Source organism: Oncorhynchus mykiss, chromosome 18, assembly GCF_057628025.1.
Source record: "Oncorhynchus mykiss isolate SJ-2025 chromosome 18, ASM5762802v1, whole genome shotgun sequence".
Classification (NCBI taxonomy): Eukaryota; Metazoa; Chordata; class Actinopteri; order Salmoniformes; family Salmonidae; genus Oncorhynchus; species Oncorhynchus mykiss.
Window position 1 is genome coordinate 21,286,876 of NC_143039.1, and position 72,089 is coordinate 21,358,964.

Sequence of the window (72,089 nt, forward strand, 5' to 3'; positions counted from 1 at the left end):
TTGGTAGCTAGCAAGGAGGAGAACGTTTCCTGTCCACAAGGTTGCCCTAGTCAAGGACTCACATCCAGTACCTAGATATAGTAATAAGTTATTGATTGTCGTTATTCATTTTTCTATTGAGTTATCAAAGAGTAACTAAGTTAGCTCGCTACAGTTCTGACCAGACCGCTCGCATGTTGATTTTGTCCACCCACACCAGACGTGATCAGGACACGCAGGTTGAAATATCAAAACAAACTCTGAACCAACTATATTAGTTTGGGGACAGGTCGAAAAGCATTAAACATGTATGCCAATTTAGCTAGCTAATTTGCCCTGGGATATAAACATTGGGTTGTTATTTTACCTAAAATGCACAAAATCCTCTTCGACAATTCATTCACAGATAAAAGTTTGTTTCTAGTAATCTCTCCTCTCAACCAAGCATTACCAGTACCGACTGGAATGTGGACCTGAGTTCATCTTTCAATCTCCCATGTGGGCATATGCTCCTAAAAACCAATGAGGAGATAGCGCATGGGTATATGCTCCTAAAAACCAATGAGGCGATGGGAGAGGCGGGACTTGCAGCAAATCATGCGTCACAAATAGAACCAAGTTCTATTTTAGCGCCTGGTTATACAGACGCTTGTTGACGCGTGCGAGCAGTTTGGATGCAATGATTGAATAACATGTATGTGTAAATGTATTTTGCAATGCTCGCGCAGCATGTCAGTTGCTTTGCAGCTTCCAGTTTAATTTCCAAAATAAAAGTATAGAGGTTGTTTTAGAACGGAATTAGATAACGACTTTATACCAGTAGATGGCGTAGTATAGGCTTGGGCCTTCAGCAAATGACTTGTGTGAGAATAATACCATAAAGACACAGAAGAGCCTTGTCTAGAATAACCACCTGAGCTGCAAAATAGAAAATAAATATGATTTAGGCTTATTCTGCTCACTAAATATGCAATGCTGTTGTGTTATTTAATGGCCATATAACTGCATAATTTATTTGTATAGCCGCTTGGGACTACTGTGGTGATCATGTGATCAACCGAAGGTTGCAAGATCAAAACCCTGAGCTGAGAAGGTAACAATCTGTCGTTCTGCCCCTGAACAAGGTATTTAACCCACTGTTCCTAGGCCATCATTGAAAATAAGAATTTGTTCTTAACTTACTTGTCTAGTTAAATAAAAAGAAAATATTTTTTCCCAGTATTTGGGAGCACAGACTGTAGGCCTTGTATTAGGCATTTTGACTGTTGTATTTGCACATTCCACTCTGTATGGAGGCTTGTTATAGACATTTGCGTTACACAACCCCATTATGCAGAGGCTATATCCATATCAATGAATGAGACAAAAAAAATGTTGATTAAGTCTTGGCTATAACCTGTCTTGAGCGAAATAGCCAAGGGGTCCCAAATGGTCAAGACTATCTATAGCCTATTATTGCCAGATCTGTTTTCCTTATCAGCCACTGCATGTGCTTCTTCAACTATTTTGTAAATGTTTTATTTAGAAACTATTTCTAGAGGGCAGTGAGGGGAGGCCTATTATAAAAACAGTTATAAAACACAGAGTTCTAAAATTATTCCGCAAGACACCAGTACTCAAAATGATAGCCTAAATTGCAATGCCTACAAGTTGAAGGCCTATTTTTTTCAGAAAGATAGGCCTAAATGAAACATTGAATTATTAAAGTGATAGGCTAAAGAACTTTGAAGAATACATTATTTCAATAAACAAATGGATGACTGTTCTATTCTCTTCAATTTAGTTCCTATTGCAACTCAGACAAATTACAGAATTGATGACATACTGATTGACTGAACTGAATGAAGGATTAATTAAATGTTCAAAATGTTGGAATGATGAGTTGTACGCATCATGCATGCTCTGCACTTTTTTGGCTAGTAGGCAAATCAAATCAAATTGTATTAGTCACATGTGACGAATACAACAGGTGTAAACCAACAATGCAGTAAAAAAAAATATGGATAAGAATAAGAAATGTAAAAAAAAAAAATAGTAGATCCCTTTACACTTGTGTGTATGAGGTAATAGTGGTGGAATTGTTAGGTTAGATTACTTGTTGGTTATTACTGCATTGTCGGAACTAGAAGCACAAGCATTTCGCTACACTCGCATTAACATCTGCTAACCATGTGTATGTGACAAATAAAATTGTATTTTATTTGATTTGATGTTGGATGAGGCGGGTTGCAGGAAGTTATATTTAATTTGAAAATGGAAAAAGAGATTTAAATACAGAAAATATTTAGACGGGACAAAGACAAACACGTCTTGCTTGGATTGGAAATCATCTAATTGATTGGCTGCAAGTTCAACCTGTCAATATCTCATAGACAGTGATGCACTGGTTGCATCACTGTCTGGTACAGCAACTGCTCAGCCTCCCACCGCAAGGCACCAGTATATCACGGGGCCAAGCTTCCTGCCATCCAGGGCCTCTATAGCAGGCAGTGTCAGAGGAAGGACCTAAAAATTATAAAAGACTCCAGCCACCCTAGTCATGGACTGTTCTCTCTGCTACCGCACGACACGCGGTACCGGAGCGCCAAGTCTAGGTCCCCTCATGTGCCTGACATCCTCTACACTGTCTAAAGCTATTTTCTGAGAGATTGTGTAAAATAAAAAAAACATTTCTTTCACTAAGAACACTGAAACAAGAGAATAATCAGATTTATTCAAAACAGTCAGCATTCATAAAAAAACATAGGTACATAAAGTATTTACAAACATGTGCATGGTCAAAACATTTTGACATTTTTGGTGCGGACTCCCGGCCGCAAACCTGAACCTATAGGGGAGGTGGGAATCTACTTCGGTGGAGGTTCCGGTGCGGGACGCAGACCCCGCTCCACCTCTGACTCACCCCACTTTGGTGGCACCTCTAGTGCGGGGACCTTCGTTGCCGACCCCGGACTGGGGACCCTCGCCGCAAGCACCGGACTGGGGACCCTCGCCGCAAGCCCCGGACTGGGGACCCTCGCAGCAGGCCCCGGACTGGGGCCCCTCCCAGCAGGCCCCGGACTGGGGACCCTCGCTGCAGGCCCCGGACTGGGGACCCTCGCTGCAGGCCCCGGACTTGGGACCCTCGCTGCAGGCCCCAGACTTGGGACCCTCGCTGCAGGCCCCGGACTGGGGACCCTCGCTGCAGGCCCCGGACTGGGGACCCTTGCTGCAGGCCCCGGACTGGGGACCCTCGCTGCAGGCCTTCGCTGGGGACCTTCGCTGCAGGCCCCGGACTGGGAACCTTCGCTGCAGGCCCCGGGCCATGTATCATCACTGGAGGCTTCGTGCCATGGGATCATCACCAGTGGCTTCATGCCATGGATCATCACCGGAGGCTTCGTGCCATGGATCATCACTGGAGACTTCGTGCCATGGATCATCACTGGAGGCTTCGTGCCATGGATCATCACTGGAGGCGTCGGCCATGGATCATCACTGGAGGCGTCATGCCATGGATCATCACTGGAGGCTTCAGGCCATGGATCATTACTGGAGTGACGCCTGCTGCGTGGAGCTGCCACAGGGCTTACTAGGCTGGGGAGACATACAGAAGGCCTGGTTCTGGGAGCAGGCACAGGACTCACCAGGCTGGGGAGACATACAGGAGGCCTGGTTCTGGGAGCAGGCACAGGACTCACCAGGCTGGGGTGACATACTGGAAGCTTGGTTCTTGGAGCAGGCACCGGATCAGTGCGCCTTCATGGCCCAGTGTGAGTTCTCGAGCGTAGAGCCTGCACAACCCGTCCTGGCTGGATGGTTACCTTCGCCTGGCAAATGCAGGGCGCAGGCACAGGACGCACTGGGCTGTGCAGACACACCGGAGACACAGTGCGCAGAGCCGACACAGGATCTGGGCCGAAGAGACGCACTGGAGGCCAGGCGTGCTGAGCCGGCACCATCCGTCCTGGCTGGATGCCCACTCTAGCCCATCCAATGCGGGGAGCTGGAATGTAGCGCACCGGGCTCTGAACGCGCACTGGAGACAACGTGTGCTCCACCGCATAACACGGTGCCTGACCAGTACCACACTCCCTACGGTAAGCACGAGGAGTTGGCTCAGGTCTCCAACCTGACTCAGCCAATCTCCTCGTGTGCCCCCCAAAAATAAATGTTTGCGGCTCCCTCTCGTACCTGCTCCGCTGTGCCAACTCCTCGTATTGTCGCCGCCTCTATCTCCTCCCTTGGACGCCGATACTCTCCAGCCTTTGCCCAGGGTCCCTTGCCTTCCAAGATCTCCTCCCATGTCCATTCCTCCAGAAAACACTGCTCCTCCCGGCCATGCCGCTTGGTCCGTTTGTGGTGGGTAGTTCTGTCACGAACGTCATCAGGGAAATGACCAGACCAAGTGCAGCGTGGTGAGCGTACATTTTCTTCATTATGGGTCCGCGGTCAAACGACCACCACTCATCCCTGTCAAAAGCTCCCTAAAAACCTTTCGGCCTTTCGACCTGGCCCGGGTATCCTGGAAGGATATTGACCTCATCCCATCAGTTGAGGATGCCTGGTTGCTCTTCAAAAGTGCCTTCCTCACCATCTTAAATAAGCACGCCCCATTCAAAAAATGTAAAAGTAAGAATAGATATAGCCTTGGTTCACTCCAGACTTGACTGCCCTTGACCAGCACAAAACATCCTGTGGCACACTGCACTAGCTTCGAATAGTCCCCGGGATATGGAACTTTTCAGGGAAGTCAGGAACCAATATACACAGTCAGTTAGGAAAGCAAAGGCTAGCTTTTTCAAACATACATTTTCATCCTGCAGCACAAATTCCAAAAAGTTTTGGGACACTAAAGTCCATGGAGAAGTAGAGCACCTCCTCGCAGCTGCCCACTGCCCTAAGGCTAGGTAACACTGTCACTGGCCTTGCTTTCCACCTGGCTACCCCAACCCCGGCCAACAGCTCTGCCGACAAATCAGCTGGGCTAGGCAATCTGGACCCTCTCTTCCTAAAATTATCCGCCGCCATTGTCACAATTACTAGTCTGTTACAACCTCTCTTTCGTATCGTCTGAGATTCCTAAAGATTGGAAAGCAGCCACGGCTCTTCAAAGAGGGTGACACTCTAGACCCAAACTGTTACAGACCTATATCCATCCTGCCCTGCCTTTCTAAAGTCTTTGAAAGCCAAGTAAACAAACAGATCACCGACCATCTCGAATCGCACAGTACCTTCTCCGCTATGAAGTCCGGTTTCCGAACTGGTCACCTCAGCCAGGCTCAAGGTCCTAAACGATATCATAACCACCATCAATAAAAAACAATACTGTGCAGCCGTCTTCATCGACATGGCCAAGGCTTTCGACTCTGTCAATCACTGTATTCTTATCGGCAGACTACACATCCTTGGTTTCTCTAATGACTACCTCGCCTGATTCACTAACTACTTCTCAGAGTTCAGTGTGTCAAATCGGAGGGCCTGTTGTCCGGACCTCTGGCAGTCTCTATGGGTGTGCCACAGGGATCAATTCTCGGGCCGACTCTTTTCTCTGTACATATCAATGATGTCGCTCTTGCTGCGGTTGATTCTTTGATCCACCTCTACGCAGACGACACCATTCTGTATACATCTGGCCCATCTTTGGACACTGTGTTAACAAACCTCCAAACAAGCTTCAACGCCATATAACACTCCTTCCGTGGCCTCCAACTGCTCTTAAATTCTAGTAAAACTAAATGTATGCTCAACTAGCATCACCACTCTGGACGGTTCTGACTTAGAATATGTGGACAACTATAAATACCTAGGCGTCCGGCTAGACTGTAAACTCTCCTTCCAGACTCACATTAAGCATCTCCAATCCAAAGTTAAATATAGAATTGGCTTCCTATTTCACAACAAAGCCTCCTTCACTCATGCTGCCAAACCTACCCTCATAAAACTGACTATCCTACCGAACCTTGACTTGGGCGATGTCATTTACAAAATAGCCTCCAACACTTTACTCAGCAAATTGGATGCAATCTATCACAGTGCCATCCGTTTTGACACCAAATCCCCATATACTACCCACCACTGCGACCTGTATGCTCTCATTGGCTGGTCCTCGCTACATATTTTTTGCCAAACCCACTGGCTCCAGGTCATCTATAAGTCTTTGCTAGGTAAAGCTCCGCCTTATCTCAGCTCACTGGCCAGCATAGCAACACCCACCCGTAGCAGGCACTCCAGCAAGTATATTTCACTGGTCACCCCCAAAGCCAACACCTCCGTTGGTCAGCTTTCCTTCCAGTTCTCTGCTGCCAATGGCTGGAACGAATTGCAAAAATCACTGAAGTTGGAGACTTATATCTCCCTCACTAACTTTAAGCGTCAGCTGTCTGAGCAGATTACCGATCGCTGCAGCTGTACACAGCCCATCTGTAAATAGCCCATCCAACCAACTACCTACCTCATCCCCATATTTGTTTTTTGTTTTTCTGTTCTTTTGCACACCAGTATTTCTACTTGCACATCCATTGTGATCTGCACATATATCACTCCAGTGTTTAATTGCTAAATTGTAATTACTTCACGACTATTGGCCAATGTAGTGCCGTAGCTCCTTACTTCATTTGCACACACTGTATACTTGTTTTTCTATTGTGTTATTGACTGTATGTTTGTTTATCCCATGTGTAACTCTGTGTTGTTGTTTTTGTCGCACTGCTTTGCTTTAACTGGCCAGGTCGCAGTTGTAAATGAGAACTTGTTCTCAACTGGCCTACCTGGTTAAATAAAGGTGAAATAAAAAAATATATATTTTCTTTCTTTTTTTTGTGAATTAGGTGAAAATGAACCCTTTAAGAGGCAGCTCAACTGAGCAGTTGACAACCAAATTAAATGAAATCCAACATATGCATTTTATTTACCATATTTTATCATGCCATTTATTACAATTATCATGTGGTTTTCATTATTGGACTCTATATTTTTTTACACAAACATTCATAGATGTGCAGGTGACCTGAAGTTTCTAAAACTGTTTGAATCATGTCTGTGAGTATAACAGAACTTATGTAGCAGGCAAAACCCCGAGGACTAACTGTTCAGAATTGTGCTTTTTTTTGCCTCTCTCTGTTCCCTGACTTGTTATTGCCAAGGGATATTTCTTAGGAAATATAACCGCTTCCACTGGATGTCACCAGTCTTTGAAATTTGGTTGAGGTTATTCCTTTGTGCAATGAAGAAGTAGGCCAACTAGGAACTGGGTACACTTTCGTGAGTTGCGCAAGACGTGAAAAGTGGCGCTGGTTTGTTTTCATTCCTGTATTGAACACAGATTGCCCCGTCTACAATTTGATCAATTATTAACGTTTAAAAATACCTAAAGTATTATTACAAAAGTAGTTTGAAATATTTTGGCAAAGTTTATAGGCAACTTTTGAAATATTTTGGAGTGACGTTGTGTTTTTTGTAAGCTGTTTTTTTCTGGATCAAACGCGCTTTATAAATTGACATTTTGGATATATATGGACGGAATTAATCTAACAAAAGGACCAATTGTGATGTTTATGGGACATATTGGAGTGCCAACAAAAGAAGCTCGTCAAAGGTAATGCATGTTTTATATTTTATTTCAGGGTTTTGTGTACCGCCTGCAGGGTTGAAATATGCTAACTCCTTTGTTTACTGCTGGTGCAGATGGTGCAAGCTATCAGATAATAGCTTCTTATGCTTTCGCCGAAAATTTTTAAAATCTGACACGTTGGCTGGATTCACAACGAGTGTAGCTTTAATTGAGTATCTTACACGTGTGATTTAATTAAAGTTTGTATTTTATAGTATTTTATTTGAATCTGGCGCTCTGCATTTTCCCTGGCAATTGGCCAGTTGAGACATTTGCGTCCCGCCTATCCCTAACTAGTTTAAGGTTAAATACACATTTTTCAGGAAAATACTTTTTCTGTGGCAGTTAAGGTGTTAATGTGTTGACAGAATAGTGTCCAGCTGTGTGTATGATTCAACCTTTTCTCTGCGCTTGCCACGCCATAGACTGAACCTCTTGGTGTGACGTGGGATCTCAACACTAGAGACAGATTTCAAAGCATCTGCCATCATTTTCTTGACAATTGCTGTTCTTGCTGTGAACAGAATGAAAATCTGCAAGCCCTGTGGAGCAAAAGCAAAAACACAAAGACATTATCAAGTATTTTCAGGAACACACAAGGACAAACAAAGGTAGTGTTTCCATAAAGACCAGCTCAATTTATTTATGTTTACTAGGTGTCTAATTTTCATTAATGTCTCGATTCTGTGGTACAATAGTACACTAGTATTTCTAGTTGACGTTTGATTCATTCAGCAGACACTCTTATCCAGAGTGACTTACAGTAGTGAGTGCATACGTTTACTACCTGAGTGGTGGTGAGAACACAGAAGGAGATGTTGAGTATGGTGTACATGGTCTGGTTCTGTGTAATGAGCAACAGATAGCCCAGGATCCAGGAGAGACCGAGCACCACAGCCAGAGAAAAGCTACTGAGGAACTTCTTCTTCATCGATGTGTGTCTTGTACTGGGAAACATAACCAACATACTTAGAGTGCTGTAATAGACTGTTGTAATGCTGTGGTATAAGAACAGTATGCTACCATTGACTGAGTGGGTTAGTGCACGGTGCTCATTAAATTGTATGATTTGATTACTAATGACTGAATTAATAATGACAAAATAATAATACATTTGATTTATAACAGCTTTTCACTGAAATACAATTTTAAAAAATTAACAAGCTCGTTAGTAGGCATTTAAATCAATTATGACTACAACGTTCTACTTTGTGTCCCCAAAATTCCCTCGTTAACGTTACCTGGTTAAATGTGGGTTGGTCTTGCATGTTGTAACTGTAAAACATACCAACACCACTGTGTTGAAGATAAGCATGAACGCCACAGGGATCAGGAACCCCCAAAACATTGGCAGCTTGAAGTCAAAGTTCCCCTTTGGATCGAGGGCAGCAAGCCAGCAACTGAGAGGTCAAATGAATGAGTTAGAGAGTGGGACAGTGACAAAACAGGACACCAGTGATTTGAATAACGTGGTATGAAGTAGACATGGTGGGTGGCATAAGTAAACAAGAAACCTTTGAACAAAACGGATCATCATTATTTTTTTAAGAATAAATATATTTACATTGCCTTTGGCCAATTATTAGCATGCATACGAACATTGATAGGGATAACCTTTAACATCAGGAGTTATGTAATAACTTAACTATAAAGCAATTGCCCCACTTTAATTTAAATTGAACCTATTATAAAATAACCACAGAAGAGGAAGTGAATTGCAGTTCAGCACAGCACTCAGGTGTAGTAGTATAGTACAGTAAAGTATAGTATAGCATAGTATAGTACAGTACAGTATAGTTCAGTACGGCAGTAGTATAGTAAAGAATTTTCTTACAATTCCTCCTGCCTGTATCCCAGTGGATCATCCACTCTGTAACTAATTCCTAAGGTGAGGGCCACCACAACTGCAGGCAGTCCTAAAGGAGAGAATGATGTTGTTATTTCCTGGTAGATTTGCATGCAGCCATATACAGAGTATATATACCACACATACATCCTCTAAAGACATTACATCACTATACAAGTAGCTTTTAAGTTCTATTTCAGGCTTATTAGAGCCTGAAAATATCACCTAGCATTAGTTTTAGTTCAAGGAGCCACGGGCTAATGCCAGCCAAAGCTCCTGAAACTACTAAAATCAAATTTTAAAAAAAAACTACTAAACTACTAAATACTTTATTTTCCTCCATGCTGTCCTACCCCATCCGATGGCCACGGTATAGGCTGTGAAGTGTGATGGGCTGGTGGCCAGGCTGTTTCTGATCATCAGGAAGACATGTGTGGCGAACAGCGTGTTCCAGGTGAACGTCCCCAACAGGAAGTACTGCAGCAGGACTGCCACTGCAGTACAGGGCCCTCTGTCCCGCTCTGTGTGTGTGTCGGACAGGGGGAGAATGTTGTCCTTCTGTATTTCAGGTTTGCCCAGCTGTTTATGAGGGTTGTCCACTCCCATCATGAAGAGGAGGGTGAAGATCAGGAGACACATGCAGACGCTCATTAAGAGGACCGTTGGGTTGGTTTTGCGTGATTTCCTAGGGACAGGTGATAGACAACACTATGTTAGGGAAGTTATATGTGTAGCTATGGATGTGTTGGTTCATTAATAGTGGGTTTTATAATAGTTTCACCTATCAAGTCCTGTTGGATCAGACAAAGGGCTTCTTTACACTATTGAGAAACACCCAATATTTTGAAATGGTTCTGGAACCCTGTAGGATCTTACTGGGTAACGATCTGGAATGTTATTGTATATTTTGAATTGGTTCTGGAACCCTGTAGGATCTTACCGGGTAACGATCTGGAATGTTATTGTATATTTTGAATTGGTTCTGGAACCCTGTAGGATCTTACCGGGTAACGATCTGGAATGTTATTGTATATTTTGAATTGGTTCTGGACACTGTAGGATCTTACCGGGTAACGATCTGGAATGTTATTGTATATTTTGAATTGGTTCTGGACACTGTAGGATCTTACCTGGTCACCATCTGGAATGTTAATGTTAAACTCAACCCTATGATGGACATGGAGCATCCCAATGTGGTGATCCAGTTTAGCTCATCAGCGTATTTATAATCCCTCCTGAATGACTATAGAAAGAAAGAAAAAATACATTTCAACACAAAGTTTCTGTCACAGTCATACTGTATAAAGTCATCACCCTCATGTGTCTGGATATGCTGCGGTAAACCATAGGTCAGCGGTTCTCACACGAGGGGTCACCTGATATGAAAATGAGAATTTCCAAAATCCTGCAAAAAACGTAATCTCAAAATCCCTGTGGTTAACCTTAATTTAATGTGGTTAACCTTAATTTAAATAAAAATGATTCAAATATTAAACATAAAATTAAACCAGAGTGCGCCTTAGATTGTGGCAGAAGGCTGCACTTGACCGTTGCACTTGAATCATTCCCAGTTAAGGTGACCACATTTCAAATGCACAAATGCGAGACAACAGGAGGATTTATGGGACAGTGTAACCTACCCTGTACCTAACTTCAAAATAGACCAATGCATCATCTGTCAATCACAAATGATAATTCTTCCTGTTTTGCCAATGAAATGTCCAAAATGCATCTGATTGCCAATCGTTTAATCTCAATCAGATTCATGAGAATATGCATTTAGATATTCTTGAGTTACTGTTTCATGCGCAAATTAGAGCAGATGGTGTTAGTATATAGCCTTCCTGAATTTTTTTCAATCAAACCACATTCTGCTTAGTGGCATGTGCACTGTTGAGGTTTGGCTGCATTATCATCTTTTGGGACTGTTCAGCTAACCATCCTAAATCTCATGGGGGGTTGTTTTTAGTGTAACAGTGACATTATACTATGCTATTATATTTGATTCTGTAATGCAGAATACTAATTAATCATTAAGTGATCTTCCAAGAAATTGTTTCAGCTTTTTTATACAATGTGTGGGTCTAATCCTGAATGCTGTTTGGCTCAAACTACATTCCAGCTGGTGTCTATTCCACAAGTGTGCGTCTATTCCACTGGCTAAATCTATGATGTTAAAATGCCTATTTTCTCTGTTCCATCTGACTGCGCTGTCCACTGTCATCAGCCCAGCCAGTCAATGTATAAACTTGATCTCCACTATAAAAAGCATCTAGACATTATCTCACATTTCTTTTAGACTAACATTTCATTTTCAACAACACTTGGAGATTTGACAGGGAGGCAGTGTTTCTTAGCCAGTCGAAATCGTGATTCAACTGGCATAATTTTTATGGATATATATACAAAGAAATGTCAATTGAAAAAAGGTATATAATAAACAGCTTTTATAAAAAGTCTCTCTCTCAACGTGACTGCAAGAGACAGGTTGGAATGTCTGACTGATGGTGGTGTTTGAATTTATGGATACAATCTGGGATGTGATTGTTTGCAGGACAATGTTCCAAAATTCCGCACAATCCGGGATATGTGGTCACCCTATTCTCAGGCGAATTGGGAGGCACAGAAACTCACATCAATACCTTTGTCAGCTAACACTGAATCTAAGAATTGATTCTATAGCTAGCAATCAATAGGAAACTGACTGAACCACTCAAAAAGTCCCCAGCTTTCCAAATGGACATTTGTTGTCAGGGCCAAGATGCCCATTCATTTACTTTTGTTCGCTACATGTCGGGGATGTTATTCACGGTGACATATTGTTCTGTCTCACGATTCTCGAGCATGAAACAGCACAGAGGATGCATGACTATATTGACAAAAAAACAGATTCCATGGGATTGACTGGTGGGCAAAAGAAAAAAACGCCTTTGTTGACTTTCTTTGTAATGAAAAGAAACAACGTGTTGTTGCCTATGTAAATTACATATTTGGGAAATGGAACGAACTGAACGCAAGCATGCAGGGGAAATACAAAACAATCTACAGATGAGTGACTGGATCAGTGGATTCAGAGAAAATATTTATTACTGGAGAGAAATTTGTTCGACTGTTAACCTGCCTCAGTTGACATGCCAGTAAGTGAAATCAAAAGCTTCAAGAGCCATTATTGTCATACCCTGATCTGTTCCACCTGTCCTTGTGCTTGTCTCCACCCACTCCAGGTGTCACCCATCTTCCCCATTATCCACTGGGTATTTATATCTGTGTTTTCTGTCTGTCTGTCTGTCTGTGCCAGTTCGTCTTGTTTTGTCAAGTCAACAAAGTTACGCCGTGCTCCTACTTTTTCCTTCTCTGTTTTTTGCTAGTCCTCCCGGTTTTGACCCTGGCCTGCCGCCTGCCTGACCATACTGCCTGCCCTGACCTCAAGCCTGCCGGACCATACTGCCTGCCCTGACCTCGAGCCTGCCTGACCATACTGCCTGCCCTGACCTCGAGCCTGCCTGACCATACTGCCTGCCCTGACCTCAAGCCTGCCTGACCATACTGCCAGCCCTGACCTCGAGCCTGCCTGACCATACTGCCTGCCCTGACCTCAAGCCTGCCGGACCATACTGCCTGCCCTGACCTCGAGCCTACCTGCCACTCTGTACCTCCTGGACTCTGACCTTATGATCTCTTGCCTGCCCCTTGGATACTAATAAATATCAAAGACTCAAACCATTTGCCTCCCATATCTGCATCTGGGTCTCGCTCTGTGCCCTTATGACCGAATGCATAAAGCATTTTGGTTCCTGACGCAAAGGAAATAAATATCCTGCCGTCTCCCTCCGAGCATTACAACTCATGGTACCCTTTGATAGCTCATATCGGTGTGAAGCTGTATTTAGTGCACTAGTCTGCATTAAAACCAAATAACGATCCAGGTTGGAAGTGACAGCAGAGATGAGGGGAGCATTGTAAATCACACCCCCTGATTTTGAGAAGATCCAAAGCAACATGCATCAAGTACAGTGGGGCAAAAAAGTATTTAGTCAGCCACCAATTGTGCAAGTTCTCCTACTTAAAAAGATGAGAGAGGCCTGTAATTTTCATCATAGGTACACTTCAACTATGACAGACAAAATTAGAAAAAAAAATCCAGAAAATCACATTTTTTATGAATTTATTTGCATATTATGGTGGAAAATAAGTATTTGGTCAGCTACAAACAAGCAAGATTTCTGGCTCTCACAGACCTGTAACTTCTTCTTTAAGAGGCTCCTCTGTCCCACACTCGTTACCTGTATCAATGGCACCTGTCTGAACTTGTTATCAGTATAAAATACACCTGTCCACATCCTCAAACAGTCACACTCCAAACTCCACTATGGCCAAGACCAAAGAGCTGTCAAAGGACACCAGAAACAAAATTGTAGACCTGCACCAGGCTGGGAAGACTGAATCTGCAATAGGTAAGCAGCTTGGTTTGAAGAAATCAACTGTGGGAGCAATTATTAGGAAATGGAAGACATACAAGACCACTGATAATCTCCCTCGATCTGGGGCTCCACGCAAGATCTCACCCCGTGGGGTCAAAATGATCACAAGAACAGTGAGCAAAAATCCCAGAACCACACGGGGGGACATAGTGAATGACCTGCAGAGAGCTTGGACCAAAGTAACAAAGCCTACCATCAGTAACACACTACGCCGCCAGGGACTCAAATCCTGCATTGCCAGACGTGTCCCCCTTCTTAAGCCAGTACATGTCCAGGCCCGTCTGAAGTTTGCTAGAGAGCATTTGGATGATCCAGAAGAAGATTGGGAGAATGTCATATGAAACCAAAATATAATTTTTTGTAAAAACTCAACTCGTCGTGTTTGGAGGACAAAGAATGCTGAGTTGCATCCAAATAACACCATACCTACTGTGATGCATGGGGATCAGTATGATGTGAAACATCATGCTTTGGGGCTGTTTTTCTGCAAAGGGACCAGGGCGACGATCCGTGTAAAGGAAAGAATGAATGGGGCCATGTATTGTGAGATTTTGAGTGAAAACCTCCTTCCATCAGCAAGGGCATTGAAGATGAAACGAGGCTGGGTCTTTCAGCATGACAATGATCCAAACACACTGCCCGGGCAATGAAGGAGTGGCTTTGTAAGAAGCATTTCAAGGTCCTGGAGTGGCCTAGCCAGACTCCAGATCTCAACCCCATAGAAAATCTTTGGAGGGAGTTGAAAGTCCATGTTGCCCAGCAACAGCCCCAAAACATCACTGCTCTAGAGGAGATCTGCATGGAGGAATGGGCCAAAATACCAGCAACAGTGTGTGAAAACCTTGTGAAGACTTACAGAAAACGTTTGACCTCTGTCATTGCCAACAAAGGGTATATAACAAAGTATTGAGATAAACTTTTGTTATTGACCAAATACTTTTTTTCCACCAGAATTTGCAAATAAATTAATAAAAAATCCTACAATGTGATTTTCTGGATTTTTTTCCTGATTTTGTCTGTCATAGTTGAAGTGTACCTATGTTGAAAACAGGCCTCTCTAATCTTTTTAAGTGGGAGAACTTGCACAATTGGTGGCTGACTAAATACTTTTTTGCCCCACTGTATGTTTCCTATATCACCATCTCATTAGTGGTGGTGAGATAAGAGACATTATGTCAGACAAATTTACAATTGACTATCATAGTCCCACATTAAAAGTGTGTGATGGGAATTGAGAAGACAATCAGAAACACTGTTAGAATGTTTTGTAACTGACTGTCATACCCCATCTTAATTACTACAAAAAAAGGAGAATTATTAGGAGAATTATCACATATCAAAATTGGGTCATGGGCCAAAAAAGTTTGTGAATCCCTCCATAGGTCAGAGTGTGGTCAGTAAAAGGAAGATGAATGCAGCTAGCTACTCACCATCAGCACAGCAAAGTTAGTGGTGTGATTACAGAAACATCGCAGGCCGTCTGCTGAGTGGTTGACTTTGGAGCAGCCAAAGGTGCTCCAGTCTTTCAACGTGTAGTTCCATGACACGCAGGCAAAGTCATAGAGGGAGGTGTTGGGAACAGCCTGAGAAGTGAGAACAGACACAAACTCACTGTAAATCCTTCAGCAAAAGACATGCACTCACAGTATTCCTTATTTAAAAAATAATCATCATAAAGTAAATTGTGAAATACAACAGGTCATTAAGCACATGTGGGAAATAATTATTATAGATCATATTATATACATGACAACATATGCTTCCTGGTTCACTATCAAAAACTTGCTTCCCTGTTCACTGGCCAAAATATAAGCGTCAATGGAAACTTTGATCAGGGTTGTCAAACTCGTTCCATGCAGGGCCTAGTGTCTGCTGGTTTTAGTCTTTTCCTTTCAATTAAGACAGACAATCAGACGAGGGGAGTTCCTTACTAAATAGTGACCTTAATTCATCAATCAAGTACAAGGGAGAAGCAAAAAGCCACAGCAACTCAACCTTCCGTGGAATGAGTTTGACACATGACTAAGATAATGATTAACTTCCCATTATGTTTCCCAGAGAATTTGGACCGCTATGCATTTATTGATTCTAAGATAAATCTTACTGTGGGCTTGAAGAGCATCTCAACATGTAACCCAGACACTTTTCCCAGGTTAGCAGAGATGACCCTTCTGCTGGTCCCTGAAGAAGCACTGAAAGCCCTGGACTTGAAGAACCGGTCGTTTTGGTAGAGCACAAAACCAATGGAGTTGTTTGTGTTTTTACTACGTAAAACTGAGTGTAGTGAAGGAGAGAGAGGGAGAAAGAGAGAGGGGGGAGAGAGAGATTGTTTATCATATCAGGACTTCATATACATAGTAGCTTGACCTTGCCTTATAGGCTTATCTCATGTGACTCAACTTTATTGGACAATCAATATTTGTGGCACTGCTTACCTGTTTTCGACGACCACAAAGAGCAGTTAAGTTCTCTCGGTGAAAGTGGTATAAGGAAGGATACATTATGTTTGCATACCAGCATTGACTCACCTGGTGGGAATTTGATAACAATCTGGACATCGGTAGAACCTCCTTTGTCAGCTATCAGTTCAGAGGTATTGGTGTTGAGATGAATTCTGTTGGCCACAAAATTACCAGATCTTCCTGGAGAAGGAGATAACATTTATTTGGCAATTTAAAGCAGAACAATATAGTGTTACTTCTGTACTTGTCTGTAGAACAACAGATACAACCCATACCAAACCTTATTGACCAACAGCAGAGGAGAAACATTTGAAAAATTAGAAGTTTTACACAGATATAAACTTTCACTTTAAATGCCAGTGTGTAGGTTCACTAGCAGTCCCACCCACCAGTCAGAGCAGTAAACTGGATCCCTACTGTGTCACTTGGTACTTGGACAGACTGGACTGCCAGGTTGGGCTGAACCACCAAGGACACATTATTGTACTGGTCCAGGGAAAACTTCTCCAGGGTCTCTGTGAGGCTGGGAGAGAAACACAGAAAAACATTAGTGTACACGCACCCATACAGACACGCACTGAGGCACAAGTACACACATAAACTCAAGCATATGTAGAAATACACACCACCACACACGCACGCTCACACAGACAAACACACACACACACACACACACACTCCTGTACTTTTGGACAGCGTCTCTCTCCTGTGTACTCTCCTCACTGGCATTGAGCAGCTGACTGATGGTGGTTACAGCTGCCACTGCGATGTCCTGCAACATAATCAAAACCAGGGGATGACCCTCAAGTGTTCAAGTCACTGCAGTGACAACCTCACATTTCTCTCCAGAACATGTCATAGTTCACGACTTGATTTCAAAACATCTTATACCTCTGTGATATTTGCAGACTGAAGCAGTGTGTTAGCTATCCGAGCTGCTGTGGTGATGTTGTCAGCTGACAGCTGCTCTGGTTGGGAGGTCAGGATCTGAGTACTGAAGGCCAACTGTAGTAAATCACCTGAACTGCTGGAGATCTGAACAGGGAGAGACAAAGATTTTTAGTATTGTTTGTCAACAGAACATTGTGGAAGTGAAGTTGCACTACCAACTGTGAGTACATTTCAATATTAAAATTGTCACTATTAAATATGTGGATCAGTTGGTAGAGCAAGGCACTTGCAACACCAGGGTTGTGGGTTTCATTCCAATGAGGGACCAGTATGAAAATGTCGCTCTGGATAAGAGAGTCTGCGAAATTACAAAATGCCCCAAATACCATAATGTGAAACAAATAAAAAAGAATGTTCTGCATCAACTGTTAAGCAGAATAAAGGAACAGAATACGTGATCTGAAGGTAGAAGCCAGTTGTTACTGATCTTCAAACTGTAAGATCCACTCCTCACAATGATGACCTAAGTAACGCAACATCGAGACTTGTCAAATTTCAGGATCATAAAAAATATGCTTATTGACTTACATTTCCTTGAATGTCACCGAGGGTAAATTCACACTGCAGTTCATGAGGAGGACCAAACATTGGAGAGCCAGTGTCATTCAAACATCTTGCTGAGGCTCTTGATAAACCAGCTGGAGGAACCAAGATGAAAAGATACTCAAGGTTTTGTGTTACCTAGTCCAACATTAATTAGGACTGTAACAGACAAAAAAAAATTTCTCATTTTAGGGACATAAAAGTGGTGAATAACGTACCACTGGTTGTCTTCTCATCACACAACTCTTTTGAATAAGCAGACCAGCCAACCGTTGTTCTTGGGTAGGAGAAATGACCAATGATGGTGGAATTGCAGAAATTCCCTATAGGAAGGAAAATATATTTCAACATGAACCAAATGTATGACTGAACATAAAATATACATTCTGAATGAGAGATCCAGAGTTAGGTATAGTATTGTAGTGGTGTGTACTGTGAATGGTAGATCCAGGGTTGGGTATAGTAATGTAGTGGTGTGTACTGTGAATGGTAGATCCAGGGTTAGGTATAGTAGTGTAGTATTGTGGAGGAGTCTGAATGGTAGATCCAGGGTTAGGTATAGTAGTGTAGTATTGTGGAGGAGTCTGAATGGTAGATCCAGGGTTAGGTATAGTAGTGTAGTATTGTGGAGGAGTCTGAATGGTAGATCCAGGGTTAGGTATAGTAGTGTAGTATTGTGGAGGAATCTGAATGGTAGATCCAGGGTTAGGTATAGTAGTGTAGTATTGTGGAGGAGTCTGAATGGTAGATCCAGGGTTAGGTATAGTAGTGTAGTATTGTGGAGGAGTCTGAATGGTAGATCCAGGGTTAGGTATAGTAGTGTAGTATTGTGGAGGAGTCTGAATGGTAGATCCAGGGTTAGGTATAGTAGTGTAGTATTGTGGAGGAGTCTGAATGGTAGATCCAGGGTTAGGTATAGTGTAAGTGTGTGGATGTACCCTCTGAACAGGTCTCTCCGGTCCACTCATCAGGACAGATACAGACGCCACTCTGCAGCTCACCACTGTTGATACAGACCAGAGGAGGGGTTGTGGTGGTAGAGGTGGTGGTGGTGGTGGTGGTGGTGGTGGTGGTGGTGGTGGTGGTGGTGGTGGTGGTGGTAGTAGAGGTGGTAGGAGAGGTGGTGGTGGTGGTAGAGGTGTTTGGGAGACTGGTACTGGTGATAGGGATAGAGGTAGGGTAACCAGTAGTTGGAAGACCAGTAGTAGTTAGGTATTCGGCAGTTGGAGTGTCAATAGGTGTAAGGTCAGGGGTTATAGCAGAATCAGTAGGTGTAGGGTCAGGGGTTATAGGATAATCAGTAGGTGTAGGGTCAGGGGTTATAGGAGAATCAGTAGATGTAGGGTCAGGGGTTATAAGGGAATCAGTAGTTCTAGGGTCAGGGGTTATAAGGGAATCAGTAGTTCTAGGGTCAGGGGTTATAGTGTAATCGGTAGATGTAGGGTCAGAGGTTATAGGGGAATCGGTAGATGTAGGGTTAGGGGTTATAGGGGAATCAGTAGATGTAGGGTCAGGGGTTATAAGGGAATCAGTAGTTCTAGGGTCAGGGGTTATAAGGGAATCAGTAGTTCTAGGGTCAGGGGTTATAGGGGAATCAGTAGTTGTAGGGTCAGGGGTTATAGGGGAATCAGTAGGTGTAGGGTCAGGGGTTATAGGAGAATCAGTAGATGTAGGGTCAGGGGTTATAAGGGAATCAATAGTTCTAGGGTCAGGGGTTATAAGGGAATCAGTAGTTCTAGGGTCAGGGGTTATAGTGTAATCGGTAGATGTAGGGTCAGAGGTTATAGGGGAATCGGTAGATGTAGGGTTAGGGGTTATAGGGGAATCAGTAGATGTAGGGTCAGGGGTTATAAGGGAATCAGTAGTTCTAGGGTCAGGGGTTATAAGGGAATCAGTAGTTCTAGGGTCAGGGGTTATAGGGGAATCAGTAGTTGTAGGGTCAGGGGTTATAGGGGAATCAGTAGGTGTAGGGTCAGGGGTTATGAGGGAATCAGTAGTTGTAGGGTCAGGGGTTATAGGATAATCAGTAAGTGTAGGTTCAGGGGTTATAGGGGAATCAGTAGATGTAGGGTCAGGGGTCATAGTGGAATCAGTAGTTGCAGATTCAGGGGTTATAGAGGAATCAGTAGTTCCATATTCAGGGGTTAGAGTGTAATCGGTAGATATAGTGTCAGAGGTTATAGGGGAATCGGTAGTTGTAGGGTCAGGGGTTAAAGGGGAATCGGTAGATGTAGGGTCAGGGGTTAAAGGGGAATCAGTACTTGTAGACTCAGTAGTTGGAGTGTCAGTAGCTGAAGGGTCAGGGGTTATAGGGTCATCAGTAGTTTGGATAGTTATTTCAATGGTGGTTGGAATGGCAGAGGATGTGGTGAGATCCCCCTGTTGAAAAGAGACTTTAAAAAAGAGTATTAACTCAGTAAACAACATAAACAAGGATACATAGTGTCAGTTCCTATAATCATAGCAGATGATCCATGCTGTTCCAGTTTCATCTGCATCAGTGTAGAAATGTTTTCTACTGTACTTTATAACAGAAATAAGTCATTATCACTGCCAATAAACGGTTGATAGCAAAGGCTACTCTGTTATCAACTGTATCTGAGACCTGACAGTAGTCTATTCACCGTCAATAGTGTCTGCATAAAAGAACGTCTGAAACAATGTCTTGAATGACACTAATGTATTCTTCACAGCAAACAGACAAAACATTGATCAATCATAAACCAAACTTTTAAATACTTAAACCAAACTGTAAATACAGTAAATTCACACATTGGTAATAATCAATTGATAAGTTAAATGAATCATAGATTTTTGCACATTTGAAGTGAAAGCAAATTTCCTACACAATTCTCAATCATACAAGAAACTTAACAACATCATCATACACTGAGTATACCAAACATTAGGAACACACTCCCCAACAGACACACACATATTCTGCCCTCAGAACAGCCTCAATTTTTCAGGGTATGGACTCTACAAGGTGTTGAAAGCATTTGACAGGGATGCTGGCCCATGTTGACTCCAACGCTTCCCACAGTCGTGTCAAGTTGACTGGATGTTCTTTCGGTGATGGACCATTCTTGATACAAGGGATCATAGCTTTCACCTGGAATCACCTGGCCAGTTTATGTCATAGAAAAAGCAGGTGTTCTTCATGTTTTGTACAGTCAGTGTATGTCTGAACATCTAAAACCACCCTGAATGAATCAAATATATAGCAAGTCTTACCTGTAGCAAAGACAACCATAATCCATAGCTCCTTCATCTCTGCTGTTTCCAGTCGTCCAGTGTCAGCAGACTGCACATTATTAGACCGTCTGTGGGTCTTATGCTGCTCTCCTCCTGTCACAGAGACTGCAGTAACGCGCAGATACCAGTTAATTATTTACTTTTGATATTAAGGGGGAAGTACTGTACATTGACTCCAACACAACTCACATTGTCAACAGGATCAGTAAAGACACACACAAGTAGATCAGCTACATGACTGGATGAATAAAATGGATACACATGGATGGATACTGTGAGGACCAGTCAACCAATAGCATTAACCAATAGCATCTCTTTGCAAAACATTATTGGTTGCAGCTGGCAAATTACAGTACATGTTTTGGTAAACATAACAACTGTTTTCCACTAGATCAGGTGTAATCAGATCTCCGGATTAGAGTGGAAGAATAAAACAAAGTAATGGAAGTGTCTTGGAGGTTTGGATTAGAATGTGAGGCCACTAGAGGGTGTAATTCTCTAGAACAGGGTTCCCCAAACTCAATCCTGGGGCCCTCCTGGGTGCATGTTTTGCTTTTTTGCCCAAGCACTACACAGTGAATTAACATAACCAACTCATCAAGATTTGATTATTTGAATCAAACCACATCGAAACTATGTTGAAATTATAATGGACCTACATGTATAGTCTCTTCCCTCTGTCCAGCTTAATAAAAGTAAAATAAACCCGAGACAGTCAGGGAGTCTGGAATATTCAAAAAGCGTTTGATAGAGGACTAATTTTATCAAAAGTTGACTGTGAGGAAGTATAGTATCTAAAATACAATGGGGGTCATCACTGTTGGCTCACCTGAAAGGTACTCGCCACCCTGTGTCTTCTGAGAGCCGGATGTCACTGTAATCGTTACTCCTTCTTCCTCCTTCAAGGAACTCAGAATCACCTTACAGGAATTTGACTGGGTGAAATGGAGCTGCTACAATAAACAGAATGGACACACAGGCGCAGCGTGAGTAGAGTTCCACATTTGGCGGCTCCGGTGCGGGACATAGCACCCACTCAGATCGCGGAACCGACCATGGAACCGGGCTGAACGCCATGCCCGAACTGGGCACCGGGCGCAGAGGAAGGCTCTGTGACCTTGGGCACAAAGCACATGGCCTGGGGCACAAAGCAAGATTTACAACCGTGGAAGAAACAACCGTTGTACTCAAACACTGTCTCAACACCGTCAATCTCTCTGTATCCATCTCCGTGAAACGGCCCAATAGCCATCTCCCCTCTATTCAAAGCATGTTGAATAAAAATGTTTTCATCCTGGGCCAAGTACTCCAACCATTGAATGTACCCGCTAGAGTATGACATGAATTGTCGGCGGTAGTTGTCATGCGATGAAATGGCTATAAATGCCGGGGGTAAAGGTAGGTTTTCATGCATGCCGATGCAATAGTTGTACCACTCCAGGGGTCAATGCCGGCATCTTTGATGACCTATTCTCAGAATCTGAGGCATCCTTCACGCAGTATAACCACATCATTGTCACAGTATGACTCCATCTCTTTATAGAAATCCAAGGTAATATGACGTACTGTCTCATACCATGTCATGAATCTCTCTCGCTCTTTGGGAGACATTTGATCACACCAATACATTTCATGGGGCTTGGATAAGATCCAATATAATGTAGATTCTCCTCAGATGTGAAGAAATTAGGAAACCAACCTTTTCACAGAGTTTTCAAAACCCAAGGCCTCAGGCATTAGAGGCAATCGCATAGGTAAGACATTTAGACTGTCAATGTATCTCTGGTTGAAAGCGGGGTCTCCGAAACACAAGCTATTACTACCTTGCGCTATGACCCTGGGTGCAACACCTTGTTGTATCAAGGGGTTCAAAAGAAGATAGGAATCATAGGCTCTAGAATTGTGAGCTACAAACGTGAAGTTTCTGTACTGGGGTTTTCTGAAGTGTTTTAGAACGAGTAGTGCACAGTTGGTTCCCTCTGCCGACCTCTTTTCACCCTTGAAAATCATGGTAGATTACAAAAATAGGCAAATGAACCCCGGATTGCTGATTAGTCTCAAAGTCATAAAACACATATTTCTCTGAATGTTCATCTTCAGCCAAGGGCTTAATATAGCACTCGTGTGGCACTTCTTGAACCACTTCAGTGTCTTTGCTTTTCAAAGGCCCTTTACAGATTGGGCAATTTATGATCCCACACACGTGAGTTTTGGGGTTGACTATTTTAAGGTTGTAATTGCAATGGCATTTTGGTCATTTCTTGTTAATGTCACAACTGCTTACAGATTTACATGCTTTGGGGTACCAGGTTTCAATTTTGTGTTTTTCATAGCAGTAGGCCGAATGACATGTGCGTTGACAATCCACACAGGGTGTTAGGTTTAAGGGTTGCATCTGATATTTTTCATCCTGACATACTGAACAGTTATAACGACAAGAGTGCCCCCCCTTTCGGGTGTAGCCTGTATGACATGATGGACACACATATGGTGCTCCTAAAAAAATCTCTGATGTTGGTAATAGCATAATAATGGGCGTTTTGCACATAAAAGTACAGAATCTGAGGATGAGGTGGTGGGTTGTTCTGGAATTTCAAGAGAGCTGAATTACCTCTACTATGGTACAAAACCACAATCTTGATGTTCAGAACATTTTCAAATTTGACTACGTCAGAGAAAGCGACAGCCTCCTGTATACCTAGATCGACGGCATTTTGGAGCTCCCTAGCCTTTTGTAAAGCTTCTAGATCAGTACATCCAGGGTTGAGTAAATGTGATAGGCCTATTGCAAAGCATAACTGATTAACAGGATTGTTAACGTTTATGAGATATGCCTTCTTATTGTTTATGATTTCTGATTGCATGAGACTACCAAGTTTCCTTCTCTGACCCCCTCTGCCTAGGGGTTGGTGAACTATTTGTACAACAAGCTATAGGGTCCTATCAGCAATGATGGCTAAATTAGATTGAACAAGGCGCTCCAGCAGTGCTATAAATTGTTCAAGATCTGCTTCGCCATTGGGTAAAACAAGAGATACTGTGTTTTGCAGACTATCTCCACATATTTCAAGTTGTAAGACATCCCGAGGTCCTGCAAAATCTGTAGACCTTTCTAAAAGTTCGCCAAGAGTATCCAAGATCATCACATAAAAACTGCATAATCAAGGCTCTGATTCATACATGTGAAATTAAAAAACAGACAAATATTTGTATTGCTGAATTTATTGCAGTACACAACACGGACACATCTATCAATACGATCACCACTCTGATTTATTACACAATTTTCCAATTCCTCAAAAACATTTTGGGGTTGCTCAGAGTCTTCGGACATAGGAGTTAAAGGAGGTGTGTGTGTGGGGGGGTGTTGAAGATGTTGTGCTCTCATTCATTTGGTTACAGTGCCTTGCGAAAGTATTCGGCCCCCTTGAACTTTGTGAGCTTTTGCCACATTTCAGGCTTCAAACATAAAGATATAAAACTGTATTTTTTTGTGAAGAATCAACAACAAGTGGGACACAATCATGAAGTGGAACGACATTTATTGGATATTTCAAACTTTTTTAACAAATCAAAAACTGAAAAATTGGGCGTGCAAAATTATTCAGCCCCTTTACTTTCAGTGCAGCAAACTCTCTCCAGAAGTTCAGTGAGGATCTCTGAATGATGTGAGTTCCGGGGGGACCTGTGATAATGGGTGTTCAGGTGTCTGAGTTATTGATGGGGAGGTTGGCCCTGTCTCATTCATTTGGGTTGTGCCGTGGCGGAGATCTTTGTGGGCTATACTCGGCCTAGTCTCAGGATGGTATGTTGGTGGTTGAAGATATCCCTCTAGTGGTGTGGGGGCTGTGCTTTGGCAAAGTATGTGGGGTTATATCCTTCCTGTTTGGCCCTGTCCGGGGGTATCATTGGATGGGGCCACAGTGTCTCCTGACCCCTCCTGTCTCAGCCTCCAGTATTTATGCTGCAGTAGTTTATGTGTCAGGGGGCTAGGGTCAGTCTGTTATATCTGGAGTACTTCTCATGCCTTATCCGGTGTCCTGTGTGAATTTAAGTATGCTCTCTCTTATTCTTTCTTTCTCTCGGAGGACCTGAGCCCCAGGACCATTCCTCAGGACTACCTGGCACGATGACTCCTTGCTGTCCCCAGTCCACCTGGCTGTGCTGCTCCTCCAGTTTCAACTGTTCTGCCTGCGGCTATGGAATCCTGACCTGTTCACCGGACGTGCTACCTGTCCCAGACCTGCTGTTTTCAACTCTCTAGAAACAGCAGGAGTGGTAGAGATACTCTTAATGATCGGCTATAAAAAGCCAGCTGACATTTACTCCTGAGGTGCTGACTTGCTGAACTACTATGATTATTATTATTTGACCCTGCTGGTCATTTATGAACATTTGAACATCTTGGCCATGTTCTGTTATAATCTCCACCTGGCACAGCCAGAAGAGGACTGGCCACCCCTCATAGCCTGGTTCCTCTCTAGGTTTCTTCCTAGGTTCTGGCCTTTCTAGGGAGTTTTTCCTAGCCACCGTGCTTCTACACCTGCATTCCTTGCTGTTTGGGGTTTTAGGCTGGGTTTCTGTACAGCACTTTGAGATATCAGCTGATGTACGAAGGGCTATATAAATACATTTGATTTGATTTGATTGATGGGGAGGTTGGCCCTGTCTCATTCGGTTAATTAGGGAAATGAGTTCCAGGGGGACCTGTGATAATGGGTGTTCAGGTATCTGAGTTATTGATGGGGAGGTTGGCCCTGTCTCATTCATTTTGTCAATTAATGATGTGAGTTCTGTTGGTATTTCTAGAAGTATCCATGTTACGTACAGTTTTTATCGCTTGTTTGGGCATTTTTTAATCAGATTGTTGCTTAACAATCTATGTTCTATGCCAGAAGGGTAGATCTTGACTGTATTGACGCCTCAGTAAAGCAACCATACGTGTGTGTAGCTGAACCTCTCTGGCTTTTAGAGCCCTGTAAAAGGCTGTGAGAAACCTATCTTGACGATCTATTTCAGGATCTGTGTCCACATTGAGACTATCTTCAATGAATGTTGTTTCACCTCAGAATTGACTGTATCAAGCTGTTTGGCCGCTTCATACACATCGTCTTCCTCATCATTGTCATTTACGGCATTGGAATTATCATCGGCTTCCTCCTCGGCCTCTTCCTCTCGACAAGAAAAATACATACAAAATAGTGTATTAAAAATAAATGATATATTATATAAACATTTCAATTTCAAATACATTTAAAATATATTAATATATTAACACAGTTCTCGCTGTTAGGCCTTGGGGTTTTAGTTAAATTACCTCTGGTTGTTTGATGCATCTTATTAGAGAGAGAGAGAGAGAGAGAGAGAGAGTTCCAACAGTGCAGTAATATCTAACATTTAATTGACTGTTGACTGTTAATCCCCCACCCATCCTCAGGAAATAACACCGGTTGTTTTGGGGGAATCCTATGTGCAAAGGACCTCCTAGTGTTTAAAACAATGTTTAAAACAAATGCAGAGACACACACACACACACACGCACACACTCACACACACACACACGCACACACACACACTCACACACACACACACACACACACACTCACACACACACACACACACACACACCTTTTAAGGTACATAGACAGAGAGAGCCTGATATTTCAACCTCCTTGAAGGTAAATGGGATGCTCGGGAAAATGTTTGTTTTGAGAACCCTATGCGCAAATGACCCCCTAATGTTGAATTGTTTCAAACACAATTGCAGAGACACACACACATACACACCTCTTTCCCAGAAGGCTTTCTCTGAGACACACAGAAAAAGCTGAGATTCCTTTCGTTAAAGGTAAGATACAATTTTAAAACCCTTTATTTAATTCTAAATCTTTAGTACATACCTTTTATACATGTTATAATTAGTTCAACAATTTTACTATGCAATATTTAACCAAGCCAGAATGTTTTTATACACAAAAAATGTTTATACAACAGATATTTATTATTATTATTATTATTATTATATATTATTACCACACAGTACTAACCTTTAATACCCTTTAACTGCTTATATTTATAACTGTCTGTTGTAAGAAAATATTCATATAAAAATAAGGCCTTTTGATTATATTGAAGATTCTCTAGGTGTGTGTAAACCCTGGGGCGTAACCCCCATCCTCGGGAAATAACACCTGTTGTTTTGGAGAAACCCTATGTGCAATTGACCCCCTAGTGTTTAAAACACTATTACTATACTATACTATTTAAAAATAAAAAAAATGTAAAAACAATTTCAGAGACACACCCCCTGAAAAAAACATTGTTTTGAAACACATTTGCGGAGACACACACGCACCTCTTTCCCAGAAGCCTTTCTCTGAGACAGAATGAGAGAGAGAAAAAAACGGAGATTTATTTTGTTAAAGGTAAGATACAATTTTAAAACCCTTGATTTAATTCTAAATCTTAGTACAGACCTTTTAACCTCACTAGGGTAGGGGGCACTATTTTCACCACCGGATAAAAAGCTTGCCCAAAGTAAACTGCCTGCTACTCAGGCCCAGAAGCTAGGTTATGCATATAATATTTTTGTAAAGAAAACACTCCAAAGTTTCTAAAACTGTTAAAATAATGTCTGTGAGTATAACAGAACTGAAATGGCAGGCGAAAACCTGAGGAAAATCCATCCAGGAAGTGCCATTATTTTGAAACGGCTGTTTTTCCACTGAAAGCTTATCCACCATTTAAAGGGATAGGACCCAGATTCCGTTCCCTATGGCTTCCACTATGAACAGTCTTTAGACATTGTTTCAGGCTTTTATTCTGAGAATGAGGGAGAATGACAACTTTGAGTGTGGATAGTGGGATGTCCCCAGAGCTGTTTGCTGCTTTACTTTTTCTTTTATATTGACTATATATTATATTGTCCGGTTGAAATATTATTGATTATTTAGGTTAAAAACGACCTGAGGATTGATTATAAACATTGTTTGACATGTTTCTACGAACTTTACCGGTACTATTTGTAATTTTCGTCTGCATTTGAACCATTGGATTACTGAACAAAACGCGCCAACAAAATTGAGGTTTTTGGATATAAAGAAGGACTTTATCGGACAAAACAAACATTTATTGTGTAACTGTGAGTGCAACCATACGAAGATCATCAAAGGTAAGTGATTCATTTTATTGCTATTTCTGACTTTCGTGACTAATCTACTTGGCTGGTAACTGTATGTAATGTTTTGTGTGCTGAGCGCTGTCCTCAGATAATCGCATGGTTTGTTTTCGCCGTAAAGCCTTTTTGAAATCTGACACGGCAGCTGGATTAACAACAAGTTAAGCTTTATTTTGATGTATTACACTTGTAATTTCATGAAAGTTAAATATTTATAGTAATTCAATTTGAATTTGGCGCTCTGCAATTTCACCGGATGTTGGCCAGGTTGGACTCTACCGTCCCAGGTACCCATAAGGAATTAAACATGTTATAATTGGTTAAACAATTTTACTATTCCTTTGTTACAGAAAAGGGGGAGGCTCTATGGTCAACAAACACATCCATCCGTCTTTAAATCCCCATCTTCAGGGTCTGACTGGTTCAGACAATGTATCTTCCCCGCACGATATCCCGCTCCATCCAGGTTCCGTATGTTTTCTTTCCCTGGATAGATCAACCGTCTTGTCTTTAGGCCCGGAGTCTGTCTTAAGGATAGAAGCGCCCATCGGCGTAATTGTTCACGATGTTGGAAAATATTTTCCAGTTGTTTCATCATGTTAAGGAACGTATGTTAATTCCCCCACCTAAAGCTAAAGACAGGCACAAAATAATTGACCTCCGTGCAGGCTTTTGAAAATACATACGAACTAACTGATTTGGTTGCATTGGAACTGTTGAATTCAGGACCAAAAATTGTCACTTTGGAGTCGGGACTATACGCTACTGAAGAGATTCTTATGGCTTTCAAATCATCTCGCCTGCAGATTTCCTCTTCCAGTGCGTCCCCATCAGGGTTGTCCCACTCAGGGTCTGTTCGATCTGGCATAGCGCAAGCCGTATCTTAAGCCATTCTCTCATCCGCAACGCTGGAGAAAAAAACCCGGCTTTTGTTTGAAATAGGGTGCTGTGGTTTTCTTGTTGGAAAACGTAACCCATATGGCCGTCACTCATATCCAGCACTCCATTAAAACAATCAGGGGCATCCCAAAGAATGTCTTAGATGGTTTTGTTGTTGTGTTCTTGACACGAGGAACACAGTACACCTACAATTTGTCTAGGAGACATGTTTAATTTCTTCTTTAGTGTTCAGGGTTTATTTTAATTTCTTATTTAGTGTTCTGGGGTTAATATTGCAGGCGGGTTGATATTGCAGGTGAAACCCTGAGGAAAATCAAACCAGGAAGTGACTTCTATTTTGAAAACTCCATGTTCCATAGCCTGCCTTTGCTCCATTTAAAGGGATATCAACCAGATTCCTTTTCCTATCGCTTCCTCAAGGTGTCAACAGTCTTTAGACATAGTTTCAGGCTTTTATTTTGAAAAATGAGTGAGAAAGATAACATCGCGTCATTGTATGGCCGGGTGCCAGCATCGTTTTATAAGCGTAACAGAGTTTGGGCAGCCATTGCCTTTCCCTCTCTGACTGAAAAAGACAGTTGCGGTTAATACAGTATATTATCGATTATATATTTTAAAAACAACCTGAGGATTGATTATAAAAAACGTTTGACATGTTTCTGTGGACATTACGGATACTATTTGGAATTTGTCTGCGTTGTCGTGACCACTCTTTCCTGTGGATTTCTGAACATAACGCGCCAAACAAACTGAGGTATTTTGGATATAAAAATAATCTTTATGGAACAAAATGAACATTTATTGTGTAACTGGGAGTCTCGTGAGTGAAAACAACCGAAGATCATCAAAGGTAAACGATTAATTTGATTGCTTTTCTGATTTTCGTGACCAATCTACTTGATGCTAGGTGTACATAATGTTTGGTCGAGCGATCGATAAACTTACACAAACGCTTGGATTGCTTTCACTGTAAAGCATATTTTCAAAATCTGAGACGACAGGTGGATTAACAAAAGGCTAAGCTGTTTTGCTATATTGCACTTGTGATTTCATGAATATAAATATTTTTTGTAATATTATTTGAATGTGGCGCTATGCAATTCAACGGTTGTTGATGAGAATTATCCTATTAACGGGATGGCAGCCATAAGAAGTGAAATAAACACTCACTCAATAGCGTGAGAATGGAAGGACAGGATGTACATATATGGGTGTTACCAAGTGACCCATAAAATCATCATAAATCACTGCTTTGACGGTTGCTGTCTACTGTATTCTCTCTGTTAGGTAACCAGTAGTTGGATGACCAGTAGTAGCTGCAGGGTATTCAGTAGTTGGAGTGTAAGTAATTGACGTGTCAGCAGTTGGAGTGTCAATAGTTTGAGTGTCAATAGTTCAAGTGCCGGTAGTTGGTGTGTCGTAGTTGGTGTGTCAGTAATTGGAGTGCCGGTAGTTGGAGTGCCGGTAGTTGGAGTGCCGGTAGTTGGAGTAGTTGGAAGGTCAGTAGTTGGCATATCAGTAGTTGGAGTGTCATTAGTTGGAGGAGCACTAGTTGGAGTGTCAGGGGTTATAGGGGCAGTAGTGGTTGGAGGGTCAGGGGTTATAGGAGCAGTAGTAGTTGGGGTAGTTATGTCAATGGTGGTTGGAATGGCAGAGGATGTGCTGAGATCCCCCTGTGATAAAGAGACTTTATAAAAGATAATTAACTCAGTAAACCACATAAACAAGGACACATGGTGTCAGTTGCTATAAGCATGCTATAAAGATGATCCATGCTGTTCCAGTTTCATTGTGTCTGCATCAGGGTAGAAATGTTTTCTACTGTACTTTATGAGAGAAAGAAGTCATTATCACTGCCAATAAACGGCTGATAGCAAAGGCTACTCTCTTATCAACTGTATCTGAGACCTGACAGTAGTCTATTCACAGTATGTAAACAATGGCTTAACAGTAAATCGAACGTGTTTGGATAAAAGTCTGAAACAATGTCTTCATTGATGCTATTGTATCCCTCGCAGCAAACAGACAAAACATAAATCAATCATTGACTATAAACCAAACTTAAAAATTCATAAACCAAACTAAAAACAGTAAGGTTATATATGGGTAATAATCATTTAATAAGTTAAATGCATCATACATTTTTGCACATCTGAAGTGAAAGCAATTTTCCTACACAATTCTCAATCACAGAAGACTCTTAACCTCTTAATGAACATCTTAAATCACCCTGAATAAATCAAATATAGAGTCTTATCTGTAGCAAAGACAGCCATAATCAGCCATAATCCATGGAATAGCCTTCATTTCTCAGAACAAGAATAGACTGATGACTTTCAGAAGAAAGTTCTTCTTCGAACCAACAAATGCTGATGCTCCATATACTCAACAGTCTAAAGATGGACAGTTGTATTGCTTCTTCAGTTTTCAGCTGTGCTAACATAATTGCAAAAGGGTTTTCTAATGATCAATTAGCCTTTTAAAATTATAAACTTAGATTAGCTAACCCAATTAGCCATTGGAACTCAGGAGTGATGGTTGCTGATAATGGGCCTCTGTACGCATATGTAGATATTCCTTTAAATATCTGCAGTTTCCAGCTACAATAGTCATTTACAACATTAATAATGTCTACAATGTATTTTAAATGGACAATTTTTTTTATTTTCTTTCAAAAACAAGAACATTTCAAAGTGACCCCAAACTTTTGAACATTAGTGTATATATATATAATATATATACATACAGTACCAGTCAAATATACATATATACTGTATATAGACAACATCCATATACACTATGTACACAGTGAACACCAGGTAAAAAAAACTGCAGACTACACGATTAACACCAGGCTAAAAACTACATACTACACTCTAAACACCAGGCTAAAAACGACATACTACACTCTAAACACCAGGCTAAAAACTGCAGACTACACTATAAACACCAGGCTAAAAACTGCAGACTACACTCTAAACACCAGGCTAAAAACTGCAGACTACACTATAAACACCAGGATAAAAACGACCTACTACACTCTAAACACCAGGCTAAAAACTGCAGACTACACGATAAACACCAGGATAAAAACGACATAATGTCGTGGAAGATTCAGAATTTGTTGGTAACATATGTAAGATGTTTTATATTTATCAAATGTGTGTAAGTTAATTCTCATCAGAATGGTATTTTTGTATAATACTGTGGCCAGGTTGCAGTATCTGTTCTATGTCAAGACTAAGTTGCATGGGCCGGAGAGAGGGGAGAGGTCAAAGTATCATCATGTGTAAACATATCTTTTGCTCCACTGTGTGTGTGCCGGTTCACTCCCTAGTTTTCCCATCGGAGATGGCAGTGTCTGGAATCATTCTCCTCTCCGTGAGCTTGTCCAGGATTGGTTGTATTTAGAATTGGTTGTATCTAAATGACAATTTGATATATGCCTGTTGATATGGAGGGTTGGTTTATGGTTCTGGGGTTTGAGTAAGGAGACAAAGCTGAACGATTTATTATGTCTATGCTGTCTTATCCTGTGTGTGTGTCTTTACTATAAAGGACCTCATTTGAAATGTGGAAGGGGCTCTCAGAGAATTCATGGTTAGACACTGAATCGATCTGAGAGTCACAGGGTTGTGATAGAGCTCATATAATTAAAGATGGACTTTGATAACTAACTCTGACTTGTGTGTGTGGTTTGCTCCCATGATTTGGTAAATAGAGGAAATTTCCACGACAATACTACACTCTAAACACCAGGCTAAAAACTACAGACTACACTATAAACACCAGGCTAAAAACTACAGACTACACTATAAACACCAGTATAAAAACTACAGACTACACTATAAACACCAGTATAAAAACTACAGACTACACTATAAACACCAGGCTAAAAACTAGACTACACTATAAACACCAGGCTAAAAACTACACTATAAATACCAGGCAAAAAAAAACTACTGACTACACTATAAACACCAGGCTAAAAAAAACTACTGACTCCACTATAAACACCAGGCTAGAATGCTGGTTGGCAGCATCCTGGAACTAACCCCTCAATCCACCACTCAACTCAGCCCTGAGTCCCTACTGTCTGCTTCGCTCTGCCACAACTCATTCCTTGCCACTCCTTCAATGCCGAACAGCCCCAGGGCTCTCCAGAGTGATTGGCCTGTCAAGCGCTTGCAGCCGACCTCACCAGGTAGATTTCAGGCTCTCCATCCATTCTGCTGACTCTGAGGGTTTCAGCAGGATGAGGGACTGGTATTTCTTGATCTTCTTCTCATGTTTCTTTCTAAAATTATCTGCCGAAATTGTTGCAACCCCTATTACTAGCCTGTTCATCCTCTCTTTCGTATCGTCTGAGATTCCCAAAGATTGGAAAGCTGCCGCGGTCATCCCCCTCTTCAAAGAGGGTGACTAGACCCAAACTGGTACAGATCTATATCTATCCTACCCTGTCTTTCTAAGGTCTTCGAAAGCCAAGTTAACAAACAAATTACTGACCATTTCGAATCCCACCATACCTTCTCCGCTATGCAATCTGGTTTCAGAGCTGGTCATGGGTGCACCTCAGCCACGCTCAAGGTTCTAAACGACATCATAACCGCCATCGATGAGAGACATTACTGTGCAGCCGTATTCATCGACCTGGCCAAGGCTTTCGACTCAATCACAACATTCTTATTGGCAGACTCGACAGCCTTGGTTTCTTAAATGATTGCCTCGCCTGGTTTACCAACTACTTCTCTGATAGAGTTCAGTGTGTCAAATCGGAGGGCCTGTTGTCTGGACCTCTAACAGTCTCTATGGGTGTGCCACAGGGTTCAATTCTCGGGCCGACTCTCTTTTCTGTATACATCAATGATGTTGCTCTTGCTGCTGGTGATTCTCTGATCCACCTCTACACAGACGACACCATTCTGTATACTTCTGGCCCCTCCTTGGACACTGTGTTAGCTAACCTCCAGATGAGCTTCAATGCCATACAACTCTCCTTCCGTGGCCTCCAACTGCTCTTAAACACAAGTAAAAGTGCAGCTGTCTGGGCTGTCTGCCAAACCCCCACGTGTGAAGGTTTGTTGGTGTGGGGGGTTGGCAGAGAGGTCAAAGAAAAACATTGTACATAGAGCAAAGCAGAAACTTAATCCGCTGCCCTTCCATGTTCCAGGTGAGTGACCTCTTTCTCACGCTCCCCCAGCATGTCAAGCTGCCCTGTTTTTTTATGGCTACGACTCTGACTTGCCTGATTTCTTCCTCAGCTTTTCATACCTCCCTCTGACATGCCTGCTTTCTTCCTCAACCTTTCAAACCTCCCTCTGACATGCCTGCATTCTTTCTCAGTGTTTCATACCTCCCTCTGACATGCCTGCTTTCTTCCTCAGCCTTTCATACCTCCCTCTGACATGCCTGCATTCTTTCTCAGTGTTTCATACCTCCCTGCTTTATTCCTCAGCCTTTCATACCTCCCTCTGACATGCCTGCTTTCTTCCTCAGCCTTTCATACCTCCCTCTGACATAACTGCTTTCTTCCTCAGCCTTTCATACCTCCCTCTGACATGCCTGCTTTCTTCCTCAGCCTTTCATACCTCCCTCTGACACACCTGCTTTCTTCCTCAGCCTTTCATACCTCCCTCTGACATGCCTGCTTTCTTCCTCAGCCTTTCATACCTCCCTCTGACATAACTGCTTTCTTCCTCAGCCTTTCATACCTCCCTCTGACATGCCTGCTTTCTTCCTCAGCCTTTCATACCTCCCTCTGACATGCCTGCTTTCTTCCTCAGCCTTTCATACCTCCCTCTGACATAACTGCTTTCTTCCTCAGCCTTTCATACCTCCCTCTGACATGCCTGCTTTCTTCCTCAGCCTTTCATACCTCCCTCTGACATGCCTGCTTTCTTCCTCAGCCTTTCATACCTCCCTCTGACATGCCTGCGTTCTTTCTCAGTGTTTCATACCTCCCTGCTTTCTTCCTCAGCCTTTCATTCCTCCCTGCTTTCTTAGTCTTTCATATCTCCCTCTGCACCACAGCACTCTTTTGGATCTGCTTTCTTCCAGCTTGACCTGGTTCTGCATCCCCGAACCAGTCTGCCTTGGTTTACTGACCCAACAATGTACATTTGCAAACATGTGCATTGCCAAAACATTATTGGGCAATAACACTTTTGATATATATAAATGGTGTGTGTATTACTATAGGCAATAATGGAGGTCTATGAGATATTGACAGAGGTTGAACTTGCAGCCAATCAATTAGATGCTTTATACAATCTGCGAGTAACAAGTTGGAAATTAACACTTTAAGAGGCAGCTCAACTGAGTGGCTGACAACCAAATGTAAATTCAAATAAACATAACTTTTGTTCACCATATTTTATCATGCCATTTAGTAAAATGACCATGTGGTTTTCATTATTGGACTCCTATATATTTTTACACAAACATTCAAAGATGGTTAAAAACCCGGACATGAACTTGAGCAAAACTGAACCTGATTAATCACACATTGTCAGTACTAATTGTGTATAAAATGGGATATTACATGACTGTACAATGTTGTTGACCTCTAAAACATCATTTTTGGTATCACAAAATTACTAATATGTTATTTATTAATTTGAGGAACTCTTGAAAAGTATGCTCTACCAGGCAGTTGAGTTGCCCATTAAAGGAATGCTATTTAGACAAAGCTAGCTATTATTGACAATGAAAAAATATTGTTGTGGGATTTTTTTGTCTGTGCAAAAACAAATATATTTTCATATTCATTTCAGTATTTAAAGTCTGCCTGTTATCTTCAATTTGTTTCACAAATGTTTTCAGGACATGTCATTTTACAGGTATTATGAACATATAAACAGTGTAGATATATTTGAATAGTCATATATTGACACATAAATATATCATATTGTATTCATATTTGATATCAGTCATCCTTTATCTTGGCCTGTCTTCCATTATAAGTAACTGAAGCAGACATGACGTTAATTAATGTACCATTTTCAGATGATTTAAAAAGCATATGTAAAATCCAATACAAAATTAGTTTAACATAATTGGGCAACTGAACAGGCTGGTTGAGATGTTAGCAATCAAATACAAATTATTTATGGCCTATATTAAGGCTAAATACACATATTTTTCAGAAGAAAAAAATGATGTGGCAGTTAAAGGGTTAATGTGTTGACAGAATAGGGTCCAGCTGTGTGTATGATTCTACGTTATCACTGTGCTTGCCACGCCATAGACTGAACCTCTTGGTGTGACGTGGGATCTCAACACTAGAGACAGATTTCAAAGCATCTGCCATCATTTTCTTGACAATTGATGTTCTTGCGGTGAACAGAATGAAAATCTGCAAGCCCTGTGGAGCAAAAACACAAAGACATTATCAAGTATTTTCACGAACACACAAGAACAAACAAAAGGTATAATTTCCATAAAGAGCAGATCAATTTATTTATGTTTACTAGGTGTCTAATTTTCATTAATGTCTGGATTCTGTGGTACAATAGTACACTAGTATTTCTAGTTGACATTTGATTCATTCAGCAGACGTTCTTATCCAGAGTGACTTACAGTAGTGAGTGCATACATTTACTACCTGAGTGGTGGTGAGAACACAGAAGGAGATGTTGAGTATGGTGTACATGGTCTGGTTCTGTGTAATGAGCAACAGATAGCCCAGGATCCAGGAGAGACCGAGCACCACAGCCAGAGAAAAGCTACTGAGGAACTTCTTCTTCATCGATGTGTGTCTTGTACTGGGAAACATAACCAACATACTTAGATTGCTGTAATAGATTGTTGTAATGCTGTGGTATAAGAACAGTATGCTTCCATTGACTGAGTGGGTTAGAGCGTGGTGATCATTACATTTGATGATTTTCTTACTAATGACAATTAATAATAATAGAATAATAATACATATTATTTATTACAAGCTAAGTAAGTAAGACAATAAAACATTAACAAGCATTTAAATCAAGACATCTTAATGACTACAAGTTTCTACTTTGTGCCTCCAAAATGCCCCAATTAATGTTACCTGGTTAAATGTGGGTTGGTCTTGGCTGTTGTAACTGTAAAACATACCAACACCACTGTGTTGAAGATTAGCATGAACGCCACAGGGATCAGGAACCCCCAAAACATTGGCAGCTTGAAGTCAAAGTTCCCCTTTGGATCGAGGGCAGCAAGCCAGCAACTGAGAGGTCAAATGAATGAGTTAGAGAGTGGGACAATGTGACAGACAAAACAGAACGCCTGTTATTTGAGTAACGTGTATAAAGTAAACAAGAAACCTTTGAATGAAATAGAACATTATTTTAATAACTTATGTTTGAACTTTTTATATTGCTATTGGCCAATTATTAGCATGCATTACAAACATGCATACGAACATTGAGAGGGATAACCTTTTACAGCATGAGTTATAAAATGTTATAAAGCAATTGCCCCACTTTAATTTAAATTGAACCTATTATACAATAACCACTGAAGAGGAAGTAAATTGCAGTACAGCACAGCACAGTACTCAGGTGTAATACTGGTAGTATAGCACAGTAGAGTAAGGTATAGTATAGAACAGAACAGCACAGTACACAACAGCGCAGTATAATATAGTATAGCATAGTATAGTACAATACAGTACAGAGAAGTAGGCCAGTAGTAGTATACTACAGTATCGACTCACAATTGCTCCTGCCTGTATCCCAGTGGATCATCCACTCTGTAACTAATTCCTAAGGTGAGGGCCACCACAACTGCAGGCAGTCCTAAAGGAGAAAATGTTGTTGTTATTTCCTGGTAGATTTACATGCAGCCATATACAGAGTATATATATATACCACACAAACATCCTCTAAAGACATTACATCACTATACAAGTTGCTTTTAAGTTCTATTTCATGCTTATTAGAGCCTGAAAATATCACCTAGCATTAGTTTTGGTTCAAGGAGCCCAGGTCTAATGCCAGCCATAGCTTCTGAAACTACTAAATACTTTGTTTCTCCATGCTGTCCTACCCCATCCGATGGCCACGGTATAGGCTGTGAAGTGTGACGGGCTGGTGGCCAGGCTGTTTCTGATCATTAGGAAGACATGTGTGGCGTACAGCGTGTTCCAGGTGAACGTCCCCAACAGGAAGTACTGCAGCAGGACTGCCACTGCAGTACAGGGACCTCTGTCCCGCTCTGTGTGTGTGTCGGACGGGGGGAGAATGTTGTCCTTCTGTATTTCAGGTTTGCCCAGCTGTTTATGAGGGTTGTTCACTCCCAACATGAAGAGGAGGGTGAAGATCAGGAGACACATGCAGACGCTCACTAAGAGGACCGTTGGGTTGGTTTTGCGTGATTTCCTGGGGACAGGTGATTGACAACACTATGTTAGGGAAGTTAGATGTGTAGCTATGGATGTGTTGGTTCATTAATAGTGGGTTTTATAATGTTTCACCTATCAAGTCCTGTTGGATCAATGGGCTTCTTTACACCATTGAGAAGCACCCAATATTTTGAATTGGTTCTGGATCCCTGTAGGATCTTACCTGGTCACCATCTGGAATGTTATTGTTAAACTCAACCCTATGATGGACATGGAACATCCCAATATGGTGATCCAGTTTAGCACTTCAGCGTATTTAAAATCCCTCCTGAATGACTGTAGAAAAAAACAAACAAAAAATATTTCAACACTAAATTTCTGTCTCAATCATACTGTATAAAGGCCTCGCCCTCATCTGTCTGGATATGCTGTGGTAAACCATAGGTCAGCGGTTCCAACACTAGGGGTCACGACCCCATGTGGGGTCACCTGAAATGAAAATGGGGTTGCAGGAGAATATCCAAAATCCTGCAAAAAAAAAAATATATATAAAATAATTAGTGTCTTTGTTTCTCAAAATCACTATGATGTGGATAACCTTAAAAATCTAAATGAAAATTATTCAAATCTAAAACATAAAAATCAACCAGAGAGCACCCTTAGATCGTGGGAAAAGGCCGCACTTCACCGCTGCACTTGAATCATTCCCAGTTAAGGTGACCACATTTAAAATACAAATGCTAGACAACAGGAGGATTTATGGGACAGTGTAACCTACCCTGTACCTAACTTCAAAATAGACCAATGCATCATCTGTCAATCACAAATTATAATTCTTCCTGTTTTGCCAATGAAATGTCCAAAATGCATCTGATTGCCAATCGTTTAATCTCAATCAGATTCATGAGAATATGCATTTATATCTTATTGAGTTACTGTTTTATGCACAAATTAGAACAGATGGTGTTAAACTATATGGCCTTCATGATTTTTTTTTTCAATCAAAGCACATTCTGCTTAGTGGCATGATCATTTTTTGGGAATATACAGCTAACCAACCACCTGAATCTCACGAGGTGGTGTTTTTAATGCAATAGTAACATTATATTATGCTATTATATTTGATACTGTTATGTAGAATAATAAATAATAATTATGTGATCTTCCAAGATATTGATTCAGCTTTTTTATACAATGTGTGGGTCTGATCCTGAATGCTGATTGGTGACTGCATTCCAGCTGGTGTCTATTCCACAAGTTATCACCGACTAAATCTATGACGTTAAAATGCCTATTTACTCTGTCCCATCTGACATCTGAATCCACTATCTCATCAGCCCAGCCAGTCAATGCATAAACTTGATCTCTACTATAAAAAGCATCTAGATATTATCTCCTATTTCTTTTTGTTTTCTACATTGTAGATTTGACAGGGAGGCAACGTTTCTCAGCCAGTTGAAATCATGAATCAGCTGGCATCATTTTTATGGATATATACAAAGAAATGTCAATTGGTAAAAGGTCAAACAAAACAAAGGGCAGCTAATTTGCATTCTTTCCAGCTTCAGTTTGAAGTGATTGTGTTAGCTGTGTTGTTGTTGGCTAGCTCCTTTAAATAACAGTGTCCTGACTAGTGAGCACATTTTCTCTGTCAGGCTAAATGTCATCCAAATAAATGTCACTAGAAAACAGCTAAAACAAATGCAAATGCAGCTACTTTGCTGTTGTTTTGGCTGCAATTTTTGACGTGACTGTAAGTCACTAATAAAAGACTAGTAAAGGCCCAGTGCACTATTGTTGTGAAAATATTTATTATTATTTTCACTTTTTTCAGAGGGTGTAACACCCTCAGCACCCTACTTCCCACTGCTATGCTTATATCTTTCAGTCTAATATGGCTATTTACTTACTTTTCATCAGAAGCTTGAAGTAGTTAGGAGGCCTAAATGTCCTCTCCACGTTTGCTGGAATTTAGTCTGAAAGGTTTTGAGAAATATTGGTTGATGATAGGCCTAGGTCTCATCTTGTGCTGAGCAGAATGTCAGATCTCAACACTGATTGGAGAAAAGTCTTTAACATCACCATGGCTGTAAGCTACCACATCCTTACTATATACAGGTATACAGGCAACGGGATTGCAAGAGACAGGTTGGAATGTCTGACTGAAATATGGGACAAAATACGTTTTTTTTCTAAATTGTTGGTGGTGTTTGAATGTGTTGATAAAATGTGGGACGTGATGGTTTGGTTGCGGGACAAAGGTCCAAAATGGAGGACTGTCCTGCACAATCCGGGACATGTGGTCACTCTATTCCCATGGTGAATGGCTAGGCCCACTACTGTGTGAAACCACACACTATTTCAGGTATATTACCGCAACAATCGATATGGTGAAAACAAGGTGTGAGGAGGTACAGAAACTCACATCAACACCTTTGTCTGATAACACTGTCAATCTAAGAATTGATGCTATAGCTAGCAATCAATAGGAAACTGACTGAACCACTAAAAAAGTCCCCAGCTTTCCAAATGGACATTTGTTGTGAGGGCCGAGATGCCCATTCATTTACTTTTGTTCACTACATGTCGGGGATGTTATTCACGGTGACATATTGTTCTGTCTTACGATTCTCGAGCATGAAACAGCACAGCGGATGTTCAGCGTGCTGCGTGACTATACTGACAAAAAAACAGATTCCATAGGATTGAATAGTGGGCAAAAAAAAACAAACAGACTTTGCTGACTTTCTGTGAAATTAAAATAAACGTGTCGCACTGCCTATGCAACTGACATATTAGGGAAACTGAACGAAAGCATGCAAGAGAAATACAAAAATATTCTAACATTCTGCAGATGAGTGACCGTAGATTCAGAGGAGAAAATGTCTTATTGGAGAGAAATCCGTTTGAGTGTGATCCTGACTTAGTTGACATGCCGGGAAGTGACATTGAAAAACTGATCCACTCATCATATGACCGAATGCTGCAGACAACACATTTTGGTTCCTGACTCAAAGGGAATAAATACCCAGCCGTCTCCCTCTGAGTATTAAAACTCTTGGTACCCCTTTGACAGCTCATATCTGTGCGCGGCTGGATTTAGTGTACCAGTCTGCATTAAAACCAAAGAAGACAAGCAGAAACACTGTTAAAATGTTTTGCAATTGACTGCCATAGCCGCAAATAAAAAAGTTAACATTGGCTCTTAATTACTACAAAACATTAAAGTGTTATGTTCTGCTAATTACTGATGTCCCCTTTAAGATTGGAGCACCCTTGGTCATGTGCCGTGTTGCTCTATGTTGTACTTGTAAATAAACCTCAGTTAGTGCTAAACACGGCTGCTAGAATCTTGACTAGAACCAAAAAATGTGATCATATTACTCCAGCGCTAGCCTCTCTACACTGGCTTCCTGTTAAGGCTAGGCCCGATTTCAAGGTTTTACTGCTAACCTACTAAGCCTTACATGGGCTTGCTCCTATCTATCTTTCCTATTTGGTTCTGCCGTACATGCCAACACGTGCGCTACAGTCACAAGACGCAGGGCTCCTTATTGTCCCTAGAATTTCTAAGCAAACAGCTGGAGGCAGGGCTTTCTCCTATAAAGCTCAATTTTAATGGAATGGTCTGCCTACCCATGTGAAAGACGCAGACTCTGTCTCAACCTTTAAGTCTTTATTGAAGACTCATCTCTTCAGTAGGTCCTATGATTGAGTGTAGTCTGGCCCAGGGGTGTGAAGGTGAACAGAAAGGCACTGGAGCGACAAACCACCCTTGCTGTCTCTGCCTGGCCGGTTCCCCTCTCTCCACTGGGATTCTCTGCCTCTAAACCTATAACGGGGGCTGAGTCACTGGCTTACTGGTGCTCTTCCATGCCGTCCCTAGGAGGGGTGTATCACTTGAGTGGGTTGAGTCTCTGACGTGATATTCATGTCTGGGTTGGCGCCCCCTTGGGTTGTGCCGTGGCGGAGATCTTTGTGGGCTGTACTCAGCCTTGTCTCAGGGTAGTAAGTTGGTGGTTGAAGATATCCCTCTAGTGGTGTGTGGGGGCTGTGCTTTTGGAAAGTGGATGGGGTTATATCCTGCCTGTTTGGCCCTGTCCGGGGGTATTGTCGGACGAGGCCACAGTGTCTCCCAACCCCTCCTGTCTCAGCCACCAGTATTTATGCTGCAATAGTTGATGTGTCAGGGGCTAGGGTCAGTCTGTTAAATCTGGAGTATTTATCCTGTCTTATCCGGTGTTCTGTGTGAAATATGCTCCCTCTAATTCACTCTTTCTCTTCTTTTGGGGGCCTTGAGCCCTAGGACCATGCCTCAGGACTACCTGGCCAGATGACTCCTTGCTGTCCATAGTCCACCTGGTCGTGCTGCTGCTCCAGTTTAAACTGTTCTGCCTGCGGCTATGGAACCCTGACTTGCTTTTTGACTCTCTCTCTCTCTACTGCACCTGCTGTCACTAAGTCTGAATGACTTACAACTGACATTTACTCCTGAGGTGCTGACCTGTTGCACCCTCTACAACCACTGTGATTATTATTATTTGACCCTGCTGATTATCTATGAATGTTTGAACATCTTGGCCATGTACTGTTAATATCTCCACCCGGCACAGCCAGAAGAGGACTGGCCACCCCTCAGAGCCTGGTTCCTCTCTAGGTTTCTTCCTAGGTTCTGGCATTTCAAGGGATTTTTTCCTAGCCACCGTGCTTCTACATCTGCATTTGCTTCTGTTTGGTTTTAGGCTGGGTTTCTGTACAGCACTTTGTGACATCGGCTGATGTAAAAAGGGCTTTATAAAAAAAATGTGATTGATACTTGTACTAACTAGCTTTAGTAAATATGAAGCTCCAGTTCACTTCCTTGTATTCAGTCTTTCTTATTATATCCATTAGTAATAAGAGCGAAGACACTACAATGGCGACAAGGATGATTACCTACATTGTGCATCACGAATGCAGACGAGGCTCGTAGAAAGAGAGGAACATTTCAACGATGTAGCGCAGCAGCCAGCAACCAGTGATGACGAGGAGAGTGCTGACGATCATGAGGCTGCAGATCAAAGACCCGCAGAGCCGGAGGTAAAGGGAATATATAGCATTGAGTTTGATGACACGCAAGAAAAGGAGGCAACTTACATTGAACGTCTGGAACAGTACTTCATTGCAAACAACATTGTATCAGTGCTGTTGAGTTTGATTGGCCCCAAAACGTACAGTTTGCTAAGAGATCTGACTGCCTCTCTGAAGCCCTCCAAGAAAACATTCACAGAGATTGTGGAGATATTGCAAGATCACCTAAACTACTCCTGATCGCGGAACATTTTCATTTCCAGAAGAGACACCAGAATGAGGGGAGGGTAGCAGAGTTGATGAAACTGTCTGAGCATTGCCAGTTTGGAGAGAACCTAAATTACACATTAAGGGAAAGATTTGTTTATGGACTGAAACATGAACACATTCAGAAACGTTTGCTCACAGAATCAGATCTCACTTTTGCAAAAGCTGTTGAAATTGCTGTAGCTATGGAATCCGCGACCAAAGATGCAATTGAGTTGTATAAATACTGACCTCCTCTCACAAACTTGCCTGCACAAGTTCTCATGCAGTCGACAGCACCCCGTGTGGCCTAAAAATGCAACAGGGATGGTCAGAGCAGAGGACTGCCATTTCAAAGACAAAATTGGTCACAAATGCAATAGAAAGGGGACATTCAAAGAGCATGCAGAGCAAATTACAGTCACAACAGGAAAACTGAGGAAGTGAAAAGGCCTGTGAATGCACTAGCAGAGAACAGTGGCAGTGATTCAGTTGAACAATTCATTGGTACAACGATGTTAAACACAGTGACTTCTCCCAGCAGTAGCGCAATATCGGTGACACCAGAAATCGAAGGCACATCACTCAAAATGGAGCTGGACACAGGATCTGCAGTGTTTATAATTTCCACAACTGGCTACAATGAACACTTCAAGGATATCAAGCTGAAGAAAACAAATGTGTTGCTGAAGACCTACTCAGGAGAGTCATTGAGCCCAATGGTTACAAGACAGAGTGAATTATGGGAAGCAAACACAGCAGTTACAGGTGTATGTGGAGCCTGGAACTGACCCCCTATTTGTTCGCAGGGAACGGCTGTCTAAACTAAAGCTGAACTGTTGTGACTTGAAAATGCTCCACACATCCCAGCCTAAAAGGAAAGGCACAGACCAAACACTGGAACACTTGCTGAAGAAATATGCCACCGTTTTCAGTGATCAGATGGGAACAGTAAAAGGCTTCACAGCCAAACTCGTACTGGGAGATGATGCAACACAAAATTCTGCAAAGCCAGATCTGTTCCATACTCCCTGAGACCAAAGGTGGAAGCGGAAATGGAACGCTTACAGGATACACGAATCCTGCCGAAAGTGAATGGGCCACACCTATAGTTCCTATTGTGAAGAAAGATAGGTTTGTTAACTGTGAAGGCTTATCTGCAGCTACCGGTTGAAGAGAGGTTCAAACAGTACCTGACAATAAACACACACAAAAGGTAATACCGCCTGGTTTTTGGCAATGCAACGGCCCAACCATTTGGCAACAAACTATTGGCCAGAGTTTGCAAGGAATCCCATGAACCCAGTGTATCGTAACAGGACGCACAGACAAAGAGCACCTGGCTAACCTGGAAGAGGTCCTGAGAAGACAAAGAGTACAGACTGCAGGCAAACTTACAGAAGTGTGAGTTCCTCAAAGACAAGATTGTCTTCTGTCGACATGAAATTGACCGCAATGGATTTCCCAAAACACAGGACAAAAATCAATGCAGTGGTACAGGCACCACGACCGCAAAATGTGACTGAAGTGAGATCTTTCACTGGACAGATCAATTACGACAGAAGATTCCTCACAAACCTTTCAGCAGTACTCCAGCCTCTCAATCAGCTCCTGGAAAATAATAGGACCAAGTGAACTTCATAAAGTTTTTACCTCAAACCATACTGACGTCCCCCGAGAAATTGAACGAGAACGTGTGTCGCAGCCATGGGATCTATATATAGGGGCGGACCCCAGCCGTGACACAGTTGTTCACGGGGGTAAATCTGTAAATCCTCACCTTGGATGTGTCCCTCTACTATCGTAGCACTCACGTCGGTGGCCATGAAGTGCTTTGAAAGGCTGGTCATGGCTCACATCAACACCATCATACTGGAAACCCTAGACCCGCTCTAATTTGCATACCGCCCCAACAGAACCACAGATGACACAATCTCATTCGCACTCCACACTGCCCTTTCCCACCTGGACAAAAGGAACACCTACAGTGGGGCAAAAAAGTATTTAGTCAGCCACCAATTGTGCAAGTTCTCCTACTTAAAAAGATGAGAGAGGCCTGTAATTTTCATCATAGGTACACTTCAACTATGTCAGACAAAATGAGAAAAAAAAATCCAGAAAAATCACATTGTAGGAGTTTTAATGAATTTATTTGCAAATTATGGTGGAAAATAAGTATTTGGTCAATAACAAAAGTTTATCTCAATACTTTGTTATATACCCTTTGTTGGCAATGACAGAGGTCAAACGTTTTCTGTAAGTCTTCACAAGGTTTTCACACACTGTTGCTGGTATTTTGGCCCATTCCTCCATGCAGATCTCCTCTAGAGCAGTGATGTTTTCTATGGGGTTGAGATCTGGAGACTGGCTAGGCCACTCCAGGACCTTGAAATGCTTCTTACGAAGCCACTCCTTCGTTGCCCAGGCGGTGTGTTTGGGATCATCGTCATGCTGAAAGACCCAGCCACCTTTCATCTTCAATGCCCTTGCTGATGGAAGGAGGTTTTCACTCAAAATCTCACGATACGTGGCCCCATTCATTCTTTCCTTTACACGGATCAGTCGTCCTGGTCCCTTTGCAGAAAAACAGCCCCAAAGCATGATGTTTCCACCCCCATGCTTCACAGTAGGTATGGTGTTCTTTGGATGCAACTCAGCATTCTTTGTCCTCCAAACACGACGAGTTGAGTTTTTACCAAAAAGTTATATTTTGGTTTCATATGACATTCTTCCAATCTTCTTCTGGATCATCCAAATGCTTTCTAGCAAACTTCAGACAGGCCTGGACATGTACTGGCTTAAGCATGCACTGCACTGCAGGATTTGAGTCCCTGGCGGCGTAGTGTGTTACTGATGGTAGGCTTTGTTACTTTGGTCCCAGCTCTCTGCAGGTCATTCACTAGGTCCCCCAGTGTGGTTCTGGGATTTTTGCTCACCGTTCTTGTGATCATTTTGACCCCACGGGGTGAGATCTTGCGTGGAGCCCCAGATCGAAGGAGATTATCAGTGGTCTTGTATGTCTTCCATTTCCTAATAATTGCTCCCACAGTTGATTTCTTCAAACCAAGCTGCTTATCTATTGCATATTCAGTCTTCCCAGCCTGGTGCAGGTCTACAATTTTGTTTCTGGTGTCCTTTGACAGCTCTTTGGTCTTGGCCATAGTGGAGTTTGGAGTGTGACTGTTTGAGGTTGTGGACAGGTGTCTTTTATACTGATAACAATTTCAAACAGGTGCCATTAATACAGGTAATGAGTAGAGGACAGAGGAGCCTCTTAAAGAAGAAGTTACAGGTCTGTGAGAGCCAGAAATCTTGCTTGTTTGTAGGTGACCAAATACTTATTTTCCACCATAATTTGCAAATAAATTCATTAAAAAAAATCCTACAATGTGATTTTCTGGAGAAAAAAAAAATAATTTTGGCTGTCACAGTTGAAGTGTACCTATGATGAAAATTACAGGCGACTCATCATTTTAAGTGGGAGAACTTGCACAATTGGTGGCTGACTAAATATGTTTTTGCCCCATTGTATCAGTAGTTGGAGTGTCATTAGTTGGAGGAGCACTAGTTGGAGTGTCAGGGGTTATAGGGGCAGTAGTGGTTGGAGGGTCAGGGGTTATAGGAGCAGTAGTAGTTGGGGTAGTTATGTCAATGGTGGTTGGAATGGCAGAGGATGTGCTGAGATCCCCCTGTAGTAAAGATACTTTATAAAATATAATTAACTCTGTAAACCACATTAACAAGGATACATGGTGTCAGTTGCTATAAGCATGCTATAAAGATGATCCATGCTGTTCCAGTTTCATTGTGTCTGCATCAGTGTAGAAATGTTTTCTACTGAACTTTATGAGAGAAAGAAGTCATTATCACTGCCAATAAACGGCTGATAGCAGAGGCTACTCTGTTATCAACTGTATCTGAGACCTGACAGTAGTCTATTCACAGTATGTAAACAATGGCTTAACAGTAAATCGAACGTGTTTGGATAAAAGTCTGAAACAATGTCTTCATTGATGTTATTGTATCCCTCGCAGCAAACAGACAAAACATAAATCAATCATTGACTATAAACCAAACTTAAAAATTAATAAACCAAACTAAAAACAGTAAGGTTATATATGGGTAATAATCATTTCATAAGTTAAATGCATCATACATTTTTGCACATCTGAAGTGAAAGCAATTTTCCTACACAATTCTCAATCATAGAAGACTCTTAACCTCTTAATGAACATCTTAAATCACCCTGAATAAATCAAATATAGAGCAAGTCTTATCTGTAGCAAAGACAGCCATAATACTGATAACAAGTTCAGACAGGTGCCATTAATACAGGTAACGAGTGGAGGACAGAGGAGCCTCTTAAAGAAGAAGTTACAGGTCTGTGAGAGCCAGAAATCTTGCTTGTTTGTAGGTGACCAAATACTTATTTTCCACCATAATTTGCAAATAAATCCATTAAAAATCCTACAATGTGATTTTCTGGATTTTTTTTCTAATTTTGTCTGTCATAGTTGAAGTGTACCTATGATGAAAATTACAGGCCTCTCTCATCTTTTTAAGTGGGAGAACTTGCACAATTGGTGGCTGTCTAAATACTTTTTTGCCCCACTGTATGCGAGAAACCTGTTCATATGTATAGACCCCAGTGGGAGGAGTATATCTCTCCTGCCCAACCCTTCATTCCTCCTGAAGGTTCTGTCAGACAGGCATGTGAACATCCCTTTTATCCTGACTGCTTACAACCCCCCGGCAGTGAGGGGGAGTCTGGGCCTTCCTCCGGGCATGCTGTGCCCTGTGAGGGCACTGGCTGCCTATGTGGAGTAGACATGGTCAGTGAGAACAACAGACCAGCTCTTTGTCTGCTATGGTGAGAGAGTCCTGAGGGCTGGGTTATCAAAGCAGAGGCTCTCTCACTGGATCGTGGACACGATTAAGACAGCATACCGCCTGACTGGCAGGCCAGTGCTGGGATCTGTGGGGGCACATTCAACACGAGGTGTGGCTGCACCCTGGGCTCTACTGAGAGCCGACTGGCATAGCCCCTCGCTGATAACTGTGCTGCGGCCAGCTATGTTTCCACTTGCTCCTTTGCTAGGTACTATCGGATAAATGTGGCACCTCCCTCTGTGGTTGGTTCAGCAGCCCTGGGCGTCGCTGGGACCCCTTCCTCATTGTCAAACCCTGCATTGTGGTCCCGCGCTTCGCCGCTGGCTGGCCATGTTTCTCTAGCACCGACTAAATCTGGTACGTGTATACCAATATATTGGAGTGATCCAATATAGTGAAACACAACAAAAGTTATGTGTATGTGAGCTATATGGATTACTACAATTCTCTACGGTGCTAGAGGCTCCTCAAAAAGTATGTAGAGAACGTGTGTCGCGGCCATGGGGTCTATACATAGGGGCGGACCCCATCCGTGACAGGTGTACACAGGAGTAAATCTGTAAATCCTCACCTCGGATGTGTCCCTCTGCCACGGAGTGACATCAATATATTGGAGTGAACCATATAGCTCACATAACCGTGGTTTCATATGTAACCTTCGATGTTTGATGTGGGGATTGAGAGTCATCATACCCCAGAAATACAAACAGCTTTTACAGCAACTACATGAAAGGCATGTTGTAATTGTCAAAATGAAGCTGCTTGCGAGAGCCACTTCTGGTGGCTCAGGCTGGATCAACAGATAGAAGATATGGCAAAGAACTGTAGCGGATGTTTGGAAACCTTTCACATACTGCTCCTACCCCAGTCCACTTATGGGAATAGCCCATTGCAGAGAATTCATGTGGACGCCAGCCCCTTTGAAAAGCACGTTTCTGGTTATAGTTGATGTCAATTCCAAGTGAACAGAGGTGTTTGGCACTGACTCCTCCACCTCAGCTCAGACTATAGTGTCTCAGAACAACTTTTACTCGCTTCGGATCGGTTCTGCAGCTGGCAAGCGACAAAGTGCCAGCTTTTGTAAGTGATGAGTTTTCAAGATTCATGTCGGCCGGGAACGCCATCTCCAAACAGTACAGGAAGTGATGGTGCGAGATTACAGAAGGGTGAGGAAATGGACAAGAGGGACCGTACACACACAAACGGGACCCAGAACTTACCAGGTTCAAGTGAGCCCAGACATAATGTGGCGCCGTCACATTAACCAAATGCATTCCACGGAAAACAGAACAACAATCGAGAGAGAACAGGCACAGAGAGATCCTGAGAGTGACACACAGGGAACTGTAGAAGACGGTGGGACGGTACAGAGACCCCAGGCTGAAAGAAGAGAACGTGTGGATGAAGGTGCTGCTATAGCAGAAACTATTATGGACCAAGCACACACTGCAGATGTGCAGGAGCCTCCAGACAATCCAAGGCGCTACCCAGAAGGAAGACACCAGACAATCCAAGGCGCTACCCAGAACGAAGACACCAGACAATCCAAGGCGCTACCCAGAAGGAAGACACCAGACAGACTGGACTTATAAACAAACAAACACAAACAAAAATGAACTGTTCAAGTTCAAATCAAAAGATGCAAAATAACGACAACAAGTTCTGGGAAATGTTTCAGTTGTGGTTTGGTAGAAGTTACTCTGATTGTATAAGAGAAGGAATGTCATGTTCTGTTAATTACTGATGTCTCCTTTAAGAACAGAGCACTGTACTTGCACTAACTAGCTTTAGCAAATGTGAAGCTCCAGTTCACTTCCTTGTATTGGAGACTTTCTTATTATGTCCAATAGTAATAAGAGCTAAGACACTACAAAATGGCTGGGTCACGAGAATCTTCAGATATCAAAATGGGGTCATGTTTCAAAAAAGTCTAGGAACGCCAGATATGTCAGAGTGTGGTTAGTAAAAGGGAGATGAAGGCAGCTAGCTATTCACCATCAGTACAGCAAAGTTAGTGGTGTGATTGCAGAAACATCGCAGGCCGTCTGCTGAGTGGTTGACTTTGGAGCAGCCAAAGGTGCGCCAGTCTTTCAACGTGTAGTTCCATGACACGCAGGCAAAGTCATAGAGGGAGGCGTTGGGAACAGCCTGAGAAGTGAGAACAGACACAAACTCACTGTAAATCCTTCAGCAAAAGACGTGTACTCACAGTACTCATCTTTTTAAAATTCTCAGTCAATTGTGAAGTCTAACAGGTTTAAGTAAATGTGGGAAAGAAGAAATACCAATTATAATAGATTGTATTATGTACAAGACAACATATGTTCCCTGTAGCGGATAAGCATCAATGGAGAACTTCGATCAGGGGTGTCAAACATGTGACTTAGATCATGAATAACTTCCCAATGCATTTCCCAGAGAATTTGGACCACGTTGTGTTTATTGATTCTAAGAGAAATCTTACTGTGGGCTTGAAGAGCATCTCAACATGTAACCCAGACACTTGTCCCAGGTTAGCAGAGATGACCCTTCTGCTGGTCCCTGAAGAAGCTCTGAAAGCCCTGGACCTGAAGAACCGGTCGTTTTGGTAGAGCACAAAACCAATGGAGTTGTTTGTGTTTTTACTACGTAAAACTGAGTGGGGTGAGAAAGAGGGGAGAGAGAGAGAGGGAGAAAGAGTGATTGTTGTTCATATCAGGACTTCATATACATGAGTAGTTTGACCTTGCCTTGAGGGCTTATCTCGATAGTGACTCTAAATGTAAATGTTTGGAGACCACAAAGAGCAGTTAAGCTCTCTTGGTGAATGCGGAACAAGGAAATTGAAATTTGAGTTCATACACTATGTTTGCATACCAACACTGGCTCACCTGGTGTGAATTTTAAGACAATCTGGACATCGGTCGCACCTCCTTCATCAGCTATCAGTTCAGAAGTATTTGTGTTGAGATGAATTCTGTTGGCCACAAAATTACCAGATCTTCCTGGAGAAGGAGATTCATTTGATTTCCTGTCTCAGCCTCCAGTATTTATGCTGCAGTAGTTTATGTGTCGGGGGGCTAGGGTCAGTTTGTTATATCTGGAGTACTTCTCCTGTCCTATTCGGTGTCCTGTGTGAATCTAAGTGTGCGTTCTCTAATTCTCTCCTTCTCTCTTTCTCTCTCTCGGAGGACCTGAGCCCTAGGACCATGCCCCAGGACTACCTGACATGATGACTCCTTGCTGTCCCCAGTCCACCTGGCTGTGCTGCTGCTCCAGTTTCAACTGTTCTGCCTTATTATTATTCGACCATGCTGATCATTTATGAACATTTGAACATCTTGGCCATGTTCTGTTATAATCTCCACCCGGCACAGCCAGAAGAGGACTGGCCATCCCACATATGCTCTCTCTAATTCTCTCTTTCTTTCTCTCTCTCGGAGGACCTGAGCCCTAGGACCATGCCCCAGGAATACCTGACATGATGACTCCTTGCTGTCCCCAGTCCACCTGACTGTGCTGCTGCTCCAGTTTCAACTATTCTGCCTTATTATTATTCGACCATGCTGGTCATTTATGAACATTTGAACATCTTGACCATGTTTTGTTATAATCTCCACCCGGCACAGCCAGAAGAGGACTGGCCACCCCACATAGCCTGGTTCCTCTCTAGGTTTCTTCCTAGGTTTTGGCCTTTCTAGGGAGTTTTTCCTAGCCACCGTGCTTCTTCACCTGCATTGCTTGCTGTTTGGGGTTTTAGGCTGGGTTTCTGTACAGCACTTTGAGATATCAGCTGATGTACGAAGGGCTATATAAAATAAATTTGATTGATTTAGCAATTTAAATCAGAACAATATAGTGTTACTTCTGTACCACAGTAGGTGGGTGGCACATTCATGGGAGTACAGGCTCATTGTAACGGCTGAAGCAGAATAAGTTGAATTGTATCAAATACATCAATGTGTTTTATGCTATTCCATTCGCTCCATTACAGCCATTAATATGAGCCATCTTCAGCAGCCACCACAGTTCTGCAGTACAACAAATCAAATCCATACCAAACCTTATTGACCATCAGAGGAGAAACATTTGAAAATTGAGAAGTTTTACACAGTCTGTCAACACAGATAGAAACTATCACTTTAAATGCCAGTGTGTAGGTTCACTAGCAGTCTCACCCACCAGTCAGAGCAGTAAACTGGATCCCTACTGTGTCACTTGGTACTTGGACAGACTGGACTACCAGGTTGGGCTGAACCACCAAGGACACATTATTGTGCTGGTCCAGGGAAAACTTCTCCAGGGTCTCTGTGAGGCTGGGAGAGAAACACAGAAAAACATTAGTTTACATGCACCCATACAGACATGCACTGAGGCACACGTACACACATAAACTCAAATATATGCAGAAACACACACCACCACACACGCACGCTCACACACACACGCACGCTCACACAGACAAACACACTCCTGTACTTTTGGACAGCGTCTCTCTCCTGTGTACTCTCCTCACTGGCATTGAGCAGCTGACTGATGGTGGTTACAGCTGCCACTGCAATGTCCTGCAACATAATCAAAACCAGGGGATGAACCTCAAGTGTTCAAGTCACTGCAGTGACAACCTCACGTTTCTCTCCAGAACATGTCATAGTTCACGACTTGATTTCAAAACATGTTATACCTCTGTGATATTTGCAGACTGAAGCAGTGTGTTAGCTATCTGAGCTGCTGTGGTGATGTTGTCAGCTGACAGCTGCTCTGGTTGGGAGGTCAGGATCTGAGTACTGAAGGCTAACTGTTGTAAATTACCTGAACTGCTGGAGATCTGAACAGGGAGAGACAAGGATTTTTATTTATTATATTTTAGTATTGATTTTCAACAGAACATTGTATAAGTTGCAGCAACATCCTGAACCAGCTGCATTAAGTACTGCAGTGCATCTCCTCCTCATGGACTGCACGAGATTTGCCTGTTCTTGCTGTGAGATGTTACCCCACTCTTCCACCAAGGCACCTGCAAGATCCCGGACATTTCTGGGGGGAAATCTAACAGGTCCCAGACGTGCTCAATGCGATTGAGATCCGGGATTTTCGCTGACCATGGCAGAACACTGTAATTCCTGCAGGAAATCACGCACAGAATTAGCAGTATGGCTGGTGGCATTGTCATGCTGGAGGGTCATGTCAGGATGAGACTGCAGGAAGGTACCACATGAGGGAGGAGGATGTCTTCCCTGTAACGCACAGCATTGAGATTGCCTGCAATGACAACAAGCACAGTCCGATGATGCTGTGACACACCGCCCCAGACCATGACGGACCCTCCACCTCCAAATCGATCCCGTTCCAGAGTACAGGCTTCGCAGTAACGCTCATTCCTTCGACGATAAACACGAATCCGACCATCACCCCTGGTGAGACAAAACCGCGACTCGTCAGTGAAAAGCACTTTTTGCCAGTCCTGTCTGGTCCAGCGATGGTGGGTTTGTGCCCCTAGGCGACGTTGTTGCCGGTGATGCCTTACATCAGGCCTACAATTCCTCAGTCCAGCCTCTCTCAGCCTATTGTGGACAGTCTGAGCACTGATGGAGGGATTGTGCGTTCCTGGTGTAACTCGGGCAGTTGTTGATGCAATCCTGTACCTGTCCTGCAGGTGTGATGTTCGGATATACCGATCCTGTGCAGGTGTTGTTACACGTGGTCTGCCATTGCGAGGACGACCAGCTGTCCGTCCTGTCTCCTGTAGCGCTGTCTTAGGTGTCTCACAGTACGGACATTGCAATTTATTGCCCTGGCCACATCTGCAGTCCTCATGCCTCCTTGCAGCATGCCTTAGACATGTTCACGCAGATGAGCAGGGACCCTGGGCATCTTTCTTTTGGTGTTTTTCAGTCAGTAGAAAGGCCTCTTTAGTGTCCTAAGTTTTCATAACTGTGACCTTAATTGCCTACCGTCTGTAAGTTGTTAGTGTCTTGTTCCACAGGTGCATGAATTGTTTATGGTTTATTGAACAAGCATGGGAAACAGTGTTTAAACCCTTTACATTGAAGATCTGTGAAGTTATTTGGACTTTCACGAATTATCTTTGGAAGACGGGATCCTGAAAAAGGGACGTTTCTTTTTTTGCTGAGTTTATGTGGCTCAGTTGGTAGAGAATGGCACTTGCAATGCCAGGGTTGTGGGTTCGATTCCCACAGGGGACAAGTATGAAAATGTATGCACTCGCTACTATAGGTCACTCTGGATAAGAGCGTCAACTAAACGTAAAACACAATAAATAAATAAATAATGTTCCTCATCAACTGTTAAGCAGAATAAAGGAGCAGAATACATGATCTGAAGGTAAAAGCCAGTTGTTACTGATCTTCAAACTGTAAGATCCCCTCCTCATAATGATGACTGTAACTGACCCAAAGAAAGAAGAACGCTAAATTGAGACTGGTCATAAATCAAGAAAATAAAAACATATGCCTATTGACTTACATTTCCTTGAATGTCACTGAGGGTTAATTCACACTGCAGCTCGTGAGGAGAACCAAACATTGGAGAGCCAGTGTCATTCAAACATCTTGCTGAGGCTTTTGGTAAACCGGCTGGAGGAACCAAGATGAACAGATACTCAAGGTTTTGTGTTACCTAATACAACATTAATTAGGACTGTAACAGACTAATACATTTTTCTCATTTTAGGTGAATAAAAGTGGTGAATAACATACCACTGGTTGTATTCTCATCACATGACTCTTCTGAATAAGCAGACCAGCCAACAGTTGTTCTTGGGAAGGAAAAATCACCAATGGTGGAATTGCAGAAATTCCCTATCGAAGTAAAATACATTTCAACATGGAGCAAATGTATGACTGAACATGAAATATACATTCTGAATGTGAAATCCAAGGAATAGTGTTGTGGACTGTGAATGTGAAATCCAGGGTTAGGTATAGTAGCGGAGTGGTGTGTAGTCTGAATGTGAGATGCAGGGTTATGTGTAGTATTGTAGTGGTGTGTACTGTGAATGTGAGATCCAGGGTTAGGTATAAAAATGTAGTGGTGTGTACTGTGAATGTGAGATCCAGGGTTAGGAGCAGTATTGTAGTGGTGTGTACTGTGGATGTGAGATTGAGGGTTAGGTATAGTAGTATAGTATTGTGGAGGAGTCTGAATGGTAGATCCAGGGTTAGGTATAGTAGTGTAGTATTGTTGAGGAGTCTGAATGGTAGATCCAGGGTTAGGTATAGTAGTGCAGAATTGTGGAGGAGTCTGAATGGTAGATCCAGGGATAGGTATAGTAGTGTAGTATTGTGGAGTGGAGTCTGAATGGTAGATCCAGGGTTAGGTATAGCAGTGTAGTATTGTGGAGGAATCTGAATGGTAGATCCAGGGTTAGGTATAGTAGGGAGTATTGTGGAGGAATCTGAATGGTAGATCCAGGGATAGGTATAGTAGCGTAGTATTGTGGAGGAGTCTGAATGGTAGATCCAGGGTTAGGTATAGTAGTGTAGTATTGTGGAGGAGTCTGAATGGTAGATCCAGTGTTAGGTATAGTAGTGTAGTATTGTGGAGGAGTCTGAATGGTAGATCCAGGGTTAGGTATAGTGTAAGTGTGTGGATGTACCCTCTGAACAGGTCTCTCCGTTCCACTCATCAGGACAGATACAGACTCCACTCTGCAGCTCACCACCGTTGATACAGACCAGAGGAAGGATTGTGGTGGTAGAGGTGGAGATGGTGGTGGTGGTAGAGGTGGTAGGAGAGGTGATGGTGGTGGTAGGGGTGGAGGTGGTGGTGTTAGACGTGGTGCTAGAGGTGGTGGTGGTGGTGGTGTTAGACATGGTGGGAGAGGTGGTGCTGGAGTTGGTGTTAGATATGGTGTTAGAGATGATAGGATAGGTGGTGGTGGTGGTGTTAGAGATGGTAGGAGAGGTGTTGGTAGAGGTGGTGGTAGTGTTGGTAGAGGTGGTGGTGGTGTTGGTGTTAGACGTGGTGTTAGAGATGATAGGAGAGGTGGTGGTAGAGGTGGTGGTGGTGTTGGTAGAGGTGGTGTTAGAGATGATAGGAGAGGTGGTGGTGGTGTTAGAGATGGTAGGAGAGGTGGTGGTATTGTTGGTAGAGGTGGTGGTGGTGTTAGACATGGTGTTAGAGATGGTAGGAGAGGTGGTGGTGGTGTTGGTGTTAGACGTGGTGTTAGAGATGATAGGAGAGGTGGTGGTGGTGGTGGTAGAGGTGGTAGAAGAGGTGGTGGTGGTGGTAGAGGTGGAGGTGGTGGTGGTGGTAGAGGTGGAGATGGTGGTAGAGGTGGTGGTGGTGGTGGTTGAGGTGGAGATGGTGGTGGTGGTGGTAGAGGTGGTAGGAGAGGTGGTGGTGGTAGAGGTGGAGGTGGTGGTGTTAGACGTGGTGTTAGAGATCGTATGAGAGGTGGTGGTGGTGTTGGTGTTAGACATAGTGTTAGAGTTGATAGGAGAAGTGGTGGTGGTGTTTGAGATGGTAGGAGAGGTGTTGGTAGAGGTGGTGGTAGTGTTGGTAGAGGTGGTGGTGGTGTTAGAGATGGTGCTAGAGGTGGTGGTAGAGGTGGTGGTAGTGTTGGTAGAGGTGGTGGTGGTGTTAGAGATGGTGCTAGAGGTGGTGGTAGAGGTGGTGGTAGTGTTGGTAGAGGTGGTGGTGGTGTTGGTGTTGGACATGGTGTTAGAGATGGTAGGAGGGGTAGTGTTGGTGTTAGACATGGTGTTAGAGATGGTAGGAGAGGTGGTGGTGGTGTTGGTGTTAGACGTGGTGTTAGAGATGGTAGGAGAGTTGGTGGTGTTGGTGTTAGACGTGGTGTTAGAGATGGTAGGAGAGGTGGTGGTGTTGGTGTTAGACGTGGTGTTAGAGATGGTAGGAGAGGTGGTGGTGTTGGTGTTAGACGTGGTGTTAGAGGTGGTGGTGGTGTTAGAGATGGTAGGAGAGGTGTTGGTAGAGGTGTTGGTAGACGTGGTGGTGGTGTTGGTAGAGGTGGTGGGGAGACTGATACTGGTGATAGGGATAGAGGTAGGGTAACCAGTAGTTGCAAGACCAGTAGTGTTTATGTAACCAATAGCTGGAGGATCAGTAGTAGTTAGGTAACTAGTAGTTGGATGACCAGTAGTAGCTGCAGGGTATTCAGTAGTTGGAGTGTCGGTAGTTAGATTATCAATAGTTGGAGTGTCGGTAGTTAGATTATCAGTAGTTGGCATGTCGGTAGTTGGACTGTCAGAAGTTAGATTATCAGTAGTTGGAATGTCATTAGTTGGAGGGGCACTAGCTGGAGAGTCAGGCGTTAAAGGGTCATCAGTAGTTGGGATAGTTATGTCAATGGTGGTTGGAATGGCAGAGGATGTGGTGAGATCCCCCTGTGGAAAAGAGACTTTAAAAAAGATAATTAATTCAGTAAACCACATAAACAAGGATACATAGTGTCAGTTCCTATAATCATAGGAGATGATCCATGCTGTTCCAGTTTCATTGTGTCTGCATCAGTGTAGAAATGTTTTCTACTGTAGTTTATGAGAGAAAGAAATCTTTAACACGGTTGACATTTGATAGCAAAGGCTACTCTGTTATCAACTGTATCTGAGACCTGACAGTAGTCTATTTACAGTCTGTAAACAATGTCTTAACAGTAAATCGAAAGTGTTTGGATTAAAATACAGTCTGAAACAATGTCTTCATTGATGCTATTGTATCCCTCACAACAAACAGACAAAACATAAATCAATCATTGCCTATAAATCAAACTTTAAAATTAAATAAACCAAATTGTAAAAATAGTAAGGTTATATATGGGTAATAATCATTTCATAAGTTAAATGCATCATACATTTTTGCACATCTGAATTGAAAGCAATTTTCCAACACAATTCTCAATCACAGAAGACTTCTTAACAACAACATCAAACACTGAGTATACCAAACATTAGGAACACCTTCCTGATATTGAGTTGCACCTCCACACACTTTTGCCCTCAGAACAGCCTCAACTCGTCAGGGCATGGACTCTACAAGGTGTCGAAAGGGATGGTGTCCCATTTTGACTCCAATGCTTCCCACAGCTATGTCAAGTTGGCTGGATGTCCTTTGGGTGGTGAATCATTCTTGATACACACAGGAAACTGTTGAGCATGAAAAACCCAGCAGCATTGCAGTTCTTGAACAAAAACGGTGGGCCAGGCACCTATTCCCATACCTGTTCAATGGGACTTAAATATTTTGTCTTGCCCATTCACCCACTGAATGGAACACATACACAATCCATGTAACAATTGTCTCAAGGCTTAAAAATCCTTCTTTAAACTGTCCCCCCCCCCCTTCATCTACATTGATTGAAGTAAATTTAACAAGTGACATTAATAAAGCATCATAGCTTTCACCTGGAATCACCTGGCCAGTTTATGTCATAGAAAAAGCAGGTGTTCTTAATGTTTTGTACAGTCAGTCTATGTCTGAACATCTAAAACCACCCTGAATGAATCAAATATATAGCAAGTCTTACCTGTAGCAAAGACAACCATAATCCATAGCTCTTTCATTTCTGCTGTTTCCAGTCATCCAGTATCAGCAGACTGCACATTATTAGACCGTCTGTGGGTCTTATGCTGCTCTCCTCCTGTCACAGAGACTGCAGTAACGCGCAGATACCAGTTAATTATTTACTTTTGATATTAAGGGGGAAGTACTGTACATTGGCTCCAACACAACTCACATTGTCAACAGGATCAGTAAAGACACACACAAATAAGTCAGCTATGTGACAGGATGAATAAAATGCACCACTCAACCAATAGCATTACCATTCTCTATGCAAAACATTATTGGTTGCAGCAGGGAAGGTACAGTACAGTGCATGTTTAGTTTTTTTGCCCTAGCACTACACAGTTAATTCAAATAACCAACTCAAGATTTGATTATTTGAATCAAACTACATTGAAATGACCTAAACCACATCGAAACTGTGTTGAAATTATAATTGTATTTTTTATTTCACCTTTATTTAACCAGGTAAGCTTTGCAACTGCGACCTGGCCAAGATAAAGCATAGCAGTTCAACACATACAACAACACAGAGTTACACATGGAATGAACAAAACATACAGTCAATAATACAGTAGAACAAAAAGAAAACAAAGTCTATATACAGTGAGTGCAAATAAGGTCAAATAAGGGAGTTAAGGCAATAAATAGGCCATGGTGGCGAAGTAATTACAATATGGCAATTAAACACTGGAATGGTAGATGTGCAAAAGATGGATGTGCAAGTAGAGATACTGTGGTGCAAAAGGAGCAAAATGAATAAATACAGTATGAGAATGAGGTAGATAGATACGAACAGGTGCAGTGATCTGTGAGCTGCTCTGACCGATGGTTCTTAAAGCTAGATGGGAATGGGATGGGAATCTCCAGCTTCAGTGATTTTTGCAGTTCGTTCCAGTCAGTGGCAGCAGAGAACTGGAAGGAAAGGCGACCAAAAGAGGAATTGGCTTTGGGGGTGACCAGTGAGATATACCTGCTGAAGCGTGTGCTACGAGTGGGTGCTGCTATGGTGACCAGCGAGCTGAGATAGGGCAGGGCTTTACCTAGCAGAGACTTGTAGATAACCTGTAGCCACTGGGTTTGGCGACGAGTATGAAGCGAGGGCCAGCCAACGAGAGCGTACAGGTCGCAGTGGTGGGTAGTATATGGGGCTTTGGTGACAAAACGGATGGCACTGTGATAGACTGCATCCAGTTTGTTGAGTAGAGTGTTGGAGGCTATTTTATAGATGACATCACCGAAGTCAAGGATCGGTAGGATGGTCAGTTTTACGAGGGTATGTTCGGCAGAAACCAAGGCTGTTGAGTCTGCCAATAAGAATGTGGTGATTGACAGAGTCGAAAGCCTTAGCTAGGTCGATGAATACAGCTGCACAGTATTGTCTCTTATCGATGGCGGTTATGATATCGTTAAGGACCTTGAGCGTGGTTGAGGCGCACCCATGACCAGCTCGGAAACCAGATTGCATAGCAGAGAAGGTACGATGTGATTCAAAATGGTCAGTAATCTGTTTGTTAACTTGGCTTTCGAAGACCTTAGAGATGCAGGGTAGGATAGATTTAGCCTGGACCTGCATGTATAGTCACTTCACTCTTTCCAGCTTGATAAAAGTAATCGAAACAAAAGCTAGACAGTCAGGGAGCCTGGAATATTCCAAAATCGATGGATAGAGGACGAGTTTGAGCAAATGTTGAATGCGAGGAAGTATCTAAATGGGGGTCATCGCTGTTGGGTCACCTGACAGGTACTCGCCACCCTGAGTATTCTGGGAGCTGGATGGTACCGCAATCGCTACTCCTTCTTCCTCCATCAAGGAACTCAGAACCAGAATCACCTTTATTCACCAATGCATTTGCATGTACAGGAATTTGACTCTGTGAAATGGTGCTGCCACAGTAAACAGAATATACAGACAGACAATAAACAAACAGATTAGATACGGACAAAATGTATATATATATATATATATATATATATATATATATATATATATATATATACACACAGTACCAGTCAAATAAACAGATATACTGTATATAGACACATAATTAATTTAGCCTATAGACCAGGCTAAAAACTACAGAATACACTATAAACACCAGGCTAAAAACTACAGACTACACTATAAACACCAGGCTAAAAACTACAGACTACACTATAAACACCAGGCTAAAAACTACAGACTACACTATAAACACCAGTATAAAAACTACAGACTACACTATAAACACCAGTATAAAAACTACAGACTACACTATAAACACCAGTATAAAAACTACAGACTACACTATAAACACCAGTATAAAAACTACAGACTACACTATAAACACCAGTATAAAAACTACAGACTACACTATAAACACCAGTATAAAAACTACAGACTACACTATAAACACCAGGATAAAAACTACAGACTACACTATAAACACCAGTATAAAAACTACAGACTACACTATAAACACCAGGCTAAAAAGGCTTCTCAACAGTTTTAACCCCAAGCCATAAGACTCCTGAACAGGTAAACAAATGGCTACCCGGACTATTTGCATTGTGTGCCTCCCCCCAACCCCTATTTTACGCTGCTGCTACTCTCTGTTTATTATGTATGCATAGTCACTTTAACTATACATTAATGTACATACTACCTCAATTGGCCTGACCAACCAGTGCTCCTGCTGCACATTGGCTAACCGGGCTATCTGCATTGTGTCCCGCCACCCCCTACTCTCTGTACATCATATATGCATAGTCACTTTAACCATATCTACACTACATACTACCTCAATCAGCCCAACTAACCGGTGTCTGTATATAGCCTCGCTACTGCATATAGCCTCGCTACTGTTAGTTTTCCACTGTCTTTTTACTGTTGTTTTTATTTCTTTACTTACCTATTGTTCACCTAATACCTTTTTTTTGCACTATTGGTTAGAGCCTGTAAGTAAGCATTTCACTATAAGTTCTACTACACCTGTTGTATTAGGCACGTATGACAAATAAACTTTGATTTGATTTGAAACACCAGACTGGCATGGCAGCAAGCCATCTGTCCTGATGCAGCGGGTGTGTCCTGTCCTGAGGGGGCGGGTGTGTTCTGTCCTGATGGGGCGGGTGTGTCCTGTCCTGAGGGGGCGGGTGTGTTCTGTCCTGATGGGGCAGCTGTTTTCTGTCCTGATGCAGCAGGTGTGTTCTGTCCTGATGGGGCAGCTGTTTTCTGTCCTGAGGGAGCAGGTGTGTTCTGTCCTGATGCAGCAGGTGTGTTCTGTCCTGATGGGGCAGCTGTTTTCTGTCCTGAGGGAGCGGGTGTGTTCTGTCCTGATGCAGCAGGTGTGTTCTGTCCTGATGGGGCGGGTGTGTTCTGTCCTGATGGCGCAGGTGTGTTCTGTCCTGATGCAGCAGGTGTGTTCTGTCCTGATGGGGCAGCTGTTTTCTGTCCTGAGGGAGCGGGTGTGTTCTGTCCTGATGCAGCAGGTGTGTTCTGTCCTGATGGGGCGGGTGTGTTCTGTCCTGATGGCGCAGGTGTGTTCTGTCCTGATGCAGCAGGTGTGTTCTGTCCTGATGCAGCAGGTGTGTTCTGTCCTGATGCAGCAGGTGTGTTCTGTCCTGATGCAGCGGGTGTGTTCTGACCTGATGGGGCGGGTGTGTTCTGTCCTGATGGGGCGGGTGTGTTCTGTCCTGAGGGGGCGGGTGTGTTCTGTACTGATGCAGCAGGTGTGTTCTGTCCTGATGGGGCAGGTGTGTCCTGCCCTGATGGGGCGGGTGTGTCCTGCCCTGATGGGGCGGGTGTGTCCTGCCCTGATGGGGCGGGTGTGTCCTGTCCTGAGGGGGCGGGTGTGTTCTGTCCTGATGCAGCAGGTGTGTTCTGTCCTGATGGGGCAGCTGTTTTCTGTCCTGAGGGAGCGGGTGTGTTCTGTCCTGATGTAGCAGGTGTGTTCTATCCTGATGGGGCGGGTGTGTCCTGTCCTGAGGGGGCAGCTGTTTTCTGTCCTGATGGGGCAGCTGTTTTCTGTCCTGATGCAGCAGGTGTGTTCTGTCCTGATGGGGCAGCTGTTTTCTGTCCTGAGGGAGCGGGTGTGTTCTGTCCTGATGCAGCAGGTGTGTTCTATCCTGATGGGGCGGGTGTGTTCTGTCCTGATGCAGCAGGTGTGTTCTGTCCTGATGCAGCAGGTGTGTTCTGTCCTGATGGCGCAGGTGTTTTCTGTCCTGATGGCGCATGTGTGTTCTGTCCTGATGCAGCAGGTGTGTTCTGTCCTGATGGCGCATGTGTGTTCTGTCCTGATGCAGCAGGTGTGTTCTGTCCTGATGGCGCAGGTGTGTTCTGTCCTGATGAAGCAGGTGTGTTCTGTCCTGATGCAGCACGTGTGTTCTGTCCTGATGGGGAGTGTGTGTTCTGTCCTGATGGCGCAGGTGTGTTCTGTCCTGATGTAGAAGGCGTGTTCTGTCCTGATGGCGCAGGTGTGTTCTGTCCTGATGGCGCAGGTGTGTTCTGTCCTGATGGCGCAGGTGTGTTCTGTCCTGATGCAGCAGGTGTGTTCTGTCCTGATGCAGCAGGTGTGTTCTGTCCTGATGGGGCGGGTGTGTTCTGTCCTGATGGGGCGGGTGTGTTCTGTCCTGATGGGGCGGGTGTGTTCTGTCCTGATGGGGCGGGTGTGTTCTGTCCTGAGGGGGCGGGTGTGTTCTGTACTGATGCAGCAGGTGTGTTCTGTCCTGATGGGGCATTTGTGTTCTGCCCTGATGGGGCGGGTGTGTCCTGCCCTGATGGGGCGGGTGTGTCCTGTCCTGAGGGGGCGGGTGTGTTCTGTCCAGATGGGGCAGCTGTTTTCTGTCCTGATGCAGCAGGTGTGTTCTGTCCTGATGGGGCAGCTGTTTTCTGTCCTGAGGGAGCAGGTGTGTTCATTCCTGATGCAGCAGGTGTGTTCTGTCCTGATGGGGAGTGTGTGTTCTGTCCTGATGGCGCAGGTGTGTTCTGTCCTGATGCAGCAGGTGTGTTCTGTCCTGATGGCGCAGGTGTGTTCTGTCCTGATGGCGCAGGTGTGTTCTGTCCTGATGCAGCAGGTGTGTTCTGTCCTGATGGCGCAGGTGTTTTCTGTCCTGATGGCGCATGTGTGTTCTGTCCTGATGCAGCAGGTGTGTTCTGTCCTGATGCAGCAGGTGTGTTCTGTCCTGATGGCGCAGGTGTGTTCTGTCCTGATGGCGCAGGTGTGTTCTGTCCTGATGCAGCAGGTGTGTTCTGTCCTGATGCAGCAGGTGTGTTCTGTCCTGATGGGGCGGGTGTGTTCTGTCCTGATGCAGCAGGTGTGTTCTGTCCTGATGCAGCGGGTGTGTCCTCTCCTGATGGGGCGGGTGTGTCCTGTCCTGATGGGGCAGATCTGTTCTGTCCAATGGGGCAGATCTGTTCTGTCCTGATGGGGCAGCTGTTTTCTGTCCTGATGCAGCAGGTGTGTTCTGTCCTGATGCAGCAGGTGTGTTCTGTCCTGATGCAGCAGGTGTGTTCTGTCCTGATGCAGCAGGTGTGTTCTGTCCTGATGGCGCAGGTGTGTTCTGTCCTGATGCAGCAGGTGTGTTCTGTCCTGATGCAGCAGGTGTGTTCTGTCCTGATGCAGCGGGTGTGTTCTGTCCTGATGCAGCGGGTGTGTCCTGTCCTGATGGGGCGGGTGTGTCCTGTCCTGATGCAGCGGGTGTGTTCTGTCCTGATGCAGCAGGTGTGTTCTGTCCTGATGCAGCAGGTGTGTTCTGTCCTGATGCAGCGGGTGTGTCCTGTCCTGATGGGGCGGGTGTGTCCTGTCCTGATGCAGCGGGTGTGTTCTGTCCTGATGCAGCGGGTGTGTTCTGTCCTGATGCAGCGGGTGTGTTCTGTCCTGATGGGGAGTGTGTATTCTGTCCTGAGGCAGCGGGTGTGTTCTGTCCTGATGGGGAGTGTGTATTCTGTCCTGAGGCAGCGGGTGTGTTCTGTCCTGAGGGAGCGGGTGTGTTCTGCCCTGATGGGGAGTGTGTTCTGTCCTGATGGGGCGGGTGTGTTCTGTCCTGATGGGGCGGGTGTGTTCTGTCTTGATGTGGCGGGTGTGTTCTGTCCTGATGGGGCGGGTGTGTTCTGTCCTGATGGGGCGGGTGTGTTCTGTCCTGATGGGGCGGGTGTGTTCTGTCCTGATGGGGCGGGTGTGTTCTGTCCTGATGGGGCGGGTGTGTTCTGTCCTGATGGGGCGGGTGTGTTCTGCCCTGATGGGGTGTGTGTGTTCTGCCCTGATGCAGCGGGTGTGTTCTGTCCTGATGCAGCAGGTGTGTTCTGTCCTGATGCAGCAGGTGTGTTCTGCCCTGATGGGGAGTGTGTATTCTGTCCTGAGGCAGCGGGTGTGTTCTGTCCTGAGGGAGCGGGTGTGTTCTGCCCTGATGGGGAGTGTGTGTTCTGTCCTGATGGGGCGGGTGTGTTCTGTCCTGATGCAGCAGGTGTGTTCTGTCCTGATGCAGCAGGTGTGTTCTGCCCTGATGGGGAGTGTGTATTCTGTCCTGAGGCAGCGGGTGTGTTCTGTCCTGAGCGAGCGGGTGTGTTCTGCCCTGATGGGGAGTGTGTGTTCTGTCCTGATGGGGCAGGTGTGTTCTGTCTTGATGTGGCGGGTGTGTTCTGTCCTGATGGGGCGGGTGTGTTCTGTCCTGATGGGGCGGGTGTGTTCTGTCCTGATGGGGCGGGTGTGTTCTGTCCTGATGGGGCGGGTGTGTTCTGTCCTGATGGGGCGGGTGTGTTCTGCCCTGATGGGGTGTTTGTGTTCTGCCCTGATGCAGCGGGTGTGTTCTGTCCTGATGGGGCAGGTGTGCTCTGTCCGGATGGGGCGGGTGTGTTCTGTCCTGATGGGGCGTGTGTGTTCTGCCCTGATGGGGCGGGTGTGTCCTGTCCTGATGGGGCGTGTGTTCTGCCCTGGGTGCGTCGATCCATCCTGACGGGGTGCTTGCATTCCATTCATGCGGGTGTCTGCTATGTTAAAATATGGCTGAGCAATGCCACGCCACTCACCAAATGTGCATTCCTTTAAGTGGCCCAGCATGGTCTTTATTCATCTTTCTTCTCCATCGGCTTCCAGGCTCTGGTCTTGTCATTTTGAGTCTCCAATATTATTTAATAAAGATACAATTAATTATGGCTAGCCCAGTGCCACAACTCACACAATTATCATCAAGATACGTAGGCTAATACATCTTGTTCAAGATGCAATACTAATGTGCATTACCAAATAAAATTGTTAGGAATTTTGTCCCTTATATACAGTACACACATATGCTGAAATACTAAGGCTACCAGCTAGTAGTTATATTGTTATATTGTAATTCAATATGCATGGGGGTCTCGACTGAAGTAAATGATGTGATAAACTTGCATGACTAATACTAAAAGATAACGCTATTTTACTTAGTTAGCTCTTGCAAACACAAACGCAACTTTTCCCTGTGAGTTTGTACAAGCTCCCTGGCAAAACCATATAACGTATATTTGCTCCCTGGCAACTACCTAATCAACCCTGTTTTGCGTTTATTTCAAAGAACATATTGGACGACCTTACTTGAAATGTTATTGGACGCCAGTCAAAGACCCACGTGAAAGACGATTGGAATTAAAATTGAGGTCATTGCTTTGCTGATGCTGACGATGAGTGATCCACGCGGATCCTTGCCACAGATAGTTTGAATTTGCTAAGAAGATAAGAATCATAATCAACTGAATACACTGTGAACGATTACATTTTCGTACCCCAAGGTGAAATAATATCATTTTCAGGGCTATATCAAAATGGAAAATGATAGCGTGCTGTTGTATTTCTGCTGCATGTAGCCAGCTGCATGTAGCTACAGTAATATAACTACAACCGGGTTAGCAGCTAAGAAGAATTGTCCTCCATAGAGACAAAGGTTTTCCACAAAGAAAGTGCAGGATATGTCTCCAGAATTGGACCCAAATGAGCATTCTGGTAAGTACTGCACTAATCTGAAATCATTTGAATGTCTGCTACCTGTAGGATAAGCACCAGGAGAATGTCTCATGTCTCAACCAGTGATCTTTTGAGTGACATAAGGCTTTAACATTTTCTCTCCCTCATTTCAATTTCTCTTTCAGGACATTTTGCTTTTGTGAGGTTTGAGAATGGATGCACTGCAAAAATCTTCCAAACATCTGATATTCTAGGTGAAGAGGCCGTTCCTATCAGACAGCTGCAAGATCTTAGGTCAGGAGTAACCATTCTAGCCAAGTGGTCAGACGGCAGATTTTATAAGGCCACTGTTGAATACACTGGGCAGCCAGACCAGATTGAAAAAAAGGTTTGAAAGAAAAACAATGACAGATTCTTAGATATGGACAAGCAAGAGAAGGGCTTCCCACCTCAACCAACAGTATGTCAGTCACCCACATCTGAACATTTAAGCTTACGTGTCAAGTGACACTAATAATTGAGGAGCCCACTGTCTGAACACGGTGAAGATGTCAGATCAATACCTACTCTCTGCAGACAAAACACAGCCTGTCCATCTCTATGGTGGCAATGCACCCTCCCTGGTGAGACAGCATCAACCAGCCCCAATTGAACAGCACGCACCAACCCCAGTTGGACAGCATTCCCCAACCCCTATGAGACAGCACACACCCACCCTGGTGAGACAGCATCCACCAGCAGTGCAGGGACAGCTTCCCCTAGCTCCTGTGGGACAGCACTCACCAGCCCCCACTGGATGGAATGCACCAGCCTCAGTGGGACAGCACACACCAGCCCATGTGGGACAGCACGCACCAGCTCCCACTGGATGGAATGCACCAGCCTCAGTGGGACAGCACACACCAGCCCCAGTGGGACAGCATGCACAAGCCCTCACTGGATGGAATGCACCATTCCCAGTGGGACAGCACACATCAGCCCTCACTGGATGGAACGCACCAGCCTCAGTGGGACAGCACACACCAGCCCCAGTGGGACAGCATGCACAAGCCCTCACTGGATGGAATTCACCAGTCCCAGTGGGACAGCATGCACAAGCCCTCACTGGATGGAACGCACCAGCCTCAGTGGGACAGCACACACCAGCCCTCACTGGATGGAACGCACCAACCTCAGTGGGACAGCACACACCAGCCACAGTGGGACAGCACACACCAGCCCTCACTGGATGGAAAGCACCAGCCTAAGTGGGACAGCACACACCAGCCTCAGTGGGACAGCACACACCAGCTCCAGTGGGGCAGCACACACCAGCCCTCACTGGATGGAAAGCACCAGCCTCAGTGGGACAGCACACACCAGCCCTCACTGGATGGAAAGCACCAGCCTCAGTGGGACAGCACACACCAGCCCTCACTGGATGGAAAGCACCAGCCTCAGTGGGACAGCACACACCAGCCTCAGTGGGACAGCACACACCAGCCCAAATGGGACAGCACACACCAGCCCAAATGGGACAGCACACACCAGCCTCAGTGGGACAGCACACACCAGCTCCAGTGGGTCAGCTCACACCAGCCGCACGGCAGCTATGTGATGAGGGATGAGGTTGAAAAAATCCTGTGTGACAAGGGAAGGATGGAGGAAGTAATTTTGAGAATAGGTAAGTAATTAATATCATGTCACCTATCAAACTTTATTTTGTGAAGTTGAATTGTAAATCATTTTGAACAACTTCTCCAACCCCATTTCTGTTTGTTTGTTTGTTTTTTTTACATTTGGAAGAGTGATTGGGCCTAATCATAATGAATGTACTGTATGTGCTATTGTCTCATCTCAGACCCAGTCCAGATCCGAGAGCTGCACATCGTTGGAGAGCAACACTGTGAGCTACAGGAGAGAAAGCCATCGGTGCTGTCCGGCGAGCGAGAGTTGTTTCCTGACAGTGGCATGTTCCTCTCATCCTTCCACCTTGCTGCCATCCATCAGGCATCTAGGCAAGATTTCTTGCATCTGTTTCATATCCTTTTTGACTGTTTTTTCTCAGTGGAAGAATGTGTCAATTCATTTGCCTTTGGACGCCATGGCAAGATCCCCGAGGGGAAGCGAGTCCTCGACCGGAAGAAGGTCAGCGGAATTCTAAGTAAGTATTTTCTCAAAGCTAGGTTACTTTGTTCCTTAACTGCCTACAGCAAATTAGGATTGATTCTTGATGAAAAGGATTTACGTATGTTATATGCTAATTCATCTCTGCAATCAAGTCAAATCAAGTTTCTGAAAACTGTATCTTAAATACCTCTAAAACAAACTAAAATCCCCAATGTTTTTTTTAAGATGTTTGTGTTTTGCATACTGAGTCCTTGAGTAGAAATGTCAGGTGTTATTTGTCAAAATATTCATGAAATGTTTTATATACTTTATTCCAGCCTGTCTTGCGATGTGCTTCCTTGGATGGTTGGACCGGAATCGATGGAGGCATTCATCAACAAGTGTAGGACCAGAGCAGGACAGAGTAGTGACTCAAATATTTTTGTTTGTGTACAATGTTCATATTTGCAATAAGGTTCATTTAAGAACATACTGCTATGTACTTGGTGTCACATGTAGGTTAGACTTTTTGTTGACTACATCTGGTGGGTGACAACTGCCTATTTTCATCTCTACAATATTATTTTGGGGTTTAACTAATACAAGAGCATATGTACAAGAGCATATGTACAAGAGCATATGCTGTATATTCATTGTATTTACATTCTTACAGTTAATGGAAACCAATCTCAAATCAAACTTTGTCACATGCGCCAAATACAACAAGTGTAGACTTTACCATGAAATGCTGACTTACAAGCCCTTAACCAACAGTGTAGTTCAAGAAGAGTTAAGAATATATTTACCAAGTAGACTAAAATAAAAAGTAATGCAATAATAATAACGAGTCTATATACAGGGGTCACCGGTACCGAGTCAGTGTGCAGGGGTACAGGTTAGTTGAGCTCATTTGTACATGTAGGAGGGGGTGAAGTGACTATGCATAGATAATAAATAGCAAGTGGCAGCAGTGTGCAAAAGGGAGTGCTGGGAATGAAAAGTGAGATGCTTTGTTAATATAATAAGCACTGTTGAATACATTTGTTGAACTGTATCAGTTTTCATTCTTGTTTTGAACAGCTAATCATTAATACTGCAAATGAATGCTAACAAATTAAATTCTCAATTGTCTCATCTCATTAATCAAGCTGATGTATTGCTTCTGTAGTCATTTTAAGATAAATGAGACGAGGATGAGACGTTGCACATACAATGTAGAGATCTCCTTTATGGCTCATACTTCTTAGACATTTCTGAAATGATCCCCTCAGACAAAGATCATTAGCCTAATAAAAGTCTCAAACTTGTCTCCTCTAAAATAACAGAGGCAAGGATGAGCTCAACGGTTTACAATGATGAGACCTCTGCTGATCATACTTCTCAAATACTGCCAAAACGATAATCTCAATTCAACTTCATGTGTCCTATATATGTATCATAGAAGTCTCTAACATCTCAATATTTCTCCCAAGGGGCCTTTAGGAGCAATAACCCAGACACAAATGGTCACAGAATGATTCCGAATTGAGAAGCTCTAGGTAGTCACAAAAGATCTGGAGGATATCCGAGTGAACAACAGATTGTTTTCCTATGGGCAGTACAGTATAATACAGAGAAGTAGTACAGTACAGTATTAACTCACAATTCCTCCTGCCTGTATCCCAGTGGATCATCCACTCTGTAACTAATTCCTAAGGTGAGGGCCACCACAACCGCAGGCAGTCCTAAAAGACAGAATGATGTTATTGCCTGGTAGTTTTGCATTTTATTTAACTAGACAAGTCAATTCTTTTTTATAACGACGGCCTACCCCGGCCAATCCCGGACGACGCTGGGCCTATTGTGCGCCGGCCTATGTGACTCCCAATCACAGTCCGATGTGAGACAGCCTGGAATCGAACCAGGGTCTGTAGTGACGCCACTAGAACTGAGATGTAGTGCCTTAGACCTCTGTGCCACTCAGGAGCCCATGCATGCAGCCATATACAGAGCATTCGGAAAGTATTCAGACCCCTGACTTTTTACACATTGTGTTACCTTAGTCTTATTCTAAAATGGAATAAATACAATTGTTTCCTCATCAATGTACAAACAATACCCCATAATAACAAAGCGAAAAGAGGTTTAGACATTTTTGCAAATTTATTGAAACCCAAAACAGAAATACCTTATTTACAAAAAAGTATTCACCCTTTGCTGTAAGAAATCAAAATTGAGCTCAGGTGCATCCTGTTTCCATTGATCATCCTTGACATGTTTCTACAACTTGATTGGAGTCCACCTGTGGTAAATTCAATTGATTGGACATGATTTGGAAAGGCACACACTTGTCTATATAAGGTCCCACAGTTGACATTGTATGTCAGAGAAAAAAACAAGCCATGAGGTCAAAGGAATTGTCTGTAGAGCTCCAAGACTGGATTGTGTCGCGGCACAGATCTGGGGAAGGGTACAAAAACATTTCTGTAGGATTGAAGGTGCCCAAGAACAGTGGCCTCCATCATTCTTAAATGGAAGAAGTTTGGAACCACCATGACTCTTCCTAGAGCTGGCCACCCGGCCAAACTGAGCAATCAGTGGAGAAGGGCCTTGGTCAGGGAGGTGACCAAGAACCACGATGGTCATTCTGACAGTGTTCCTCTGGAGATGGGAGAACTTTCCAGAAGGACAACCATCTCTGCAGCACTCCACTAATCAGGCCTTTATGGTAGAGTGGCCAGATGGAAGTCACTCCTCAGTAAAAGTCACATGACAGCACACTTGGGGTTTGCCAAAATGAAACCAAGATTGAACTCTTTGGCCTGAATGCCAAGCATCACGTCTGGAGGAAACCTGACACCATCCC

The 72,089-nt window shown here is 43.4% G+C and overlaps 2 protein-coding genes across 2 annotated transcripts; both read right to left on the reverse strand.

Annotated features, from left to right (window-relative positions):
• Positions 1-6,874: 6,874 nt before the first annotated feature.
• LOC149975431 (adhesion G protein-coupled receptor G7-like) lies at positions 6,875-21,209 on the reverse strand. The gene is made up of 16 exons (XM_090207714.1): positions 21,088-21,209; positions 18,792-20,246; positions 18,072-18,176; positions 17,839-17,948; positions 17,251-17,394; positions 17,046-17,131; positions 16,749-16,882; positions 16,426-16,539; positions 16,002-16,171; positions 15,328-15,480; positions 10,547-10,659; positions 9,770-10,101; positions 9,405-9,486; positions 8,812-8,970; positions 8,358-8,517; positions 6,875-8,112 (listed from the first exon to the last, which is right to left on the reverse strand). The coding sequence occupies exons 1-16, from the start codon at positions 21,122-21,124 to the stop codon at positions 7,924-7,926; spliced, it is 3,543 nt and encodes a 1,180-aa protein (XP_090063840.1). The 5' UTR covers positions 21,125-21,209; the 3' UTR covers positions 6,875-7,923.
• Positions 21,210-35,943: 14,734 nt separating this feature from the next.
• On the reverse strand, positions 35,944-59,328 carry LOC110495492 (adhesion G protein-coupled receptor G7). The gene is made up of 16 exons (XM_090207715.1): positions 59,203-59,328; positions 56,314-58,077; positions 55,415-55,516; positions 55,182-55,291; positions 53,380-53,523; positions 53,175-53,260; positions 52,878-53,011; positions 51,587-51,700; positions 51,181-51,350; positions 50,712-50,864; positions 38,734-38,846; positions 38,216-38,547; positions 37,884-37,965; positions 37,236-37,394; positions 36,792-36,951; positions 35,944-36,551 (listed from the first exon to the last, which is right to left on the reverse strand). Exons 1-16 carry the CDS (start codon positions 59,237-59,239, stop codon positions 36,363-36,365), a joined length of 3,849 nt encoding a protein of 1,282 aa, XP_090063841.1. The 5' UTR covers positions 59,240-59,328; the 3' UTR covers positions 35,944-36,362.
• Positions 59,329-72,089: the final 12,761 nt, after the last annotated feature.

Coding starts and splice junctions, on each gene's coding strand:
- LOC149975431 (XM_090207714.1), bottom strand. CDS start 21,124: ATGAAGGAGCTATGGATTATGGTTGTCTTTGCTACAG. Junction 17,395..17,838: donor TCGGTGACATTCAAGGAAAT/GTAAGTCAATAA, acceptor CTCCCTGTTCAG/ATCTCCAGCAGTTCAGGTGA. Junction 8,518..8,811: donor ACCAACCCACATTTAACCAG/GTAACGTTAACG, acceptor TATGTTTCCCAG/TACAAGACACACATCGATGA.
- LOC110495492 (XM_090207715.1), bottom strand. CDS start 59,239: ATGAAAGAGCTATGGATTATGGTTGTCTTTGCTACAG. Junction 51,351..51,586: donor TGTCTTAAAATTCACACCAG/GTGAGCCAGTGT, acceptor CACCCCACTCAG/TTTTACGTAGTAAAAACACA. Junction 50,865..51,180: donor AGATGCTCTTCAAGCCCACA/GTAAGATTTCTC, acceptor CTCACTTCTCAG/GCTGTTCCCAACGCCTCCCT.